The sequence below is a fragment of the Phalangium opilio genome, unplaced genomic scaffold (assembly GCF_054372755.1).
Source record: "Phalangium opilio isolate 3A_F unplaced genomic scaffold, DU_Popi_V2 ptg000032l_1, whole genome shotgun sequence".
Classification (NCBI taxonomy): domain Eukaryota; kingdom Metazoa; phylum Arthropoda; class Arachnida; order Opiliones; family Phalangiidae; genus Phalangium; species Phalangium opilio.
In genome coordinates, this window is record NW_028324159.1 from 4,647,800 (window position 1) to 4,719,888 (window position 72,089).

Sequence of the window (72,089 nt, forward strand, 5' to 3'; positions counted from 1 at the left end):
AGGAAGGAAGATAGTCGGATGCCGCTGGGTGTATGTAGTTAAGACGAAGGCAACCGGTGAAGTAGCTAGATATAAAGCCCGGTTAGTCGCTCAAGGGTTCACTCAACAATATGGCTATGACTACAATCACACATATGCTCCAGTTGTAAACTTTGCTTTAATTCGATTGATGATTGCACTATTCGTATCGAGTCTTGGATGGCTACATAGACAGTTAGATGTGAAATGTGCTTATTTATATGGTACCTTGGAAGAAGATGTTTACATGCGGCAGCCGAAAGGATATGAAATACCTGGGAAAACTGATTACGTACTCAAGTTGAAGAAGGCTTTATATGGTCTGAAGCAGAGTGGGAGGCAATGGTTCGCCGAATTGGAAAACTTGCTGATAAAATTAAAGTATACAAGACTACGGGGATGTAATTGCATTTATCGATATAACTCTGATGCACTTATCATTGTATATGTCGATGATATAATCGTATTATCAAGAAATGAAGAAACCCAGACAGAATTAATAAATCAACTGAAAAGGAACATTGAAATAACTGATTTAGGACCATTACATTATTTCCTGGGAGTACAGTTCGATTTTCAAGAAGACGGGAGAGTAAAGATTCACCAGGAAGCATACCTCGAGAAAATTGCAAAGGAGTTTGAAGTATCCTTAGAACAGTCAACTGATATACCACTTCCAACAGGAGTTTTATTAACAAAGAAGGATTTGGCTGTAAACAATAACTTGGAAACTCCATATCGAAAACTGATTGGCACTTTATTGTATTTGGCACAAAGAACCAGACCGGATATAGCTTTTGTCGTATCTGCTTTATCAAGATTCTCAACGAGTCCAGGACAAATACATTACAAATACCTGACCAACGTGTTAAATTACGTTTGTTCAACAAGATCCTATGGACTACATTATACATCAGCTAAAACACTTCGATTGGAGGCTTTCACTGATGCGTCTTATGGATCCGATCTGGACGATGGTAGATCGACAAGTGGCTACGTAGTTCTGCTAGGGGAAAATGTCATTGATTGGAGATCAACAAAACAAGAATGCGTTGCAAGATCAACGATGGAATCTGAATATATGGCATTAGCTGACGCCGGAAAGGAAGTTATCTGGTTGGACCGAATACTAAATGAAATTCTACCGTTATGTTCACAAGTCAATAATCCTGAACTTTTACCAATCATCAAATGTGATAATCAGTCCACAATACATTTTGCTGAAAATAGAATTGAGAACCGCCGATCGAAACACATAGACATTAAATATCATTGGTTAAGAGAATGTGTTGAAAAGAAAATGTTTAAAATAACCTATGTTAGAACGGATGATAATCTGGCAGATGTTTTTACAAAACTGTTAGTTAAAAGAAAATTTGAAGATTTTGTATTTAAGTTACATTTAATAGAATAACATGTTGTAAAGAAAAATATATGTTGTGAGGGCATAGAAGTATCAAGTAGGGAGAGTATTGATTTATACTTGTTACTCCTATGCACCATAATGTGCTATCCACATGCACCATGTTTAGGCTATCCACACGCACCCTATCTATCAGTCCATATCGATATATAGTTTATGCATTGCTATACCAGTTTTTTACTATTGTTTGAGATTAAAGTTAGTTCTCTCTAGTCCGCCACGATGTAAAGTTTGATAAAGATTTCACGATAGATGAGGGACGTGATGGTAGTAGGTTATTAAATTCCTTTGATTTGTTATTTTAACGTTAGTTATGTTTTAATAAGAATTAATAAATAGTTATGTTTGTTTTTTAATTGAGCCTGGTTATTCAAGTAGTGTAAGTCAGCCTAAGCCTTGGACATTATGTCTAATTGAAAGATACTGCCTACCCCTTCCCTCAACATTACCGAAGTGGGTGCCTGTTTAATCGCGAAAAGGTTGAAAATATATTTTCAAAGCTATTTTGTGCTACAGAATTTGGTTTCGTATAAAACTCTTAAAAAGGTCGGAATTATAGTTTCTCGCCACGAGGAATTCTGGCGGGAAATTTGAAAATGGTAAGCCTTGCCTTAATTATCTCGGGCTTCAATCAGTTTCAGTCAAGGTATGCAATAGAACACTTCGATGTGACAGAGTGGGAACGACACAGGCGTGAAACTTCGCCTTCCAGCGCTTTAGGCTTGGGATCATTGAAAGCGCAGAGATAGCGAGGGATCAACCCCCATGTATGTCCCGATACTGAGCATACTAAGGGTTTCTAATCCCTATTTTTCATAAAAAGGGTCTAATTTAAAAGTTCAATAAGACATGACAGTGTTATAATACAATGATAACTGAAATTCACATATACAAGGATATTGGGAAGAGCGATTGAAGGCGTACGCGTGCATTCAAACTGTAATATTAATAATGTATACTTAATGTCACAAATAAATTACCTATTAGTAATACAACGTATGCTATAGTACTTAACTGTCAAAGAAAATAATTAATGTTAATTAAATGTATTTAAATATTTAAGGAAAACCACTAACTAAAATACCCCAGATTGAAATTTTCCTAAGCTTTATCCTTCACCACTCCAGTATCTACTTGACGGGAAATTTAAATCTCGGGTACAAAACCTATACCTTATTAAGCGGGAAAACCAAACCAAACGATTTCCTTATGTTTCTATATAATATTTCGATAGAGGTAACTTCTACGTTGCCATTACTAGTGTTACTGGTGAAGTAAACCGGGTTACAGAACTTAGGGTAGAATTATTAAATCATATTTTTAAAGGAGTTCATTGACTAACCCTGTTTACACTTTCCAACAAAACTATAACAGAGGTTAACTGTAATAGTTAGCATAAGGTGCTGTTGGTTAGTTGTGTGCTAGCATAGGGGCTAGCCACCACCCCTCCATGCATTGTAAAGGGACCCACCTTTAAACAAGCTAGAGGCGTAGTGTGGCCATCCCTTAGTAGACAAAACTTACATTATTATTAAGCTTTTCCAATTCGCCGATGATAATAAAATATGCAAGAGTATAAATTGTATATCTGATAGTGCACTATTGCAACAGGACCTTGATTCGTTAGCCTTTTGGTGCTCTAAGAATAACTTGCCAATAAATCCAGTCAAATCAGTCCATGCGACCTACACGAGACGCATTTGCCGGAAAGTGATCACGAATTACGTCATCGATTCTACCAAAATACCTCGAATAGATCTTATTAAAGATCTGGGCGTACAGTTTGACCACAGACTTTATTTTTATGAACATATTCACTTCTGCGTAAACCGTTGCCGGCGAACGCTCGCGGTTTCATACAAGTTAACTAAGAAACTGAATTCTCTTTCGCATTTTCGGCTTCTATTTCAAAGTCTGGTCAGATCGAGACTAACATTTGGCTGGATTGCTTGGGGGGGGGGGTTGTAGCGCCTACTTGCTCGCTAAAATATAGGGAGTTCAAAAAAAATTTGTCGAGTATTGTTTTCGAAATTATCTTAAAAATTTAGAATATAACTATGAAATGAAAAGTTTGTTTATTGTGCATAAAAAACCTACTTAAATAGTTCACGAGATTTCGCACATTGCGATAAGTATAGTACATAAAATCAAAGTAAATTTACAAATGGTCGGGGTCGAAACGATTAAGATTAAACAGATTGTCATAGGAATAGTCTTTAAATTTGACGGAACTTTTTTAAATATGTTCACAAAATATATCAATTTTTGTGCAGTGACGATTATAATTTTGTTGCATTCGTATAATGGGATTTAAGTGTTTTATAGGTACATAAAATGTGGTAGTTTTTCTTATTGCATGTGGCACTAAGAAGTACAGCCTGCTTAATAAATCATTTATAGAAATTTTGTTGTGGATAAGCTTATGCAAAAATCTAATATCTATAATTTCCATTAAATAATGTAGACTATGGATGTTCAAGTGATCCAATAGTATTTCGTATTTGTATTCCACGTGTCTTAGGAAAAAGATATTAGCATAAAAAATGAACTTTCTCTGTATGCCTTCGATCCGTTTTCTAAGATGCAGACTACACCTACTCCAGGCCAGGCAACCATATAGAGCCTTAGAACGAACTAATGAGAGGTATAGTAACCGGAAGTGTTTTAAAGACCTTAAGGGTCGGCAGATTTTTAGAGCAACTCCTAGAGTTCGCCGACAGCGATTAACTGTGTGAGTTATGTGCTCTCGAAATAGAAGGGCACGGTCAAATTTTACACCAAGGTCTTTTACGAGTATTCGTTGGGGAATGGTTGACTGGGCAATGGAGTAGGTGGCGCGAACTTCTCTACAAACTCGTCGCGTAAAAATCACATGGACCGATTTTGAAGGGTTTATTGGTAGATTATTATTAATGCACCAAGATGCAACGGCATTTAAATCATCCTGTAATTTTGTACAGTCTACCCTAGAGACAATATTTTTACAGATATTGTGATCGTCGGCAAAAGCTATGAGTTTAGAGTGTTTTATAGAGTATTGCAAATCATAAATATAAATATTAAACAACAACGGCCCCAGAGAGGAGCCTTGCGGCACTCCACAATGTACAGAATAAGAAACTGAAGAGACATCGCCATTGATTTTCATTAAATTAACTCTATCAGAAAGATAGGAACGAAACCAACTCGGTAAGCTAGGGCCTACTCCTTAGAGTTGCATCTTTTCCAAGAGAAAGGAGTGGGAGACGCGGTCGAAGGCCTTGGCCAGATCAAGGTATACCACGTCGACCTGACCACGGTCCTCGACAGCAGGGGCCACAAAATCCATAAAGGCAGATAAATTTGTGTCCACAATTCTTCCCGGCAGAAAGCCGTGTTGGCAATCATTAGGGAAGAAACGGAACCATGCCTGCAATTTAGTGTGAACGACCATGTCGAACAATTTGGCCATCGTGCATAGGAGTGAGATAGGTCGATAATTCTTGACATCGCAGGCAGAGCCAGACTTATAAACCGGAACAACGACCGCTTTCTTCCAGGTAGTTGGAAAAATACCGCTACTAAGGGATAAATTGAAAATATGCTCAAGAGCGGACAGAAGAAGATCAATGTAACCCTTAATAATTAGCGAGGGGATTTTGTCAAACCCCGTGGAGGGCCTATTCGGGAGTTTCATTGTTGCCTGATTAATATCCAATTGATTGATATATATGGAAGATAACGGGTTGTGCGGTAATTCCATACTGTCAGCCACGTAAGAATTGTTAGAGGCAGTCCCGTCAACAGAAATGCGTGAAAATTGATTGCTGAAAAGAGACGAAAGTTCCTCAGAAGCAGAAATCACATTTTTATCAATTTTTAGGGAAATGCTACACAATGATTAACATCGCGGGAATCCAGTATTACAGACCAGTCCGAATCACGTAGCTGGGCATAAAGAAGATTGTAATCTCCAAGCTTGAAATTATAGGTAGGTTTCGTCCCTTTCCTATGGTCGCTTAAAGAAATAGGGTACGTAACCAAAAATGGCGGATGGAACGTGTCAATGGTAACAAAAGGTTCGTCTAATTTCAAGATTTCTAACTTGTTAATGTTTGCTAAACAGAGGTCAAGTACATTACCACTGCAGTTAGGTAGTGCGTTAAATTGGCGCAGATTATAAAAATAACAATGTTCAAAAATATGACTAGCTTTGGCCGCGGTCAAAGAGGTGCAACCCATAGTGCCATTAATTTGCCAATTAATTGCGGGTAGATTAAAATTTCCTAGGAGCAATAAATTGGTGTCCTGGTGAGGCAGTTCTTCAAGGAGGCGCAATTTGTACTGATTATAATGCTCATCATTTGAGGCAGGAGGGAAATAAACAGAACCAATTAACAGAACCTCATCAGAGCCCAATTTAAGTTGTACAAAAACACACTCAGCCACGCCCACCAGATCGTGACGTCTAGTGCTAAAATAAGAATTTTTCACTGCAATAAGGGCACCACCGCCCCGAACATTTTTATAATCATGATCAGGACGATCACCCCTATAAACCGTGTAATTATCCGGAAAATAATTTTTAGTAAAATGTTCTTGGTTTAGCCAAGTTTCAGTTAGACAAATTATATCCACATCAAGTGAAATAGCATTGTTCAAAAATTCATCCGATTTAGTACGTAAACCACGTACGTTTTGGTAGGCAATACTTAAGGCCGTCATTGCAGTTCATTTGTAGAGTCCGATGTATTTTTCTCCAACTCGGAAGAGTGCTTTATGTGCTTCACGTGGTACTCCATTAAAGTCAGCAATGATACTATGGACTGGCCAGATGGCAGGGTCGCGCAATTTGTCAAATTCAGATTGGTCGTCGCAAGTAACGTAAAAGGATGAGTGGTCCGGTTTCGGGTGTTTTGGGCGTAACCGAATACAAACGGCCGATTTAACACCAGCCTCTTCATCTAAGGCTGTCTTCAACTCCGAGGATGTCAAGTCATGGTTCAATCTGCTGATAAACAGCGCCTTTTTTACGCGAACTCTGCTAGAGGCAGCCTTAATCTTGGTATGCATCGCCAAGCCGGACTGTACCGATTTGGGCTCCGTTACCCTCCGGGGAGTGTTTATTTTCAGTAGAAATTGGCACGTTTTTCAGCAAAGCAGAAGCATATGAACCACTAGCCCATGGTTGAGCCGATGGGATGCTAGAACAATCGTGTGCCGGTAACTGACGAAAAGACGGGCCTGGACATTTACGCCACGGGAAGCAGTTGGCAGATCATCTCTACAAGTAATGAGTTGAGACCTCAAGGAGGCCTTTTCAGTTTCAAGTGATTTGACCCGCTCTTCAATTTCTTCAATCTTGGTTTGTAAGGTAACTACAATAGTTTCCGTAGATTCCAGGTTTTCGAGAATTTTGTCAAGGATGGAGTTCGGGTCACGAGTCAAGCTGTTGGCTGGTTCAGGGCATCATGCACCGCATTCATGGTAAGAGCCTGGGTATCTACCACGGACTCGTTAATCATGCTCAAAGAGGAACCACGTCCTAAGTCGCTTGAACGGCTCGATTGCTTAGAAGCCTCTGCATTAGCCGAATGACATTTAGAGCAGGTTGTGGACGTGGTGCACTTCAGATGCGCGCGATTCTTGCAGGGATCAGAACAGCAAGTAGATATTTTCTGCTTACCAAAAAAGGGGGCTTGACAAACCCAACAAAGGTCCTTCGCAGGAGCCATCTACTTTAAGCACAGCAAGGGTAGTCGACTTAAGCCTCGGCTTGATGAACACGGTAAAAATAAGTTTGAAAAAAAAATAACTGCGCGAGTTTGAAAAGGAAAATTGCACGAGCGATAAAAAACACGTCTTATCAGCACGAGAACTCTATGAAGGTATCCTTAATCTCCTTAGACTCTCTACTATAAAAAGTCTCTGTTTACTCACTGATTTCAAATTTATTTTCAAATTGTTACATAATTTTATGGCAATACCCTCCCTACTGGCAAAATTAAATTTTAATGTTCCCCGACTTTTACGAATCAACCCTGATATATTCTATGTAAACAGCTCAAGCCTTATCCCTATTAACAGGATGCAAAGATCTTGCAATCTTTTAAATGGAAAGTTTGACATATTCTCTGTCAGTATTAAGCAAATACATAATTTATAATGAAATTTTTAATTTTTCGAGTTAAACATCTTGTACATATGTAATATTTTTGTTATTTTGCCATTATGTTTTCACTAAGTGTATATTCTCGTGAATCTTTGTATGATTCTTTTTATACACATTAAACAACTTTTCAATTCAATTTAATTATTATACAATCTGAAGTGCTGAAACTCTAAAAGGTTTCAACATGTACCTTATATTTTCATAATACCTTTTTTGAAATCATTTAATACCCGCGCTGTGAGAGAACTGATTGAATTGGTTCATGAGTACTAGAAATGTCGTGGAGGTATTTTAAGTTCCTTCAAAATATTTTCTGCTTTAAGACAGTGTACATATTATAGAAATAATTGTGTAGCCATTTTCTCCACGTATCTAGGCTGATTTTGTGGGAAAAGGCTAGACCAGGAGCAGATGACAAAGGAGTCTCGGACGCTAGCTTCCATAATGTAGAGGGCAATGGGATCCGCGAACGTCACGGTTATTAACCAAAATCATTACGCCAGTGCCACCTCTCGTAGGAAATTTGAGCTTTATTTTCGAACCAATAGCGTGGCTGCAAAGTCTCGAAAGGAGATCTGGGAAATCGCGTCTGGAGCCTCTCTTTAAAAATACGTATCGTCTGCTTATAATTAGCCTAGGCTTAACGAGTATTAGAGTTAAAAATGTATTTCAACGGCTTTTTAATCTTTTTTTAGACTAAAATTGATAATGAAAAGCCCAGCGAGTAACGTATGTACACTAATAAAAAACTAAAATGTGTTTCAGTGCCAATTTTTTCTTAATTTCGTCTTGAATTAAATGATAGCTACAAGAGGTTTTGAAAAGAAATCACTCACGATCTTTTAAAACCCAAAAAGTAAGAGACAGTGATTTCGTTTCCAACCTCTTGTAGCAGTCAATTAATTCAAAAAAATACGGAATATTTTGGCCCTAAAACACATATATAACATTGTGTTTCGGCATCTTTTAAAACCTTGCTTTTATAATTTGAAAACCCGAGCCCAATCATTCCAGTGGGCACAAATTGTTAATTAAGCCTTGGCTTACCTGGGTTTCTCTGCTAGTTTGGACTTAATTTACTATTTAGTAGGTTTAAAGTCACAAAATGTAGTCTTATCTTTTATCTTAATACCAACGGTTACAGCTGTTTGAATAAAGTAATTATATTGTGTATATTTATGTCGCGATCAGATAAGACGAACCTCAGTAGCCACCGTTAGTCTGTTATTACAAAAAACAATTCCCAGCAGACTTTGGTGCCAGATATAATCCACCAAAAGCATCGTCTGCTATAATGTCTGATAGCGCGTCTATGGCAAACGATACCGCTACAGCTGTGACGTACGCGGGTGCCATTGCCCTCTATATTGTGGAAGCTAGCGTCCGAGACTCCTTTGTCATCTGCTCCTGGCTAGACTAATCATTATGCATGAGAAATTTTTTCTCTCTGCATTTTACCTTTTGCCCACGCCTAGGAACTTGTGTTGCTGCCAATCTTTAAAATAACAAAAAGACTAAAGAATTATTAGGCGTGACAAGGTATTAGGAAGATAAGAATTTTTTCAAATAATTGATGTTTTATAATCATGTGTTCAAAAGTGAAAATTTAATATCTGTTACTTCAGGCATTTAATTTTCTACACTTATGTCTTGCTTTTTCCCGTCTTTGTCTACAAAGACAGTTTTTATTAATAAGTAGATGATCTCTTATTACAAAAATATTAGCATTAAATTGAGTCTTAAAAATGAGGATACTGCGTCGCCATTGATTTAGTGGCGTATGCTAAATTGAAACTCTTACCCCGAAGTCTATTGGTTGAATTTTCACAGGCTAAGAGTGGTATGATAGCCCACTCGATTACTCGCGTAAGAGGCACAATGTTATGTTACCTGAACTTTTCTTTAAAACATTAAAATCTGGAATAATTGCAATATAAGTAATGATCTCCAGAACAATTTCAATATAAGTAATGATCTCCAGAACAATTTCAATATAAGTAATGATCTCCAGAACAATTTCAATATAAGTAATGATCTGCAGAACAATTTCAATATAAGTAATGATCTCCAGAACAATTTCAATATAAGTAATGATCTCCAGAACAATTGCAATATAAGTAATGTTCTCCAAAACAACACATAAGGATATATTATGCATACCTTTAGCAGCTTATAGTTCTCTAGTGTTACAGTTTACAACTTAAACATGTAAGCAAATCTTAAAGTGATTTGATCGGAAATAAAACATGTAAAACACTTGGGAAGACATTAAAGTTTTTGTCAATAAACAGTATAGGTGACCACTAGTCAGAGTGCTTATGTTCAATGCAACACGCTCTGGAAGGGACTCGTAACGAGTAACCAACGAGTAACCACTGAAGATAAAATCATGGATTTCAGATTCTCGTTCTTATCTGTAAGACCTTAAATATGTTCACTAACCAAGGGGTCAATTAGCAGTATTTCAATATTTTTTTTTTATTTTAGGGTAGCAGTAAGTTCGTTCCGTTAATGTGGAAAGGAGATATGTCTGTGAACTTTCGGTTAATGAACATTTTCCGGTTTCATTACATTATATGTAACTTGCGAAACGTAACGTACGTCAAGTTTTATTTAAAAGCCAATAAAAACTTTTTCTGATGAGTAATGAGTAAAAGGTCGCTTTTGATCAGAGATAAGCAGTGTTTCATCAATTTCCCTTAATTTAATAACAATAATCTAAGTTTTATAATATTACTTTACATCATATTCTGTCATCGAAATGAGAAACATACGCTTCGAGCGAAAGCAGATTCGGTGAATATCGAAATTAATATCTTTTTCTCTAATTGTTTATCATTTAAACAAGCTGAAATGGGTATTTAACGACCGAATTCAATCTAACAAAACTAACTTTGATTTATGCAACTATGCCATAATACATGGGGTATGAATACTGAACGTTGCTTATTTAAATTCAACCCGAGATAAAATATAAAATATTTTCACAGTTTATTTCCTTAATGTAATTTACTTTTAATAGTTTACAGACGTTGTTGGTTTAACCTATAGTCCAAACCCTTACGAATTGGAGCTTTATCACTTGTCACCAGCTGTGCAAACTGTGTCCAATTGTATCATAACGTGTGTCAAACACAAAGGAAATCAAGCTAAAAGTCGTCTGTCGATAAAAGGCTTCAATACAACCATTTGGTTAACGATGATTTTTTGTTTGATCTTAATGGCGCTAGCAACATCTTTTCTCAAATATATGAAATCAAATAAGATGAATTCTCTACTCCTCCTCATCTATGAAAATGTTTGGAAATACGTCTCCGGTCTCCTAGAAAATTGTTAAGTTCTTTTCCATTAGTTTTCGTTTGGAAACTTACGTAAATGTTATCGTTTGTGCGGAATAGTTTCCAGATTGGAAAATGTTCCAGCACTTACTTTTTCCGCATCGTAAATATTTTTTCTAAATTGGATTCAGATTCTGATGATTCTGTTGATGGAACCACGGCGAGAATATTATTGCTGGGCTGGTTACTTGGCGCAATGATTTATGTCAAATGTTATTCGGGATTAATGAGTGGCGAGCTATTAATTTCCAAGGAGCAGCACATAGACAGTATCGACGATCTCCTACTACAACCTCGATTAACACCAATTTTGTTAGAAGACTCAGCAATTAATCGGATAATAACAGATGGAGTAATAAAATGACATAAATAGTTGTCAATTTGAAATTTTAATAGTAAAAGGAGAAAAACGAAGCCCTCGAAATTAGGAATAAGTTGATACTTAAAATATCAAACACCGACAGTAATCCACTTGATATTTAACTAGGATAGTCATTTTCAGTTTAACGTCTCAAATTTCATATCGAATTTTTATTATCAAAATAAAAACCAGCAGAAACGATGACGGTCAAACTTAAGTGTAAACATATAACCAGAAATATCTGATAGAACTAGCTTCCCTCTAGAAAATGAAATACGTTCTTAATGTTATTCCGTGTACCACCCCGAGGTGAAAAGATGACAACTATCTCGGGGTGCATTTGAACTACCGACCTCTGGGTTACCGTCGCACGCTCTAACGAACTAAGCTACTGAGGTCTACGTCCTCATGATAGTAATTCAATTAGGCGTTATTTTAACGTATCAAAGGTTAGACCGATGGGTGACAACAACGTAAGTTGACGGTTGCCATATGATATTCAAATTGAATTTATAGTAAAGAATGTTAACTCTACCAATCTAATTCCCGGTTGCGGATGATGTTATTCCGTGTTCTACCACCGATGGTTCTAACCATTGGTGCGTTGTAGTAACGCCTAATTGAAATACTATGAGGCCTCAGACCTCGGTAGCTCAGTTGGTTAGAGCGTGGGACAAGCCCACCCCGAGGTAATTGTCATCTTTTCACCTAGGGGTGGTACACGGAAAAACATCATCCGCAACCGGGAATTAGATTAGTAGACGTTAACTTTAAATTCAATTGGAATAAGTTTTTAATGTTTGTGAACATTATTAATTTTTTATTATAGAAATATGAAAATGAAGAGTATACTCGTCTTCAGAAGCGTGTCCGATCGGATAGTCGATACTTGAACAAAATTATTTCTTTGCGCTATATCCCCATAGACGTTTTTGCCAGTGGCGCAGGTGCATTCTTTTACGAGAGGGACCTTACGCCACACTTTCTGTATTCATTGCGACGTAAACTCAAAAAACATGATAATAAGTATTACATCGGTAAAAAAATTACGAGGCTGTTTCTGCACACTACAAATTCAACAAGAGACTGCCAAAAAGCATTCTAAACCAACTTGACTACTTGTAAGATAATAGAAATTAAAATATTGAATGATATTCATTTATAATTTAAGTTAAGCCTCGTATTTGTACAGGTGTTTGCGATTTGTGGAGACGCGACAAGCTACAGCTAACAAACGGATTTACACCATGAAAACCGCTGCTTATATGCTGCCTGAGTCATCACAGATTGAAGATTTTTCGCCCTTATCATTTGACTTTCTGTTACGGGCCTTCATTTTCTACTTATATGAGATTTATTTTGCAACAGTTGTCGCCATTCTATTTTATAAATGAAATAGAATAGAAAGTGTTCTTATTATAATAATCCTCAATCCAAAATATATGTTGGACACCCATAAATACGGAACATCATAGGTGTAGTCTGCTACAGGTTTGTAGTATCAATTGAATTACTTGAGAAATTTTTGTAGCTAGTCAACGTTGCTGCATTCAAAGTAACATTAGATTAAGAATTAATAAAAACAAAAAAATTTACACTAAAATGTATTTAACTGTAAATCTAAAATGAATAAATTGTCTTTGAAACACGAAACCCTACACTGTAACAAATTACCGTAAAATTTACAGTCAAATTACCGGCAGCTTGCTGTCAGTGTTTGACAGTGAAAAATAACGTCAAATTTACATTGGAAAACAATTCAAAAGGATATCAAAAAACTCAACTGGTAGGAATGGAAATTCACAGCTTTATCATACTTAAGTTTGCGATTAAATAAAATAAATTTTCAATGAATAATTTCCATTAAATTAATAGTATGTTGCATATAAAATATTACATCTTCGCCAAATTGAACGGTTGCCTTGCACTTGATTTTAAATTTTATATACAGGGTGTTTCTGGAAAGTCTGGCACAAATTAACAGGCATGTTCATTGAGTCAAAAGGAGTCCGAAAGGTCCTATGACGTTTTGGGGTACAGCCCTCCGTTGCGACGTTATGGGCTCTCAAAAGTAGGCCGAAAAATAAGGAGATTTTGCAGAATTATAGCACTAGAATTGTGGTTTAGACCCAATTGTTTTCGATTATTGAGCATAAAGCAATGATCGAAATAAGTTCAAACCTAGTGGAAAACAATGAACGTGTTAAACGGCCAAAAGCGTTAATCCCTTTGTTTTTATTAATGATTGTAATTAAAGGTAAGGAAAGTAGCTCAGATATCGGTTACTTGTTTGTTCGGATGTACTGTTAATGGACCAGTCTTTTATTCTTTATTTGAATTAGACACATTACTTTTACAATAATTCGAATGAACCCCATTACATTTACAATATTAATTCGAATGAACCCCTTAACCTTTACAATAATTCGAATGAACCCCTTAAGTTTTACAATAATTCGAATGAATCCCTTAAATTTTACAATAAATCGAATCGAACCCATTAATTTTACAATAATTCGAATGAACCCCATTACTTTTACAATAATTCGAATCGAACCCCATTACTTTTACAATAATTCGAATCGAACCCCATTACTTTTACAATAATTCGAATCGAACCCCATTACTTTTACAATAATTCGAATGAAACCCAATTACATTGTTCTACAAAAATTGTTCAAAATGGGCACCATCAACGTTTAAGCAAACTTGCGCGCGTACGCCATGAAACACTTTAAGGTACACACATTTAAGCCGTCTGTAAAAAACCTACAACTTCTGACGCTGAAAACTACCCTAATGTTTAGACCAACACAGCAGGAGGGAATTTCGAATTATTGCAAATGTAATGGGTTCAATTCGAATTATTGTAAATGTAATGGGTTCAATTCGAATAATTGCAAATGTAATGGGTTCAATTCGAATTATTGTTAATGTAATGGGTTCGATTCGAATTATTGTAAAATTAATGGGTTCGATTCAAATTATTGTAAAATTAATGGGTTCGATTCGATTTATTGTAAAATTTAAGGGGTTCATTCGAATTATTGTAAAACTTAAGGGGTTCATTCGAATTATTGTGAAACTTAAGGGGTTCATTCGAATTATTGTAAAGGTTAAGGGACTGTAAAAGTAATGGGGTTCATTCAAATTATTGTAAAAGTAATGTGTCTAATTCAAATAAAGAATAAAAGACTGGTCAGTTACCAGTACAACTGAACAAACAAGTAACCGATATCTGAGCTACTTTCCTTACCTTTAATTACAATCATTAATAAAAACAAAGGGATTAACGCTTTTGGCCGCTTAACATGTTCACGGTCTTCCACTAGGTTTGAACTTATTTCGACCATTGCCTTATGCTCAATAATCGAAAACAATTGGGTCAAAACCACAATACTAGTGCTATAATTCTGCAAAATCTCCTTGTTTTTCGGCCTACTTTTGAGAGCCCATAACGTCGCAACGGAGCGCTTTACCTCAAAACGTCATAGGACCTTTCGGACTCCTTTTGACCCAATGAACATACCTGTTAATTTGTGCCAGACTTTCCAGAAACACCCTGTATATTGAATTTAAATGGGCCCAGTGAATATGAATGTACCCGAAACGTGAACTTCGCATTTACGCAACATTTTGTATTCCATGACACCGTAAATTAAAACCTTATTCTCCCGTAATATCCTGGTAATATTCACAATCGGGTAACATTTGGTTTTCGATGATCCCATAATATTATTAACCAGAAAAATTCACTTGGTTTTCGATGACGCCGTAAACTAAAGTGGTGTTACACCAATGAAATTCCATTCATGAATCATTAGGTTTTGTCTTATTAGCCTAGAACTAGCTTCAAACAGTGAGAATATGCACAAATGAATGGGTGATAGACCTTGATCGTACCTCAGTACTACAGCTATAAAATTACGGTCATAACCCTTAATTCTATACAGTGAACTTATACGTTATTTAAACGTGTACCTAACTTTCGGCTCGTTCGGAACCGTTAGGGCTTTTCAGAGAGTTCTATAGAGGACACGTAACAGCGTTAATTTTCACCGTATACCACATAGCTCGAGCTAATAGGACATCGAAGGAAATTATAACATCAAGAATTACTTTCCTTTGTATCTAGTATTGTAAAGATCTGCATTTAGATTATGTATAAATTAAGTAAAGCTAAGTTTAATTGATAACACCCCATTTTAAATATGAATATTAAAAGATGTTCTTGGCATGTGTAAATGAAGCAGAGCTTTAAATCTGTGCAACTACTAAAGGCAACGCTATGCCGAAAATTATTTCCCATATCTTCCTTTTATCGTGATAAAGACCATATTAATATCTGTAAGGCTACGTAACATCTTAGCACAGAGAATAACTAGCTAGGAGTATGAACCAAGGAGTAGAAGCTGCAATCTTATTATGAAATATGAAATGTTTATGCTAATTTCCTTCTAAACTCGTTAAATAAGATCTAGTTGTGTTCCACTATAGTCTTCGTCTATTTGATATTTTATGAGAAATCTGCTTTATCAACTTAAGATATCCTTACTAAAATATTAACTTTGGGCAAAGTTTCTATGATTTGTAATGCATTTAAGCAACGTCTGTATTACTAAATACTAACTTTGAAATGAAATTAGTGTGTCGATTTCATAGAAAATCTTCATTACTCCTTCTATATAAACTTTGAGGATCAACAGATGTTTTACAAAAATAGTTTAAGATATCTAATTTATGTTAATTATTTTCTTCTGTAGCTACATATACTAATTGTGAATCAATTGCCTTATATACCCTAAATTTACAAAAATTATGAAAAAGAAGTCAAACTATGTTTAAAATTATTTTAGGAATAACGTTTCTCAAAACGACTAAACTTCTATTATACGATCTATTTGTAGAATTTATAATTCAGGGAAAATTCTCCACTGCTTTTAGGAAGATTAGATTCGGATTTTTTATTGAATTATACATTAACTACAGTAGAAACAACTGTTAGGTTAAATGTTGCTTTCCTGTAGAAAAAAGGATGGAATATGGCATGTATTTCTATACATGAATTATTTAATACTATATATTGGATTTTTTAAAGCTGAGTCATGGTCGAAAAAAGTGATATTTGGCGCCTGTTTTTACACTGAATACTTTTTTTTTTCAACGGTTAACCCTTGTTTTTTAGAGTTTGTACCGTCTGATGAAAATAATGCGATTTCCAATTCATTTTAACAGTGACTATCTCTTTTCCACGTTGTACTGTTTTATGTAATGGTTAGTTAGCGTCAACAAAAAGAACTTCATTTTGACCGTTGTTTTAACAGTCAGGAATGGCTACTGTGATTTGGCCGTTAATTTTAATGGCAAATAACATGAACGAGGAAAAAACTAAATTGACTGTTATATTTACGGCGAAAATTGTTACAGTCGTATGCCTGTACATTTTACAGTGTTGTAACGGTTTGGTTACGGTAATTTCTTAGAGTGTATAGCCGAAAAAGGGGCGCGAACGACGAATTTAACGTAGAAGCCCTAATAGAATTTCTAAGAAAAGATGTACAGGATAGGGAGGTAGCGGAAATGTTAGGAAAATTCCAGAACTTGGAGCACTCAAAAACAAGCCAAGCTCCGACCAATAATTACCGGGAGAAAGAGTAGTCTTGGATGGGTCCTCACACGAACCAGGGGCACCCTCATTAAACGATATGCTACTGTCAGGGCCTAACTTAAACCCCGACCTCCTTATGCTATTATTAAGATTTAGGACCCACCCAGTATCCTTCACTGCCGATATTGAAAAAGCGTTTCTGCAGGTGGGGTTAGATAAAGAAGACAAAGATATGACACGTTTTTTGTGGGTAAAAGAGATTAACGAGAAAACAGACCCTGATAACTTTAGGGTGTTAAGAATGACACGTGTGCCGTTTGGCATAACATCAAGTCCCTTCCTGCTCGCGATAACAATAAAATTACACGCTAAAAATTTGGAAAACAGCGAACCTAGAGCCACCGAAATAATAAACAACGATATCTACGTTGATGACGTAGCTAGTGGTGGAGAAAGCGTGGAAGAAGCCTTTCAAATGGCAAACAAAATAGACACCATACTGAGTGGAGCAGGAATGAGCTTGAGAAAATCGAATACCAACGACAAACACCTTAGAGAACTATGGGGGGGGGTAGAAGGGAAGAGATCAAGCCCCGTAGTTATCAATAGTGGAGATGGGGATTCGGAAAAACAAAATATCTTAGGCCTAACTTGGGGTCCCGAAACTGACCAGTTTTATTTTAACTTAAACAAATTATTTGAATACCTGCTTATGTCCAAAACACTAAAATAGCGGTGCTTAGCTCGGTATCCCAAATCTTCGATCCCATGGGGATTCTGGGACCATTGACGATAAGAGCGAAACTAATTTTTCAAAAACTGTGGGAAGAAAAGGTAGCTTGGGATGAGGAACTAGAAGAGAGATTAGCTATCCCTTTCAAGGAGTGGTGTAGAGAGTTACCCGCCCTGAGAAAAATCAAATTTGATAGGTATTATTTCGGAGAAATCATGTCAAAAGACATGGAGCAGTAGAAAATTCACGCGTTTTGTGACGCAAGCCAATCAGCCTATGCAGCTGTTATATACCTAAGAATAACTACCCATACAGGAGAAACTAGAAGAGTTCTAGTTATGGCTAAATCGTGAGTAGCGCCACTTAAACCCTTAACTATACCAAAATTAGAACTGATAGCCTGTCTCCTTGGTGCGCGGTTAATCGAGTACACAAAGAACCTATACCAAAACAATATTTCCAAGATTTACTTATGGTCAGACAGTACCGTCGCTTTTCACTGGATTAAAGGCACTCCCAAGACGTGGAAACCATTCGTCGCGAATAGGGTGCAAGAGATACAAAAATTAACAAAAACAGAAAATTGGGGGCATTGTACAGGGGAAACTAATCCGGCGGATTTACGCACTCGGGGAATTAAAGCTCAGGACCTAGAAAATTGTAAAATCTGGTGGGAAGGACCCGCGTTTTTAAAGAAAGACAAAGAGCATTGGCAAAAAAACATCCTAGAACTAAATGAAATAAACGATGAGAGCGGAAAGAGAAAGACTGCGTTGCATGTCCAATGCCAGAAACAAGATTCAATTCAAAATTTATTAAACCTGAACCAATTTAGCAAAATTAATAAACCAATCCGAATCGTGGCATGGATCTTAAGATTTATTAGACACCTCAAAAAAGAAACTAAATCTGTAGGCGAATTAATGTCAGAAGAACTTAACACCACAGAAAATTTGTTAGTTAAACATGAACGAAGAGAAATTTTTAGAGATGAAATTCAAAACTTGGAAAACAATAAATCCATTGAAACTAGGTTCAAAATTGCTCCGCTCAAACCTTTCATTTATATCCGCAATAGTTCTTACCCCTCTCTTTTACCACCTCATTCCTTAATATATGAAATGAAAGAAAACAGTATTAAGAAAGTTAACACATTAATTTTTTAAAAATACAAAAGAGATTACATAGAGTATTACTTAACAAAAGGATTAAGTTATTCTTTACGGGCGTGTTTCAACATGTTTGTAACGATGACGTCATTCTTCAAACAATCTTGTCCAAACTGACCGACCTCGATGATTGTCGGCATGATAGAATTTTAAACTGAATGCTTAAAAGTCTGCCTATTGAAAAGACACTAAACAAGCTACTTAACTACTCTAGAGATCCGCTTTTAGACGAGGAGAACATCCATGTATACAAAGGGGATGGACAGAGAGTAACAACCTCCCTCACCTGTTCGTAACGGACCCTCTAGCGTGTCAGAGTGAGTTATTTTGACAATCTTTTTATTATGCTCATAGAACTTCGCGCTGATTTTATCCGGCCGAAGTCTATTTCGAAGAAGCGTGTAAGTTTCGGGGCTTAGAATTGTTTGTAAGACCGCCTTTTTGGTATCCGCGTCCTCGATCTTATTCGCTTTATAATAAGCGTCTAATCGTTCGGAATATTGCTCCCATGATTCCTGTTCGTTATCGAATACATTCAATTTACCGATGATGCCTGCCGTTGCCATGGCTATATGCGGCGATTACCGATATAGCTCCTTTGTGATTGGCTGTTAGTAGGGCGATTTCCCAAGTGTGTTAGTTGCTGGTTGAGTGGGACGATATTCCCTCGTGCTGGGCTCGGTGTAAACTTGATAGGCCCGTTGTCGAGTACGAGCTGAGTCGATACCAAAGTCGCTCCTTTGTTGTGACCAACGCCCGAGTATCGCGTATCGGTTGACCGTACTTTTACCGCGTGTGACGATTTTCGATTCTTGTTCCGAGCCGATGGTCGTCTAAGCCTCGTCCGCGTGGTCGTTTGATCTCGCCCAAAAAGTTCTTTTAAAACGATATTTTTAATTTACTTGCGTTGGTGTTGAGATCCCATCTCCGTCGCCATTTGTTGTGTACGTGAGTTAAACAATAAATAAATTTACAACTAAAATACGAGTTTAATGATAATGATATATGAGGATGATCAGGTACAAAAGTATTGTTGCTCATAAGCTCCGGAACAAGAATTCCCGTCTTCTAAGACTCTCTGATAAAAGTCGGGGAAAGTAGTTTGGGGCGCCATAAGCGGTTAATAGTGGAACTAACTAGCGGGAGTTTTGAATATATCATTGTAGGGATACTACACAAGGCCACGAAACTTCATACCGTCCATTGACAAATCGAATGCCTTCTTCTAATTTCCGTAATGCTTCATTATTGTGAATGGTTGGTTGAGTTCCAGTGTTTAGAATCCCCAATGATTCGATTTCCCAATGAGCCTGGAGAATCTTTGAAACTTCTTCATCTTCTACAAGGACCTTGGAGATTAAGACAGACGAGCCTTCTGAACTGGCTTGAAGGCTCAAGACCGAGGATGGACCATGAATAAGCCATCCCAATTCGCTTTCAAGAGCCACCAAATTTTCATCGAGCCGCTTGATGTCTCCAGTCACAATTTTCCAATAGTATTTCGATCCTATTAAGATTTCCACTTCACCCGGATAGATCTGGTCTTTTGGTACTTGATCAGCGAGTGTCAAGTACTTGGATCCGAGAATTTTTCTTACATTTTCGCCGGGAATTTCAACCATCGCTGATGTTATTTCATCTGACTCTACTGCTTCGATGTTAATGGTTTTGCCGTTAAATAAGCTTGTGATTGAAATATTCACTCTGCGACATCTCATTGATTTAGGAGCTCCACCTCCAAATGCGTATTTTTGTAACAGTTCTTCTCCAACGACCAGAAATCCGAATTCTTCAGAAGTCTTTCTTTTGATAAACGTTCTCTGGCTACCTCCGTCTAACAGTATTCGTACTAGCCTTTCTTCGTTTCCGTACTCGAGTCTCGCGACTGCTGTTTGAAGAAGAATGGTACTTGTCTTTCTTCCGGTCAGCGTTGTAGCTGATACTATTGACGTTTCTTTATTCTTATCTTCGGTTTTGGAAAGATTGTCGCAAACAGCAGGATGATGTTTCCTTTGACATTTCGTGCATGTTGGTTTCACATAACAATTTCTCGCCAAATGACGCCCAGTGACGCAGACGTAACATCTGCCTTTCTTCTTCAGAATGGTTTTTCGAGCCTCCACGTCAACCATGTTACATTTTTCGGATTTATGTTAATCCTTGTCGCAAAATACGCAGGAATCCGTAGGGTGTCATATCGAGTTAAGAGCTGCAGTTGAATGATTCGGCTGTGACTTATATCTTGCTTTAACTGGCCTTTCATCTGACACTTTCAATTGCTTCCGTGGTTCTTCGTATTCTTGCTTGATGTAAGTGAGACATCTTTCTCTACTTTCTACTTCATGACGTATGAAGTCCAAAATTCGAGTTACATCACTATCCGCGTCTGCGTCTTTTCGAAGTCGGCAATATTCCAGCGAGATATCTGGAGGTATAAGTTTCAAGACAATAGTTCCTTCCTTTCGGCTTCTCCTAGATTAAGTAAGCTTTTCACTTCGATTTCGCGTTTGTCGTATAATTGTCTGAGAGCCTTTATGTCAGATGATCTTCTCACTGATGTCATCTCGAGGAGGCGATTCGTATGCGCATTCCGGATATCTTCTTTACAACCAAACCGGATAGTAAGTGTAGTAATGGCCTCTTCGTAGTTTTCATTGCTTAGGCTTAAACCCGCGACGGAACTGTAAGCTGTACCTCCCAGATACGATTTTAGATATACGAACTTGTCCACTGGTGTTAAGGACTTGTCTCTATGTACAGCTACTTCAAATTGAGGCCAAAAATTCATCCAGTCGTTCGTTTCCCCATAAAATTTCTTAAGTTCTAGCTGTGGCAGTCTAGTCGCCCTACTAGGTTCCCTTCGAGTGTTGACTTCTGGCATAGATTCTTCATTCGCCGTGCTGTTCAATCTTCGACTCGATCTACCCCTTCTTGTCCGTGTTAGCGTTCGTTTAATTTTCGTCATACAGCTGATGATGTCTTCTGTATAATCTTCGGAAGCCTCCATTTCTGTTTGTAATTCTTCGTCATCAGACAGTTTGTCTTCTATTTCGTCATCCATTGTCTTTAACGTGGACCTTTTAGCCGTAAGTTGTTCTGATAAATCCTCAAGGGTATCCGATGAGTCGTTTTCTTCTTCGATGTGTTTATTTATTTTGTTCACCAATTTTGTCACCATTCGCCTTTGCACTGCCCGCTTCTTCTTAATTTTTTCTAAATCCGCGATAACGGATTCCGCCATTTTAAACACTACAACCTGATAAATCTCGAGAAATTCGTAATACTGGACCGTTAATTGTACGCGACTAGCCTTCTGATAAACGTCCCGGGTTTCGGCACCATGTAATATTTCACGAAATTAATTGTCAGAGTTTAAAACGTTCAGATTAATTTATTTTAAATTGACATTCCTTTACAGTGCGTTTTAGATATGAGGTTGAAATTACTAAACAAAACAAACAACTGACTTTCTTTCGAGATTGCATGCCAAGATTACAGCTCTGAATGACAACAAAAAATAAGTTTAGTCACGTGATTTAGATAACATTTTAAGCATTAAAGTCTAACAATTCTAGTTATTTTTTGACCTAATTTCAATCTATTATATATAACAATATTTTATTCTACAGGGCCGGTAGGCCCTTGTAGATATGACTTGATACCCGTTTGTAAAGCTAAACGAAAAATCACCTTTTTAGGGTTAGCGTCCCATAGAAAAAGCATTACATTTTACCCGGTTTTTTGGGGAAATTGTCATAGGCGATACGGAAAAACTACAGCGAAGTTAGTTTTCGGAATACTTTCAAATTAGCAAGCATTTACTAAATGAGAAACTTACCTGCTTAGTTTTTAAATAAATGAAGTCTAATTTTTGTAATTTAACTAATTAATTATGCCTCGAATTCCCTATTTCATAGCAGACGACAGTAAGAAAGTTTATTTCATACCAGCATAGCCCACTCGATCCGCGCTCCCGGACGCTACGCTGCTCGAGCGCGAACAGCTTGCGTCGTGACGCGCGTGATCGAGTGGGCTATGATAGCAGACGACAGTAAGGCAACGCTAATTTTTTTTTTGATATTTAATCCGAGCTTTTACACCTTTATTTGGATTTTCTAAAGAACTATAACGCCCTTAAATACCAAAATTGTTTTTATCAGGGGCCGTATTCTGCAGAAAAGGTATGCTCCTCCCCCAGACTTAAGCTTGCGGATTGGTCGGTCAGGATCGAACTTAGGGCTGTTGGTTGGATATCATGCTGATGACGCCATTTTGACATAGGGCTGTTGATTGGATGTCCGTAGGGGCAGGGCCTGAACATTCTGGCTCAGTTCAGTTCTTTACGTAATCGTAACTATATTTCGGTGCAAAGCCAGTTAACACAACTTGAAAGTGCATTTAACTCTCAAAGGTCAGTGCAAGAGACCTTTGACCTTACTGTTCGGTGTATCGTGCCATCTAGCGCCTAAACCGTTAAACAGACTTAACTAATTCGCAAACTTTCATTTCTTTCAACTCTACTGCACGTGTAACGTACAGCCGAACTGCGAAGAAAAGGTAATGTAATAATGATGATTTTACGATAATATTTAAAATGTGACTTTTAATTTTCAACAACCATTTGTTTTAATCAATTTGTCTTCCCTTGTCATGTTTGCATTTACGTTTAATGAGTAATTTGTAAAATGCAAAAATAAATGAAATTGTGAAATAGAAAAATAAATGTGACTGTTCTTTTATCAACGTTCATACATTTTACTCCAATTTGGCAGATACATTTTGATAAATTCTAGTTTTGCTAACATTCGTTTCTAATAAGTAAGCCATATAGCTTAAGAAATGGCACCAAAACTTAGGAAGGGGACTTATTCTGATGATGAAATGGAATGTCTTGTCTCCCAACTTGAGGCAGTGCCCTCCCTGCTGAATAATCAGTACGGGAAATCTCAGGAGGAGAGGCGAAAAATGTGGCAAACGATTGCTGATCGTTTGAACCACATCAGTGGGCAAGAGCGCACTGGTGAGGAAGTTAGAAAGAAGTGGGCGGCTCTAAAGAGTGCACTTAAAAATAAAGTGGCTACAAGAACCATGGAAACAAAAAAGACTGGTGGAGGAATTAATTGTGCTAGCGAACTGACACCGATTGAGTCTCGTTTAGCCGCATTGATTCCAAGGGCCTCCATTTTTGGGATAGCCGGAGGGTACGAACTTTCCAATGTGCCCTTTAGTGCATCTCTTCCAGGACCTTCATCAGCGCCACAATTTCCTGAAACGTAAGTGACTTTCTGTAATCCAACAATATATGGTAAGGATAGTAAACACATTGCGCCGGTCCATATTTGGTACAAGTGTACATTAAGATACTTCTTGAACTTGATAAGGTTGGAAATGATCGTGAGTTAAAATGGTTTCACTAACCCATAAATGAGATCATTTACATTTCGAAAAACCTCTTTCAGAATTGTCTACATCCTATTGTTATTGTTTGTACAAACAGTCCCATCCAATGACAGGTGTCACCTAACTTGTTATGTACGTATTTTTATCTCTGTTTAACAAACTATTCCAATTAATTTCCCTATTTCAAGAGCATCATAAGTAATCAGTGTGAAGTGGTCTTTTCCGCGGTTATTCGTACAATTTCCCTATTAGATATTGTTGTTAATGGTACCTATTGCGTAATTGTATCTATTTGTAAATCAAGGCCCTAAAGTGTAATGCTTGCGACGTAAGTATTTCAAGCCCGACATTCCGGTGCATTTTACCTAAATGACTAGAGCCTAAACTGCAAGAATTGCTCTGTACAATATTAGTGTACTCCTTCTTGGCAGTAATAGCTATTGCATCTTTAAAGTTAAGTATCCGCTCTAAAAGATGGATTTACATCAAAATTCGGCCTGAAATCATATAATTTGTTTTACCCGTTTACTACAAGGCCAACTGGCTCTCAGACGTAAAAGCAAGCACCTTGAGGAATTATGCAATGTTGTTTGTGACCTAACCCTTCTTCGGAGGGTTCCAGGACATTTGTAGAATGTTACTTGTTGGTCTAGTAACTACAAACACAGTTATTTTTACATTTACAGCGAAACGTCTTGCGGCTCTTCCTCAGAACCTGTACCTTGCGAAGTCGTGTAAGTAACCTACACATACTGTAGCAAATGGCCCAGTTGTGAAATACTTACCTTACCTACATTCACTGATAGTTTCATAAACAATCCTGAAAATGCCAATATTTGTGACTTCGTCTCCCATTGTAATACACTTTACTAGTAGTTTCTTGTCATATAAACATAATAGTCATATGCTTTCAAAGATTTCCCAGTAGAAATGCAACTCTGCGACCGGGTAGTTTACCTGTACTTGACAAATGTCCAGTTGAATGCAATATGTTGCTTATTTTCAATTGACGCTTTACGAACATTAAGGCCATAGGCTTCGTGTGGATATCCCTTCATAGGCAAAAGCTTTGATCCTTATTATACAATACAATACAACATTATCAACTAGACACATTAAAACCGGTTTTAAGTAATCTCAAAAGGTCTAAATGTAACATTGTTATGGCAATTGTTGAGATAATTCATGACCAAATGACATTTTTGTTTCGAACAATGTATTAGACATTTCAAAAAGGCTCAAACCAGCTACGTATTGTATAGTGTTTGTATATACAAATTCTTTCCTACATGTCCTATAACACGTTTCAATATTTGGCTGCCATTTGGCTCCCTCTCATGTTTCAATTACCACGTCAATGTTTAACTCCTACACATATTACGTTACTAACACGAATCAATACATAAAAATATGACCAAGTTCTTTGTTTTTCCGTTAAATAGCCGCCACGACGTCTTGGATGTCAGTTGCGCCGAGGGATTTGGAAGCGTGAATGATTCCAGTATGTCTGAAAGCTTTCCGTCTATATTAATATCATGGAAATTTGTTTCAAGAGACGAAAGAAATACTGATTTTCAAGATCTAAAATCTCGAGATTTCAGATGCTGAAAATCAGTATTTCTTCGTCCCTTGTCAGCACGCACAAAGCTACGTCACATAGAGACCTAGGTATGTGCGTGGTGACAACCTAAGCTGGAACAGAGTATGTACGGATTAAGCTGCTGTTTAGCGTGAAAACAAATTTCCTCTCGCTCATTCTTCTTGCGAATTTAATTTCTTTTAACAAGCGCTCAAATTAATATTGTTATTACTTTTCAAGATCAATCCGACTCTCTTTCGCAAGATGTGTCAACCTTTTTTACCAGCTTTGGTAAGATGACATACTACACAGATGGTGAATAATATTAATTAATTCCTTATTATCCAAGATCCCGAGGCAAGTTGCTCAACAACTGTTAGCGCAACCACCAGTGATGGCCAACCGGCACTGTCTGATACCAATTGTAAGTCGTATACTATACAATACGGATGTCTATTAGTGTTCTATGAATTGGGTAATTTACTCCCGTGGCTAGGCGTTTATCATAACGTTACCTGTTAATAGTTATTTCCTCATATGTTTGGTACCGTCTGCTGTGGTATCGAACATAATCCTCGACACAGTTATTTGACCTTGTTTTGTTCTTAAACATTGAACCTCAAAAGATGACATTAACTTTTGTCGCAACATTCGTTGTAATCTTGCGACAATTTACTTGTAAAAGACATTGCTCAGTTTGCTCTGCAAATGAAATTGTTTCATTAACACAACAGCGGATAAATGACGTACATCGTCCACTTACAGTGTGTTCGTCCGCTGCTTAGTATTTGGTATCATAACTGAACACAGTTCTTTTACAGCTGAATTGCCTAACAGGAACAGCCGGAAGAGACCTTTAACCTTCAAAGGAGAGCTTCTTATGTCTGCCAATGAAGCTAATGCGCGTGACGAACACCTTCACTCCGTAATGGGAGTTCTGGCAGAAAATGAACGGGTGAGGTTGGAACAAGAAGGGGCCAGGCTGGAATACAAGAAACTTAAGATGGAAAGAAAAGCCGAAAATGAGAAGCAGAAAAATGAAACAGAAAGGGTGAAGGCTGAGGCAGATAAAATTCAAGCCGAGGCTGCTAAGCTTCAGGCTGAGGCTGCAATGGTCCAGGCTGAAGCATTGAAAACCTTAGTTGCACGCATGTTTCCGTGAAGTCCTCTTTTTGTTTTGTTCTTTTTTTATTTATTTATTGCATGCAAAACTTGATATGCAAATTGTTTTCTATAATTTATTTCGCGCTTAATTTAAGACGCACCTTTTTCTATTTTGTTTCTTATTTTCATTGTACCTTTAAATTGTACATTTTCATTGTATATTTTCATTACTGTATTGCTTATTTTCATTGTATATTTTCATTACTGTATTGCTTATTTTCATTGTATATTTTCATTACTGTATTGCTTATTTTCATTGTATATTTTCATTACTGTATTGCTTATTTTCATTGTATATTTTCATTACTGTATTGCTTATTTTCATTGTATATTTTCATTACTGTATTGCTTAATTTCATGTATATTTATTTTGTATTATTTATTTCGCGCTTAATTTGGCATGCGCTTTTCTCAATCATCATTTGTTTCATTTCATTTATTATTTATAACACGCAAAATTTGGCGTGCGCTTTTATCTTAATTTAATGTTTTACATGCTTAGTATGGCATGCGCTTTTATTGTAATTTAATTTAATGTAATGTTTTCTGGCATGCGCTGTTATTGAAATTTAATTTAATTTAATGTTTTACATGCTTAGTGTGGCATGCGCTTTTATTGTATTTTCATTTAATTTAATGTTTTACATGCTTAGTCAGGCATGCGCTTTTATTGTAATTTAATTTAATGTAATGTTTTCTGGCATGCGCTTTTATTGTAATTTAATGTTTTACATGCTTAGTCAGGCATGCGCTTTTATTGTAATTTCATTTAAGTTAATGTTTACATGCGCTTTTATTGTAATTTCATTTAAGTTAATGTTTACATGCGCTTTTATTGTAATTTCATTTAAGTTAATGTTTACATGCGCTTTTATTGTATTTTCATTTAATTTAATGTTTTACATGCTTAGTCAGGCATGCGCTTTTATTGTAATTTAATGTTTTACATGCTTAGTGTGGCATGCGCTTTTATTGTAATTTCATTTAATTTAATGTTTTACATGCTTAGTCAGGCATGCGCTTTTATTGTAATTTCATTTAAGATAATGTTTACATGCGCTTTTATTGTATTTTCATTTAATTTAATGTTTTAAATGCCTAGTCAGGCATGCGCTTTAATTGTAATTTAATTTAATGTAATGTTTTCTGGCATGCGCTTTTATTGTAATTTAATGTTTTACATGCTTAGTCAGGCATGCGCTTTTATTGTAATTTCATTTAAGTTAATGTTTAGATGCGCTTTTATTGTAATTTCATTTAATTTAATGTTTACATGCGCTTTTATTGTAATTTCATTTAATTTAATGTTTTACATGCTTAGTCTGGCATGCGCTTTTATTGTAATTTACTTTAAGTTAATGTTTTACATGCTTAGTCTGGCATGCGCTTTTATTGTAATTTAAATTAACATTTTACATGCTTAGTGTGGCATGCGCTTTTATTGTAGTTTAATGTTTTTATTAAGCATGCTTATTCTATATTTAAAAACGATTACTCTCTTTATTTTCTATTGCATGTTCTTGATTTCATGGTGTGCCTCGCACCTTTATAGTCTGTAGGAGGTTCATGCTTGTCACGTTTCTTGCAATGCGTAATCGTTAATAAATATCTTTTCACCATTGCAAATTCAGCCTGGTCCTAAATATATGGAGCGAGAATAATAAGCACTCACTTTCTTCACAGGTTCAGTTTACATCACTTCGACCATCGAAGATACGCTTAACGTCATCAGCAAAGAGCTACACTCATTTAACAGATATCTATATTATTTGGTCGTAAATGTTAAATGTCCATTAATTAATACATTTCCTTTTCAGCGTTACCAGGCTCTACAGCGAAAGCTTGAGCGATATGGGAAGCATCTCTGGTTGTAATGACACATTTTTGGCGCCATCAAGGGCTTGAACTGAACCCTAGTCAGGAGAGTGGAACCATAGACGTATGGACAGAGTGATAGGCTGGACCAATGCCTGAGAATTTGACGTGACGATTCGCATTGTGTTTTATTTGGATGATGACGTCATATTAGTTAAAGAGACGCATAAGACGCCTTTCAGTTACATTCGCCTCAACATATAGTCTCAAACTTCAAATGGGTAAGATGTATTGTTCACTCGGCTCAAATCGGGATGGAAACTAAGCTGCTGCGAGTGATAAGTTTACCATTTCTGTGAGATGAATCATCCATTGTAATGTGATATTCTACAAAATATGATCATCATTATTTCTTTAATTCATAATTGAAACAGACCTACTAATAATGTGCTTAAGTTATTGAAGACAGAGGCATTGTGTTGACGCGTTCTTCAACTATGTCCTCACGAAGGGTAGTAATTGAGTGTATTACCACAATTAGCTGTAACGTCTGCTGTGATTAGCCATAATCGCTGTAGGGAAACAGACAATTTCTTTGGCAAACCTGTACAGTGAGAGTTGGTATGGCGATGGCTTCAATGCTGTAGAGGCTACCATTGAACGTGATATGGACATTGCAAGAAGTTAAGTCGTCTCTGAGGTAAGTGGTGTTGGGTTCATGTAGTGATTCAACATAGAACACTGAGGGCTCGTAGTGTAAAGTGTCAAATGAGAATAGACAGACCTTCACTGTACAATAGTTCCCGTTGATGAGGTTTATTGGCTTGCCACTGTCATCACTACTAAGACAGTAGGTTGCTTGAGTTTGTTGCAAGCGTTGTAGATTTCTCAGTCATTGTGTAGAGAGAGTTCTAGTAAGTGGTCTTGTCAAAGCTGAACGTTCTATATATACATATATATATACTAGCTGTTACCCACGGCGTCACTCGCGTGTAATAAGAACTTCCATCAAAATGATACAAATAATGGGTAGATTTAACTGATGACTAATATTTTTGTAGCACCCTAGGAGCGAAGGCACTCGGCGTTGCCCGTTAGCCCGTCGGGACATTTTTTATTACTTTTCATGCGGACATTATTCCATAAAGATGGGTTTTTAAGTTTTTGGCCGCCATTTAAAAAGATGGCAACAAATCGAACCCGAAAAACCATTCAGCCCGTCTATAGGTTGCCATAGTACTAAATATTTGTGAAATCGGTTGAAACGCGCGGACTTTGTTGCATAGAGAAGAGCTTTTACATTTCTGGGCGCCATTTTTTAAGATGGCGGCGGATTGGAAAAATCTTTCTTAGTACGCGCCTACTACTTATTAAGAGTAACGTTCCAGCAAAGTTTCAGCCTTCTAGGGCAAGCGGTTTGGGCTGGGCGTTGATTATCAGTCAGTCTGTCAGTCAGTCAGGACTTTGATTTATATAGATATAGATAATATTTGGGAAAGGCCAAAGTGTGGTTTCCAGTGTAGTACATCATGATCATTAACAAACTTAGCCGAGATGTGTTTGTGATGCATAAAAAGTGGTCTCGCCTGATCGGCACGTCCGTCTACAATGAACCATTATTATGGCTGTTGAACAGTTGACGCAAACGAGTTCTTTGAATGTTCTCTAAATCATTATCTTCAACCAAGAATGGTTCTACTGCACTGTGAGCCACGTCTCATTATCTAATTAGTGACGCGCGATACGGAAATAATGAGACTCCAAAGTTCTCAACTAATGACCCCGAATGTGATTAGTTGTGAGATCAAAACGTTTAGTGTAGCTTTCAACTGAGCACACTATTCAACCTTCCACGAAGAATGGGTCTGTGTGACCGACACAAAATATTTCGGTTTAAAGCGTCGTGAAATGTCAAGGTCAAATTGTTAAGGGTTATTGAACTTATTGTAGACACATTTCGTTGCGTAGTACAAGCTTTATCTACCGACACAGCTAACTGACAGCGTCCTATACTAACTATTACTGTTAACCGCAGCACGTTTTGATGGAAAGGCGAAACGGGGTGAGACCACGAAGGAGAACTCCTTTAACAAGTGTATGGGGAGAGAACTTGCAAAATCTACGCAGCAGTAGACCGGTTCCACAGTTCATGATCAAAATGTCCCACTTGGTGTGAGGCGAAAGTGATAACTGCAACGCTGTGCTTCCACCCAACGTCAGCGTTTACAGCGCTATCAATGTTTGCCGAATTGTTCGTAAAGCTTGAAGCAGCTCATTGTGGTCATGGGCTTGTTCTGCTTCAAGCTCGTCATCGGTGTCATTGGTATTTGGCTGCGGATTTAATGCAACTGGTGCAGTTAAAAACAAAAACCTTATATTAAAACTGGTTCTAATCAAATGAGCTGTTGTAACTAATTTAGATTAGTACACACCCTTTACTGACCATGGGGTTAACAGTTAGATTACAGGATGCGTAATCTGAGAGAAAATTGGCACGCTTAATGTATCAAAGCTCAGGTCGGATAGGACGCCAAAAAGGGGGAGGAATCGCCAGACTCAACACTAAGGGCTACAGATGAAGCAATTACCATTGAATCCTACTCTTTCTTCCCCATTTTTGGCGACCCATCCAACCTGAGCTGTGACACATTAACCGTGCCGGTTTCTCTCAGATTACGCATACTTCCCCCATCATCCTAATCATAATGATGTACATATATCCATGCACATGAATAAATTTAACATTCAACATATATAACTATAATTTACCTTGCTCCCTAGGCATTGGCTCATCCAAACAGAAGTTGTGTAAAATGCAGCAAGCATAAATTATGTCAGTGACCTTTCTAGGGTTATAACAAAGGGCACCTCCTGACATGTCTAGGTATCGGAAACGCATCTTCAAAATGCCATTGACGCGTTCAATAACATTCTGACCTAAATGTTAATAACAATTAATTGACTAAGTTAATACAGCAACACTAGCTTTGATTATGTCAGGTATCAACGTGACCAATAGTTTAAAATATGTTTGAAAATATCACAAGTGACAACTATCACTTAAATAGTTAATGTCAGTCAATAGCTTTCACTTGCGTAATTGGTCAGAATGGTCTATGTTATTTATCAATCAAAAATTCAAAATGCAATTACCTGACATATGACGCTGATTATAGCGTTGTTCATTTGGTGTTTCAGGGTGGAGAATGGGTGCCATTAGGAATGGCTGTAAAGGGTAACCACTATCGCCCAAAAGATACCCTTGTGGCATTGTTCCAGCCTTAAAACGCCCAAATATGTCGCTGAAACGCCATATAAATGAGTCATGCGTCCCACCAGCATGTTTTGCCACAACATCAGTGATACGCATTTCATTATCGCAAATCTGGTACAGAAAAAGGACTGTCAGTATGGACATTATCATTCAAGGAGGACACCATTTACCAATTGGACATTAAGGGAGTAATTTCCTTTCCTATCCATGTGGGCATTTGGTTCAATAACTGGTGCTTTGATTAGCACATGAGTGCAATCAATTGCACCTAAAACATCTGGGAAAGAGCACCTGGCTCTAAATGATGCCTGTAAAAACCATAGGAGATACTTAATTTTCAATGTTATCTCCATGTTCAAGAAAAATGGAACTCTGAATTCAAGTTAAAAGTTTTGGTTCCATAAAAACTTTCTTGCAAACTTAACTTGGCATGATGAATGTAACACCAAAACTCCATTTAAAATGCCTGAAACTGCGTAAGCAAATCTCACCAAAACTAAACCAAATCACATTTCCGAAAAATACATTTTGATTGCCTCTGACCATTTCGCGGTTGTTTAACATGAATATCAACGTAGTTTTCAAACATATGTCTAATAAAGGAGATATATATATATTCGATATATTCAGAGCTTTATGCTGGGGGAGAAGCTATGATCGAAGAATACTTTAAACGGCTATACTTCTGATTTTATTACAAAAGTGAAGTTGAAACCCCACATGCCCGCCAGAACCGTGCTAGGGAGGTTTATCGTATCACATAATACCAACCTTTACCGCAGCCACTTCAGCTTCACCAGTAGGAAAGTTAACCAGCTCCTTCATGTGAACAATGATTGCCTCAGTAACATTTTTTATGGCTCGGCTCACTGATGGCTGGCTCATGCCGTGCTCGTAGTTACTGGCGAGCGCATGCTGAAAACTACCGCAACCATAAAAAAGAAGAGCCACATGTACTTGTTGCTCCACCGTCAAAACATATTCCTGATTGGGTTTATTTCCGAAATGGGGTCTTAATTTTTCACATAATTTCCGAACTTTGTCTTTACTGAGTCTGTATTGACTTAAATACTCCGCATCTGGCAAAAGATAGGGATCGCCTCTATTTCTTCGATATATATCACCATTATCTTGTTCATCAAAATGGGCAGCAGCAGCTACATAAACACGACCGGCCATTGTAGAATTAGAAATGAACAATCTTGCTGGCTGTCGTCTGCTTCATAGTGCGTTCAGCACCATCAAAGTAACCTTAAAGTCGGTAATGTAACCGATTCAAGAACCTAAACGTTTCGACGGTCATCAAATTCATAATTTTGAATTTCGTGTTTATTTTGACTATGTTGAGGAGCGCCTGCGCAGCCTGCCCTATTTATTTTTACGAATCAACAGCCCTATGTCAAAATGGCGTCATCAGCATGATATCCAACCAACAGCCCTAAGTTCGATCCTGACCGACCAATCCGCAAGCTTAAGTCTGGGGAAGGAGCATACCTTTTCTGCAGAATACGGCCCCAGGTCCAATTTTCGTCTATAAAAGTAATTCGGGTAAATAATTACAGTTAATAGAGGTTTTAATATAGTTTGAAGTAATTTTTCGACGTTCGTTTTGGCCAAGTCTTAAGTTGAATTTTGGTAATACTGTGTTATATACTCTTTTTAGCGTCTTTCGTCCTTTAAGATTATAAAAAAAGCTGATTTACAGCTCTGTTTTGGAATTTGATATAGTCTGCTTCGTTTCATGCTAGAAACATATCCTAAGTTCCTAACCCTAGGTTTTACACTTTAAAATACTACTGGAAAGATGACAAAAAGTGTTTTCGCTTGGCAGTTAAGACAGTGGTGTTTTCGCTTGGCAGTTAAGACAGTGGTGTTTTCGCTTGGCAGTTAAGACAGTGGTGTTTTCGCTTGGCAGTTAAGACAGTGGTGTTTACGTAAACGCAGTTAATTCAACACTTCCATGTGAGGTATACAGGATTTCATTATTTTTTAATTATATATTAATTTTATTCTGGCTATTCTCAGTGAGCATTCATATGTTAGAACGCAATTTCGGATTTTTGTGGTCTCCCAAGTCTCCAAAACTGTAAGTTTAACATTTTAGGGCAAATTATTATAATAATCAAGAATATGTATAGATAATGAAAATTCCTCAACACACGTCATGGACTAGGAAAAATTTGGGTAAGGTAAACGGTCCGCTGGGGGTTATGAATTAAACCGACTTTTAGAGGAATGGCTTCACAATCTCGGCTACAGTAATTCCGATGGACGATTCAATTTTAGACTTTTTGAAAGTAAAAGATTTACGACAGATTCGAATTCTAAAGAGATTAAAACTATAATGGCAGGCCTGCTAACCCTAAGTTGGGTTACGGGATCGTTATCCCTTTGTTGTTTTTCGTTAATAAACTAAAGAAGAATTGTCTTTTTATTTTGGATTAATAAAGTAAGTTGTCTTCATTCTTTTTTATGGCCCTCGGGAGCTTTCTCCCTTAGTTAAATTATTCTACGGAGGGTTACATAAATTGGCACCCGAACAGGGAACCGACCGATACGACTAGGCCTTAAGCCTTGGTCAGTCCCGTATACAAACTGTTTATCATTGTCGTATATCAGCCCTCCACGTGGTGCTAAGCCTCGGCTTCCACAATGGTAAATCGTTAAAGATAATTGAATTATTTTAATCTAAACTAATTACAATTAAATTAATTAAATTAATAAAAATTAACATTATCTTTGTAAATAAAACTACTGAATTAGATAGCTTACTTGTATATTTTTGTAGACTTAACTTGTTTGACATCCTTTGATTATCGTAAACTTAATTGAATTATTAACTTGATAACTAAATAATGGCTTACTCGGAGAACACTAAAACATGGAGGTCGCCTCGAACATCTGAGGATGAGGAGGAAGATTTAATATTAAAGAAAAGGGAAGAACAATCAAAAGAAGATCTGTTTACGTCTACGGAAGACGATGGCGACACGCTAGCACCGCAAGAGACAGAAAATCCTTTGGAGGATTTCAACCGGATTCTTCGAATTGAGGATGAGAAAGACGAGGAGGATTCAGATACACGAAAGAGGACGGCCGCCTCTTCAGAATCGGAATTCTCCTCTTGCCAACTATTCCCTCAAAATAGTATTTCTGCCCCTAAGGGAAGTTCAACTCCCTCAAATTTCCCTCCTCAAGCTGGGATTAATTCCCTTGTTCCTCCTTAATCAGAGTCCACAAATGTTAAGCCTAAAATTAGTTTTGATAATACACTACCTAATTCAAGAGTTAGAACTATCGGAACCCAAATATCTCCGTCCCAACAAATCCCTCAATTCGGACCAGAAACTACCGATGAGGAATTAAAAGCCTTTATATTACCCTTACTACAAACACTGGCAGATAATTCTACCCAAAATATAGCAATACATAAAGCTATAGCTACTAGTTTGGATAAGTTAGTTAGGGATCTTCCCACGTAAATAAATCGAGGTTCAACTCCTCAGACGGGAAAAGTTTTTAGCAGCTTTTAAGGAGTATGCAAAATTTCACAAGCTATCAAATGAAGAAAGGTTAGCTGCATTGCCTCTCCTATTACGAGGGCATGCCTTGTATTCTGAGAGAGCGGTTGCTCTCTTAGATAAGACCTCATACTGCGTTTAATGTATAAGGGTGGTTTTTTGATTCGATGTAACTTTTTTCCTATCATGGTTACTGCTTTGAAAAAATTCCACTGAACTAAAATTCGGACCCTTAATATGTGGTTAAAATTTCAAAGAGATCCCTCTATTAGTTTTCTTCATAGAAAATAAAGTTGCTAAGGGTGGTTTTCATTTCCATAAAAAAATTAAGACATTTTGGCAAAAAAAGGGAAATTTTCCCATAGGAATAACATGGGAAATGTTTGCTGTGATGGCCAAATTGACTCGAGCATTTTTTGAAGACTATTTATTCGATAGGTCTGAAAATGGTTTTAAATGAAAGGTTGAACATTTTTCTGGTGCCTTTCGAAGTTTTATTGAAAACAATTAATATTAAGTATTACTTTTTGTATTTTAAGCACATACTTAAACTTACGACCTTTTATTCTGTTGGACTTACGTGGTTTAATCCTAGCTAAAATCATAGAGAAACGTACTGTTGGACTTACGCTGTTTTACCGCAAATAGAGCGACTGAGCGAAGATTTTTGTTTAGACAACGCGTGTGGCTATGCCGAGCTTAAGGCGAATTTTTTAACTTTTTACATAAAAGAAGGGGTTAATTCGTCCTCATTTTATTTTAATTTCGTAAGTTAAACCTTATTATAATTTAATACAAAAGAATTTAAATTTAGGATTTAGCCGATAATTTTTAAATTGACTGATTTCACTAAGCCTCGGTCAAAATTTAAATACAGCTGATTGTATGTAGAGACTAGAGACCAATTGGCCGTGTAGCGTACGTTTTAAGGTGTTTCACCTGGTGCCATCGGCCCACGATAGCCGCTAATTAGGTAATTTGTTTAAATTAAATCAATTTTTGTTGTTTAAAGTAGATTAATGCAAAAGACGCACAAGGGTTCGTTCCCTGGTTTTTGACTGTTGCCACCAGCCAACAGTTACCGCTACGAACATACCTTTTTTACTGGTAAAATAAATGATAGATTCAATCACACTATCACTAAACCCTGTCACCAAATCATACAATATTTTTAAATGACGCTTTTCCAATAATTCTTATAGCTTAACAATTTAAATTTTAATTATTTAGTGCTTATTCTAACATAACCTCAAAACAGTAAACAATGGCCATTTTTCCAACGATAACTGTGCAGATTATATTTGGTGCCACCGATAACCACTATGTAGATCATTTTATTGGATTAAATTAATGGTAATATAATTGAATAATTAAACACACGATCACTAAACCCTGTCAACAAACCAACCAATGTTTTTTATCCCGGCTCTTGCAATCATTTTTATTAGGTAACAGTTGCGTTTTTAAGTACTATTTATAACCGCTATTTAGAATAAACCTTTTTGTTTAAATTAGATACATTTTTGATGTGTAAAGTAGATTAATTCAAACTACGCAGTAGAGTTCATTCCCTGGTTTCTAGACAAGGGTTACCGCTACGAAGATATGTTTTTTGCTGGTAAAATAAATGATAGATTCAATTCAATCACACTATCACTAATCCCTGTCTCCAAATCAATATTTTTAATTCAGGCTCTTCCAAGCGCGAAATTACAAATTACAGTGTGTTAATTAATTAATATAAATTTTGGATAAATATGTAACTATCATTATTAAATTTCTGAAGAGAGGAAAAAAGGTTGAAATTAATTTTTTTAAATTTAAAAAGCAAATTTGGCTCGGAAAAAACCCAGCGCCAGAAGCCTGTCATATAAAATTTTCACAAGATGATTCGTTCAAGAATGTCTAGAAATAAGTCGCATAGAAGTAATGAATATTTCACCTAAGTCAGCTGACTTGGCCAGGCAGGGCATAGCCCACTCGATCCATGCTCACGGACGCTGCTCTGCATCTTGCGTAGTGTTACGCGTGATCGAGTGGGCTATGGGCAGGGTAAACAAATACGGGGCTGCCAGGCTGTCTCTTACACAATAATGATACAGGGCAAATGACCAGTTTAAAAATAAAACCACGGGACCACTAAGAAAATGCAAGGGTAACCAGAGTCCAGACATTAACTCAAAAAGTTTAATTGTCCAATTCCTAAGTTTAGCAGACGACGTGGTCAAATATTATTATATAGCGCGAGCAGCTTGCGTCCATGAGCGCGGATCGAGTGGGCTATGCTTGCAGGAAGAAACTTTGTCTCAGTTACACCAAAGAGAATATAGGGGAGGAGTTGAAGATCCCCCGCTCCACAAGGCTAAATTACATTGTTGCCCCTAAATTATACTAGTGGTACGAGGGAGTTTCCGGCTCAGTCGCGCCACCTACGATACCATTTAATGTCTCAAACGGAAATGCCTCGGTACTGCGCATTGAAGATGCGCGGTAGAAAAGAGCAACAAGATTTTCCCCTCTTTCCAATCCTCCCCTATATTCTCTTTGGTTACACCTTGTATTGGAAACCCCCATACCTATAGCGTTGCCTGTGTACCCCCACCTACGGCACCGTAGTCCTCCCAGCATCCTCAGCGGTTAGGTAGGGTCGTACTGGATGAAATTGTAAAGGGCGCCCCCTCTATCTTAAAATTAGAAGCTAGCTCTCATACAAATAAAATGGCGCTACGCGGCAGCACTTAGCAATCGCCTACCGAAGGGTAGGGGCGTGCGCGAGGTACATTGGGAGACATACGGTGCCGTAGGTCGCCCATCTTCATTTGCAATCCATCTCAATTCCCTTATCCCTGGTTACACTGCTACAACGAAAACCAAATACCAGCAACATAAGTCCAAGCCAGTCATCTGAAAGACTCAAAACGATGACTCTGATTCTTCTGAATTTGAAATATCAGTAGAAATGATTCTAGATAATCCTCAGAGTTATTTTAAATATTTTAATGCTCAAAGCCAGGGGATAAGGAAAGGCCAAAATAATTTTATTATGAAAATTTGATGTTTTCAGTAATAAATTAATCTCATTGGTGATAACTGATTAACTGGTACCTGAAAGCATTAGTCACTAACTTGCAATATTAGGTCCCTTATGCTTAAGCTCCCCTATATTTATGTTTGTGCTTAGTGCAGATTTTAAAAATGCCACAGTTTCTTAACAACCTTAATTAAAATGAAGACTGAAGGAACAGATATTAATAAAAAATGTCTTCGTGGACAAAGACTTGAAAAAGTAAATGATAAGAAAACAAAATGGAATGACCGAAGCAACAGATATTAAACTTTTTCTTTAAAGACATGATTATAAAACATCAATTATTTGAAAAAAAATACTTATCTTCGTTTTTTTCACCAAAATTACATTTGCCCAAAAATATTGTATCATTAAATTTTCCATTCTTTTCAAAATGGTTCGTGTCAAAGATTTACTATATAACAGAAACATGCGACATCGTTTATATTTACAGCTAGATTTCCAGTGTAGACCATGATAGAAACAGTTCCTCGTTAGTGATATTTAAAAGGATTGCAGCTTTTAATTTGAACTACAATGCGTTTTAATACTGGAAACTAAGCCCAATAGTGAAATAAATACGCAGCCCACCATTTGTCGGTGTCCATTTACGTGTTTCGTTTTATACGTTTGCTCTACAATGTGTTCCTCATAGCGAGTTGAAGTCATACCAAACTAATTCTATCACAACTTTTAAAACAGTTCTCACGCACTCAATAATATACCAAAGGTTTTTTGTTAATAATGTCTTTTATCCAGATTTTAATGATTCATTTATAAAACATTTTAAATCATCGACCCAAAAAATGGGACCCAAATTGAATCGTGGTCGTATAAATGCAGGCGCAAAACCAAAGCACCCTAAAGCGACGTTTAAAATGTCAATCATGATGAAAGATAAAATTTCTTCCTTCGGTTGAATTTAGTCGTTTTAAACAACGTTTTGCCTTATAGTTCGAAAAGAGAAACCTTTAAAAATAACCTATATCCATACTCGGATATTTATTCTAATCCTTTTCATTCGAAAACTGTTAATACCAAAAAGGATATATAGAATGAATAATCTGTCTTTCGAAAACAATGCAAATGTAATTTTGGTGAAAAAAACGAAGATAAGTATTTTTTTTCAAATAATTGATGTTTTATAATCATGTCTTTAAAGAAAAAGTTTAATATCTGTTGCTTCGGTCATTCCATTTTGTTTTCTTATCATTTAATTTTTCAAGTCTTTGTCCACGAAGACATTTTTTATTAATTGGTATAGGGATTTAGTCCGTCAATATGACGAAATGTGTAGTTTAAAACCTTCCCATCCTCATTTAGCTTGGAAGACGTTTAAGAGACAATTTAAAGTTCAGTTTAGAGACTCCGAAGCTGACTCTAAGCTTAAGATAGAGATAAACCATAGAAGTCAGAAAGATAAGGAGTCGGTAGAGGATTTCTTTGGGGAAGTTATGAAGTTGAATTTAGGGATGACTCATCCTCTTTCCGAAAAGGAGTAAGTTCCGATAATTAAGAGCAATTTGAAAGATGAACTTACAGCTCCCCTCCTTTTCTTGCAATTTACCACTATGGAACAGTTAAGAAATTCCTGTAAAACAATAGAAAAGGATATTGAAGTTAGGAAAAAGAATGCTGAGAAAAGGGAAAAAAGGAAATCACCCCAAAACCTAGGGTTAAAGCTGAGTCTTCTTGCCCAGCTGATAGGGGCTCTGCCCATAGTCAGGGTTCCCCCGGGCATTGTCAAAGCCCTTGTAATCCTCCTACTTCTCCATCACATCCTAAATGGGAATATCCCTTGAAACCTTTAGACTCTAGAGCCAGATCTAGGGCTAATAACTCCAATAGAGGTCAAAGGTATTTTGCTAGATATAATAATCAGAAATCAATGTCTCCTGGTCGTCAATTGGCCTTGCCCTACCCATCTACTCGTTCTATCACTTGTTTTAGTTGTCAGGAACCAGGTCATCTTGCACCCGATTGTCCAAACAAAAAGATGATCCAGTCGGGGGAAGCCCAGACGGGAGAAGTCCCTCGTGGTCCCTCTCCCGGTGCCCAATTAATTCCCCTAACAAGAAGCGTGTCGCGTTCCCCCTGCGGATCGAATCCGTCAGGAAGGGTTCAGTTTAAAAAAGGGTTACTATCCCCGTTACTTTTGAACACGCGACAGTTCACGCTAAATTAGATAGTGGGGCCGATGCCTCTTTTGTCAGTCTAGGTCAATGGAAAAAAATTTGTAAACATAGAAATTCCTCAGAATTACCTGAAGATGAACAACTAGATTGTGTAGTTTGGGGCGACGGCCGTTATACGATTACAAAAGGTTCTCACGAACTTGAGTTTACTCTTAAGTCAAATGAAAGTGAGAAACAATTTAAATTTAAATTCTACATAGTTCCTTCCCTCAATAGTGACTTTATACTAGGTGAAGATTTTCTTGAGGAAAATAGGGTCAAATTAGATTTTGAATCATCTCAATGCTTAGTGGATAACTTAAATATCCCTTTTTCAATACCTTCAGAAAAGGATCCAATCAATAAGGAGATTGTAGAGAATATTAGGGACGCAGTTTCCGCAGCCCCTATTTCTGACGAACAACGTCATCAATTAGAATCCCTGTTATTGAAATTCCCTGAGTTGTTTTCGGATAAAGTCGGAAGAACCGGACTAGTCTTCCATGAGATCCATACGGGTAGTAGTCCACCCATAAAGTCTCAGCCTTATCGTGTTAATGACCAGAAAAGGAAAATTATTGAACAACATGTTAGGGAAATGTTGGATGACGGGATAATCAGACCCTCAGTATCTCCTTGGGCTTCGCCCGTAGTTTTAGTTGATCAAACAAAACGTGGTAAACCCTATAGGTTTTGTATTGATTACAGAAAATTAAATCAAGTTACCATTAAGGACCCTTATCCCTTGCCTAATATAGAGGATATGTTAGCTAGAGTAGGAAGGCCAAAATACATTACAAAACTTGACCTTAAATCAGGGTATTGGCAAGTGGAAATGCACCCTAAAAGCAGAGAAAAAATAGCTTTCGTGACTCACATGGGAAAGTACGAATTCAATGTACCCCCTTTTGGGCTGTGTAACGCCCCTAGCTCTTTTCAGCGCTTAATCGACGAGATCTTTAGAGATGCCGATTACTTCCAATTAATACACTATTTAGACGATTTAATCTCGAGATCTTTTGAGATGCCGATTACTTCAAATTAATAGACTATTTAGACGATTTAATCTCGATTAGCGAAGATTGGGATCAGCACTTAACGTGTTTAGAGTACGTCTTAAATAGATTAAAGGAAGCGGGTCTCACCCTACAGTTGAAGAAGTGTCGGTTCGCCCAGAAAGAAGCTACCATATTTGGTCACATTGTAAATGAAAAAGGGGTGCACATAGATCCTTCTAAGATAGAAGCCATTCAGAAATTCCCTCCTCCTAAAAATATTAAGGAAGTACAGAGATTTTTAGGTATGGCAGGTTGGCATAACCCTTTTATTAATCACTACTCTCAAATAGTAGCACCCATTAATAAACTCAAAAGAAAGGATCAAAAATTTATTTGGGGCATCGAACAGCAACAGGCGTTCGAAAAAATTAAGGAAGCAATTTGTAAGGCTCATCACTTAGCTTCCTTTAGAAGGGATTCCCCGTGCATCTTAACTACTGATGCTAGTGATGCAGGGTTAGGTGCCCTTCTGCCCCAAATACAAGACAATGTAGAAGTTCCCATAGCTTACGCTAGCACAGGTCTTAAAGACGCTGAAACTAGGTACTCCACTCGCGAGAAAGAATGTTTAGCCATATGTTGGGCGGTTAAGAAGTTTAGGCCCTTTTTAGAAGGTCGTAAATTCACTGTCCTCACTGACCATCAAGCTCTGCAATGGTTGTTTAATATCAGGGAACCAAATTCTCGTCTAGTTAAATGGGCAATATACCTTTAAACATTTGACTTTACAATTAAGCATAAAAAAGGAGTAGAAAACGTAGTAGCAGACGCTTTGTCGAGGGCCCCGATAAACGTTTTAAGTATTAACCTTAGCTCCTCTACTTCTAATTCTACTAGTAACCAAGATCCCACTAGTAGTAGTACCAGTCAAAATTCTACCGGTAGTAGTAATTCAACTTCCTCTAGTGATTCTGTTGAAGGTCGGATACGTCCTCCAGGTCCTAGAGCTTTATATTCAGTCTTTACCATAGAAGACGTAAGAAAATCTCAAAGGGAAGACCCATTTTCTTCCCCTATTACAAATTCCTTGCAAGGACCTAACGCAGTTAGGAATAAAATGTTTGAGTTAAAAAATGATCTTCTTTATAGAAGACCTTACAGGAATCATCCTGAAAAGATTTATTTACCGCCTCGTTTAAGGCTAGAAGCCACGAGGTTATTTCACGACCACCCACTATCAGCTCACAGTGGCAAAGATAAGACCCTTAGTAAAGTGACTTATAGATATTGGTGGCCCACTATAGTTAGTGATGTCCAAGACTATGTTAGAGGATGCTCCTTATGCCAACAATTTAAGGCTAGAAATAGGAAAAATCCAGGGCTAATGCAACCCTCAGAAATAACAAGTCCTTGGGACCAAATTAGTGTCGACATAATGGGACCCTTCCCTTCAAGTAGACACCACTATAAGTATTTAATAGTTTTTGTCGATTACATGACTAAATTCATGGAAATGATTCCACTAAAAACCATTACTGCTAAGACGTGTGTACAGGCGTTCAAGTCTATTATCACTAGGTGGGGAGCTCCTAAAGCTATTCTCAGTGATAGAGGGGTACAGTTTACTTCGAAACTTTGGCTGCAAACGTGCAGAGCTTTTAGAATAAATCCAAAGTTTACCACTCCCTATACCCCTAAGGGAAATCCCACTGAACGAGTCAATAGAGTAATAGGTGAATTAATATCATTCTATGTAGGGAATCATCATGATAGATGGGATGAATCCCTTGACCTCCTTCAATTCGCTATAAATTCCGCACCCCATGAAACCACGGGCAGATCCCCTTTCTTTTTGAATTTAGGGCGGGAGCCACGTCTCCCTTGGGATTTAGATATTGAAGAACCCATTCAGGACCCTGATGACCCTAGTCGTAGTAAGGCTTTAAAGGTTCTTAAGGAACAATTAGCATTCAGTAATGAATTTTCTAAGTTAGCTAAAGCACACCAGAAGAAATACTATGACCTCCGCCATGACCCTTTAGAGTTTGAGGTAGGAACTTTAGTATGGATGGAAACTCATCCTTTATCAAGTACGACAGGTCAGCTCATGAAAAAGCTTAGTCCTTAATGGGCAGGTCCCTTTAAAATAGTAGCAAAACACTCTCCCGTTGTCTACGAGTTAGAAGATACTAACTCAGGGCAGAATATAGGGAAAGTTAACTTAGAACATCTTAAACTCTACTAGACTAATGTAGCTGTCTTCGACAATGCCGAAAAAGCCCCCACTTCTCAATCGAACGTTGCAGATGATCCCGAGCCTAGTTCCGCAACTAATGGTGGTACCATGGACCACCCTTCTTCGGAGACTTCCTCAACCAAGTCATCTGAATCATCATCTTTTCAAAATTTTCCACGGCCGAGTAGGGCTGTGAAAAGAGTAGGGCTGTGCGAATACCACTTTTTGGGTATCGAACCGGTTATCGAATATCCAAAAATTTTGCTTATCAAATACCGAATCGAATAGTTTATTCCGAATCGAATACCGAATAGTTGGGCCTTGGTATTTTTTTCCTTCCTGATTAATCGCGAATAGTTAAGCCTAGTAACCGCGAATATTTAACCCTAATATTCGCGAATATTAGGCCAACTATTCGCGGTTAATCGGGTAGTAGCCCTAATATTCGCCAATAGTCAATACAAAGCAAGGAGAAGAACATTTAGAAGCTCCTACATTTCAAAATACCTTTCCTCATTGGTGGTCAAGTATTCCTTAAAATTTTCCTATGCACTTGCTGGTAGCTTTTGATGGGAGACAAAAAAAATTGGGATGATACTTTTTAAATAAGGTGGGTCGCTCTAGTGCCAAGGACCAAAATTTATGGTAGTCGAACTTTAACCGAATAGTCAGTTCGGTATTCGAATCGAATAGTGATAATGGGCTTATCGAATACCGAATCGAATTATTCGGTTCGGTATTCGATCGAGTTATTCGATTGAAACGGTTAACCGCACACCTCTAGAAAAGAGTCCTAAACAGGTGTTGGAGGAGGGGAAGGTCGAAAAACTACCCTTTGGGGCTTACGGGTGTAAGTGGAGGGTAAAGGGGAAAGTAGAAGTGGGGATGACATTCCGCTTCTGTGTTCAAGTTTGAATGGCTCCCAGGAAAATATAATTTATTTTGCACGCTTCTTGGTTTTTAGCGACGCATAATTCAAGTGTGTTCAATTTTGAACACATTCGATAAAAGTTGAACAGGCATTGCACACTTTTTTTTAAGAGTGTATCCTCGCTGCAGGCCGTTTGCAAGTAGTACTTGGCCCTAAAGGCGGCTAAGTGGGCGTATTGAACTGGCGCCGGAATAGACATTGACCGAGTGCAACTGAAAATATAAGAAAATATTTAAGTTATTGTTGGGTCTAAGAAATACGGGCGATTTTTTTAACGTTAACGAACCTAAAACTGTCTTTGAAATTTTCCAAAATTTTAAAGATGACCACAAATCGACTTGAATTTTGGGCCAATCGACTACTCCCGAAATATCGAGTGATGAAGGAGTTTCCAATGCTTTCAAAATTCCTTCAAGACCATGAGAATTTAATGTGTACCAAACAGAAGTGTCGCTGTCAATTTCTGGAAAAATTCGGTACAATTTTCCAACTTGCAAATTAGAACAGTTGACGAAATTCAGTGATGAGAGATAGGTTGTTATGTCCAGGCTATCCACGTCGCTCGTTGGTCCAGAATTTCGCACGAGAAAATCTTTTTCCGTGTTTCTGCAACCTGGGCTATCAAACACAACGGTATGTGCGTGGTAAGTCGCCTCGAAATCATCTGGATTAGAAACTTTAAAAAAATGTTTTCTCGCAACATCAGGTGCTTGAGGGAAAAAGTCGTTACTTGGGCTAACCATCCACCCAATGAATGTCTCGTGAAATAAATTTGAAATTTGACGTTGCATTCTTTCTCAACTAGACGGACAGCTTCATAAAACGATTCCCTCCATATCGGCTCTTAGCGTGTCGAAATTTTTGATATCGGTTCCCCTATGGGCTTTGACTATTCTGCGGCGCACTTGACGTAAAAATGCTGCGCCGAAATATCCCCAAATCTTCTCCCAGAACGCCTTGTTTCTTGCCGTTGTAAGAAGTTCCCAACCTTGAAGTAGTTTCAAACGTTTCCCGTATTCATCTTCAGTTTCATTTTCCTCTTTTTCATGAGGAAATTCGTCTTTGTAAGCGCTGTTAGCGAATTGCTCTAGAATGTAAGGACCCAGGAAAGCGGTTACGCTGTCCAGCTGTTTTTCTTTAGTCCTTGTTTCTTTACTCGTTCCAGATTTGATGGTATTAAGAAAGTCATTGTTGCTTAATTCTAAGCTCGAGTCACGCTTTAATTTGTCGCAGTACGGTGATATGGGAATTCCCGCGTCTAAATCCAACGCGTATTAGAAAACCAAGTTTAATATTCTATATAATATTAACATAGTACCATGGTCATTTAATCTAGATGGTCATAGCAAAGATAATCTATATAAGAAACCCTGCTGAAACCCAAAATGGATGTAGTTCTCCAGCTTTTGCAAACAAAACTGTAACTATTTACGACGCGAAATTTTTCGAGAAACGCTCGAAAATCGCCCAGTGAAAACCAAACAAAACGCTGCTCCACGCGGGAAATGTTTAATTTCCGTGCATGGTTCAGGGTAATAATAGTTAGGGTGAGATTGCATTTTTTAATAAAAGAGTGAAACTTTGTACGTACAAGCAATTGGATGCAAATGTTAATTCTTAGTGTATCATTATTATTAAAGGTAGTGTGAAAAGGAAAATCAAGTGATTTTTTGTCGATTCTTGTACTAATTATAAGACCCGTCTGCGCAGTGAAACATTTAGGAAATATTTCCGAATGATTTTAATTAGGTTCAGGTTTTAGGGATAATTTGAAATAAGCCCTTCAGACTAACCGCATAAAGCCCTTATTCCTTTTAACAAAATTCCCGATGCAACCTCTACCTACATCTCGCTCCACGATTATCAAATCTTGCGATAAATTTAATTCGGCTCGGAACGTGCCACGAAAGTTTTATTAACAAGAAGGGAGGGTGCTACGCGATTGGTCAGAGGTGCTTATTTCATATTATGCATAAACTTCCAACCTAATTTGAGCTATCATTCGGAGATGTTTCCAGTATGTTTCACTATGTAGACTGGTCTTATAATATGAAGAAGAATCTATAAAAAACACTTGATTTTCCACTTCACCCTCCCTTTAATGAGTAATTAAACATGCCTAAAGTGAAGTAAACACCTCCTTTATATACATGTATAGCGAAGTAAGTCACTTTACGATTACCAGGGTACAGTCACCAAGGAGGATATATAAGAGGGGAGACTTGTTCTGGAAAGGGGGGAGGTAAAAAACCGAGGCAGATACCGCTTACAGTGGCGCGCAAGCCGTTAGTTAAGGCGCACATCACTTGATCGTTGCTTTAATCCAGCTTTCATGATTCGAAATTTTGAAGAAACTTAAGAGGCTAGAGCAAGGAAGCTTGAACGCATGCGCGAGAATGTACGCTTTCTCGACGTTAGGGGGTAGCGATAAACATGTTAACCGGGGAACGGCACAGTACCGTTTTAGGAACGGAGTACTACTTTGCGCATTTTTTCTTAATCCGAGCCTCTCCTCTTATACATTTTCCTTGCCGTCACTAAAGTCAATTTCTAGTTACACTAGGCCGGATTTTCTGCTAGAGGGTTCTCCTGGTACAGAAAATGGCTTGAGAATGAGTAACAATAGCGATTCGTCTAAAAAAATCGGTTCTCCTGCATGGTACAAAAAGTAGAGATTAACATTTTACCCCCATTTTAACCCTAAACTCTGGCACCCAATATTTCCGAATGTACGGTTCTCTGGTTAATGAAGCCCAAGCGATAAACATATTTACACTTTACATTTTAAATGTAATCCGTTCAACAGCAAGACCACTTCGCGAAGATCAACAAAGTTCGTGAAAATTTTACCCGTGTCGAAGGTCAAAGTACGGAAAACCAGTAAAGTGGTACTAGGAATATTGTCACACCCTCTTATCTCTCACCTTGGTTCTGGTAACCATATTGGCAATGCAATTAAAAAATCTAAATAATGACGTCACGTCACATGGTCTTTCTCTCAAGCAGTAGCTCACTATAACAATTACAAAAAATCCTCTTCTTACGGTGAAAAGACATCGAGGTAAAAATGAAGGGTTATAGTAATGATAGTACCCGAACCGCCAGCGGCGATTGAAAGTTATAAGCCATGGTCGCTAATGGGTTTCTATAATTGTTCGTAGCGGCTCAGACACCTAATCCATGGACGGGCAAGTGAATTGGGGGCTAGGTTTGCTTACAGCAACGCCTGACACTAGCGCTGTGGCGGCGGTTGTTGGAAGCTTTTATTTACTTCCCCTATTCATTTATTTTACCTTTCTCTCATTAAAGGTTCATAAACGATCTATCAAGTTAGTTTTTATAAATTTTACTCTGGTATTGTTTATAAAGTCTGTTTAACATTATGCCTTGGCTAAAAAATATCCCGAACCATTACAAAGGAATTTTTCTTTACGGGACATTTGGCGTAAATTGCGGTCGACAGACGCGTGAGGGTAAAAATGGGGGCCAAAATTTTTTCTCTATTTTCTGTACCGGTAGAACCCCCTAACAGTCGACCTTCTGTACCATGTAGGAGAACCGTATTTTTTAGGCGACTCGCTTCTCTATTGTTATTCGAACGTGAATCATTTTCTGTACCAGGAGAACCCTCTAGTGAAAATAAGGTTTCCAAAGATTTCAAATTGGAAAATGTTTAAATAAATGTTTACAAAGGAAACACAAACAGTAAAATTCATTATAAAATAATAATAATAAACCAATTCTACATATTTAATTTTGAAGCGAATGATGCGTGATAAGAATGAGATTGCTATGCTTTCGAGATAATTCTTTCCCAAACAACGAAATAAACTACTGCTGGCGTACGAGGATGCGACTAGTTTGTCACCGTACGCGTATCTAATTCTGGATCTCAGGGTGGATTGCCCCGATGATTTAAGGTTAAGAGGACACGGAATTTTGGAAGACCTACCGATGATATTTTAAAAATAGCTATATTTAACAATTAATTTCATCATTGTGTCGAGAACTTCGAGGAGATTTAGTAGTCTAAACGGTCTTCCGAGGGGTGGATTGTGCAAACGACTCGCAACTTAAATTCATATGTCAACTATCGAGCAACTTAAAAAAAGGAAATGTTATCATAGATAATAAAACAAGGAGAAAATTAGTCAAGTACAGGAATTTGATACGTAAACTAGCTGATAAAAATATTTCGTTAAAAAGAAAGAAGTCTCTTCTGAAATTGAAACAAGACGGGGGTTTTTCCCATTAATTTCGACGCTTTTACCGAGCATTATCAGTGGTATTTCAACATTACTCGGGCAATGAATACTCCTCAAAAATTAATTCTCGTCCCATTTGATCAAATTCGATTAAATCAAGATTTAATTAACAATGAATTGACGGACCTTGACCGGGAAATGTTGACGGTAATTCGAACAAAAGGTCTTACATCGAGAGAAAAAAATCGACGGTATCAAGAATTGCTTCAAAGGTATCAAATTTCTAAAAAACACATTGTTCCGAAAACGGTTAGCGTTAGCAATCTACCATCAACCCCACCGAATATACAATCGTCACCTATAATAATTCATTCTAACCCTTCCACCTATACACCTTTCCTTCAAACCCCAACATTTCAAACTAACACAGTTCAAACCCCACAGCTTCGACTTTTACTCCCACTAACGCAAAAACAATCGTAAAAAAATCACGGAAATATAACGTCTCGGGTAAAGTGAACATAAATACCGGTCAAGAACCGATTATTATAACTAGAAGCCAGACGGAGTTATTGGAAAAGAAGAAGAAACCCCCGACTATGGTTAATAAGAAAACCGGAAAAAAAGTTGTAATATCTTAATCTCCAATTTTAATTGATTGGGACGATGAAGATTTTTAGAAATAAAATGTTGTAAAAAATAGAGACTTTTATTGGTTGTTTATTAAACAAATTTTAATTTATTTTGGAAGATCAGGTTCTCACTTTTGTTTTACGATTTTAATTTTTATTTCTATGATTACATTTCACTACCCTGACTCTCAAAAAATCTTTAAAAATTAGAGACCTGTATCTTTCATGCTCTAGTATGAAGGTTTCCAGCTTCCTCACCTAGAGAAGAAATAAAGGAAACATGGATCAATGATGTAATTAAGCGAGAGAGAGAGAAAACATACCTGTACGATGCTTTTTTCCCCTTCTATTTTTCTAACGAGCCGGTCCATATTGGGGTGGTATGACTGACAATCATCGATGGATGAAATCTCTGGTCTTAGATCGAATCGGATGACGAATCCGATATGGATGGAACGCACCAAAACCTTAAACAAATGAATAAAAACGTCGTCGTGATATTTAATTTTTAATATAAAAATGAATCAATTTAAATAAATTCTTACCTCCAAATCCCGGAAGGTGAATGTCGGGAGGTCACCTCTCCCGGGTATTGACCCCAGGATGGCCGTGTACCTTATTATTGCTTTTACTTCCTCGCCAACGGCAAGACTCGCGGACATTGTCTACATTAAAATGTGGCTTTATCCTGAAAATCTTATTCGGGAATTATGGTTCTTGAAAGAAGGACCGATACCTTTTTACCCTATCACTGGAACGAATAAATTAGTATTGTATAATACATATACAATCTGAAAGAACTCAAACTCACCTATGACAATACCTATAATCCTTATTAAGGTATTTTAGTTACGATGGAAAGCGATAACTTTTTCATCACTAGTTAATCTCACCTCGAACTAGTTTCGTACGTGGACAAATAGGATATTTAAAAATACCATAAACTCATAATCGTTGTTTTATACGATAGACCACGTAGGACTTATTTCATAAAAAAAACTGATATACATTAAAAACCGAAGAAATCACTATCCATTATTAGTTCACCCACAACCATTAATCTGAAAACACGCCCTCGCATGCATCACGTTTTGAGGTTTAATACGTTCGTTTCGACAATATACCCGTAATATATTATATTGAACGTGATAATAGAATAAACTATTTCTTATACGATGTCGTAAGATTTAAGCAGCTTATTTCCACCATGAATTCGAAGTTGGGTCCGATTTAAAAAAAAAGGTTTGAGCGTACTCGAGCTAAGAAAAGAGAGTCTAGGAAATCGGAACTAAAATCACATACGAGGAAAGGTTGAGGTTAGAAGCTTTCATTCTTCTTCAGTTAGTCAACGTGCGAACAACGCTAAAAATGGCTCAAGAATCGCTGTTTTGGTGATTGGATGTTTTTCATTTTACCGAATAGTCTGTTATATTTATATAACTTTATATAGCGTTAATGATTTGCTTCCAATTACGACCCGGATGTTTGCAACATGGACTCATCCGATCCTTCGTTACACGACAACAAACGTGGGTTTGATCTATTGTTTAAAGCGCCATTAGGATCGACTTATAGAAAGAAAGATAGAACTCTAGTCAAATATGTTACAATTTCAAGACAAAAGAACAATAGGAATATGTTTTTAAATATTCGTTCATTCCGATATTCAACCGAGATTAAAACATGGTTACCAACGCAAGTCGGTGTCGTACTAGCCGATACACACAGCGCGAAATTTAATGATGCGAAAGATAATATCCGACTTTCAAATTCGTTTAGAGGTCATGATCATTTGCTTTTATCATCCGCTCAGTTAATTTACCCTTTGCCGGAACACAATATGGATAGAGCGTGGATAACTATTTTAAACACGGGGGTAGAACATAATGTTGTAATAACACGTCAGAAAAAAATTCGTGTAATATTACTGGGATAATGCTAACTCCCGAAGATTGGAATTATCTAAAATATCTAATTCCGACAATACATTTTATATTTTCACCTTCTATATTGAGGGAGGATTTTGAAGCGCAACAAACATTAGCTTATCTTCTTACGAGGGAAATAAATAAAATAGCGGAGACTTCGTGTGTTGGTTGTCAAAACTCTTACGAAAATGCCCTTTGATTGGAGTGATAGAGTTTCCTCGTTCTTCGATCAAGCCGTTCAAAATTTACGGATGAATGAGGTATTAAATTATATCAACTTTTATCAAACCGTTTTAAGCCGCGTCCCCGAGAACTCACAAGAAACTGCCGATGTAGTTTATAGTTTGTTAAACTTAGAAGACTTTAAAACCGATCTTTCGAATCAAAAAAATAAACACGATACAAATACTTCCCTTTCTTCATCAGTTATGAAACTGAAATTAAATATTATATTTCATTTTATATTATTAATTACGTTGTGTACTTTATTTTTGGGAATTTCCATCTGTTTAGTAGCTTTTTTAAATTTAAGTTTGCTATTTTCAGAAAAGAAATAATCTGTTTTGTCTGTGTATACCAATAAAAATGTCTTTTTAACCGTGATTTCTCTTTTGGAGAAATGTTGGTGTGTCTGTTTTATATCAATAAACATATTTAACATTATATATATATGACAATTCTTTTTATTTATCCTGATCATAAGATGGTACGACTCTCATCATAATGGACGCGTTTTATATTCATTGCATATCAACCGCGTCCTTGAATGTTTTCGATGACAATTCTAGTAGTAAGTTTAAGATTTTATTACCAAAAGAAATACATTTACAAGGGAACTATGAATGCGGGTTGAAAGAGTTAATAATGCCTTTGCAATATGAAAATGTCCCGGATGACTGTACCCATTTTCACTTAGTTTCATCTGAAAAAGTTATTGAAAATTCCTCAACACACGTCATGGACTGGGAAAAATTTGGGAAAGGTAAACGGTCCGCTGGGGGTTATGAATTATACAGACTTTTAGAGGAATGGCTTCACAATCTCGGCTACAGTAATTCCGATGGACGATTCAATTTTAGACTTTTTGAAAGTAAAAGATTTACGACAGATTCGAATTCTAAAGAGATTTTAAAACTATAATGAAAATGTACGCTGAAATTGAAGTTTCAAAAGGGGTTTTGGTTAAATTTAGTCCGGAATTGGCTAAATTATTACGGTTTAAGTGAATAGAGGATATTGAGAATTGGGTCCGGTTTCGGGGGATAGTTATGTCTGATGAATTACCACATTTTGAGGACATGGAACCGGGGGTAATTATAAACTACGAAACGTCATTAATTTCCGAAACGCAGAAAATTTCCCAAAAGACGAATCTATTGAACTCAATATCACTCCCGGATACTATGTTAGTATAGAAGAGATTTATAACTCCATGATCCAGGTAATTCCCCGTGAATTTAGAAATAAAGTAACAATATCTAAATCGTATGATGGGAAAACACGGATAGCTACTAGCTATACGACGAATACGTGAGTGGAAATTCATTATTCGTCATCCCTCTAACCGTAGATGAACTACGGGGTTTAGAGCATTTAGAGCCGATTAAGACGGGATCTTTACAGTTACTTTTAAAATTTAAAACGGCTTTAACTGACAATATAACAGTCATTTTATTTTCCGAATTCGAATCAACATTGAAAGTATCCAGGGACAGAGGTATCACGTATAATTAGACAACCCTTCATAACCGAGGAAATAAAATGGACACCCTGCAGTTGAAATCTATTCTTTCCAAAATTTGCGGTAGAAATTTTTACGGGGTTTTCCCTTCCGATTTCATCGCTAAAAAAAGGAAAGGAGATTACTATATGGTTTTTAACAATCAAACGAGTGATCAGCCAGGACAACATTGGATTAGCATGGGTGTCAAAGGTAATAAAAAAGGGGGAATGACCTAAACAAACCAACGGGGGTATCCAGTACAGGTACTACTGACGCTAGAAATATCCAGTTTTTTGCTATCTTTGCGCGCAAAATCGTTCTCTACTGTCAGCGCATCCGAAGAGATTGTGAACTCTATAGTTTTCACTTGATTTAAGAAGTATAATTACGCAATAAGCACGTGCATTGGTATAAAAATGTGTAAAAAATCTGACGAAAGTTTGTATGTTTATTCAACACCACCGAAATCAAAGAGACAAGGACTTACTACATCTGAAAAAGGCGCTAAAGCTTCTTCTGGACCTAAATCTTCCAGATAAAAGGTAAAAACCTTTAAAGATAAATGGCTGCAAATGGATCAATTCAAGGGTTGGTTGAGAAGGTTGAAAAACGAGCCTTTAAAAGCTCTTTGTACAGCTTGCAACACAAAATTAATTGTGGGAAAGTGAACTGGAAAAGCATGCAAAGGCTGCTAAGCATGTGTTAAACGTGAAGAATATAACAAATACAAGAAGCTGACAGAACTGGATGCAAAAGATTGTTCAGCTGAAAAATTATATGAAGAATTTAAGCAATGTTCAAAAAAGCACAGTGTTCCCATTGAAAGCATTATAGCTGTGGTTTCAGATGGTTGTGCAATTATGGTGGGAGTAAACAATTCCTTCATGAGTAGAATAAAAGTAGACTTATTGAAAGTAATTTTACTAAAATGTATTTGCCATTCTGCCGCCTTAGTCGCGAGTAAGGCTTGTGCTAAACTTCCAAGATCTTGCGAGGAGTTAATTATGGGTATATCTACCTATACTTCAGGAAGCGCAAAAAGATGCGCCTTGTTGACTGAATTTCAAGAATACTTAGTTTAGAATCAAAAACGTTTTTTAAAACTATCAAACGCCAGATGGTTATGTCTCCATTCTTGTTTAATACCATTGGAGCGCTCTAGAGCATTATTTTCAACAAGCTGTTGTTGAAGATGGCTTGAAAAGTGGCGAAACAATTTTAAACGAATTAAGTAATCTTTACACAAAAACATATTTCTATTTTATGAAGCATGCTTTGAATTACTTCAATTCATTTAACGCCTTTTTCCAATCACGGAAAATATTGGTGAATAAGCTTGCTGAAAACTCTGAAAAACTTTATTAGGGAACTAGGGCAAACTTTTCTGAAACCTGAAGTTCAAAATGATAATTTCAAAATGATTGCACCTGATAACCCAAGACATCAAGTTACTCATGATAAAGTCTATCTTGGCCCAGAAGCCGAAGCGTTCATGCGCACACTGCCAAAAAAGACGAAACATGAACAAGATAAAATTAGAAAAGTTTTTTACATTAAAGTGCTAAAAGAAATACAAAGTAGGCTTCCTTTAAATAATAGTCTCTACAAGAGTTTCAAGTTTATAGAACCCCTAAGTCGCCCTTTGGGCTAAAGAAAGGAATGATCTGAGCGACCTTACTGAATTGGCCAATAGTTTTGGAGACTTTAATAAATTTAGCGACAGAATGGAGAAACCTACCATTTTCGGACAATGAAAGAGAGAAAGAAGAATGAACCGCTGTAAAATTAGACGATTTTGGAAACAAATTATCTCATGAAAAAGATTTCGATTATAAATTAAAATTTAAAATTTGAGCCGCCTGGCTGCTTTAGTAATTTCCTTGCCCATTTCAAACGCAGAAGCTAAAAGAACATTTTCTAAGGTGACCGACGTTACAAAAAAGGAAACAAAATGGGCAATGAGTGTTTAAATTCTTGCTGTATTGTAAGAACCAGCTTTGAAGCTAGAAACATTAATTGTGTTAAGTTCAAACCAGAACCTCGCCATTTGGAGTTTGTTACTTGCAGATATCGATTGAAGTTTAAATAATTCAAAATTATGTGTAAACATACTAACTACTGTAGAACGAATAGGAGGCTGTGAAACAATAAATATATTTCAAAATCGTGGTATGGTAGATTTGGCTTTTTAAGTGACGCCAGACGTAACTTCTCCCTTCCAATTAGTTTGAAAAATATAAATTGCGATTTGAAATCTTTATTTCACGGCAATGTTTTTAATAGGTAGAGTCTTTGTTTGAGGTATAACGATTTGAATAGTTATTGATATTGCAAATAAATAGGAATTTAATCTAATTTACATTTGTCTTGAATGGAAATAATAGAAATATCTTGGACTGAAAATCGGTTTTGAAAAAAGTAAATATCTGGGATTTGAAACCTGCCGTTGGAGGCTGCTAATATCTGGGATTTGAAACCTGCCGTTGGGAGCTGCTAATATCTGGGATTTGAAACCTGCCGTTGGGAGCTGCTAATATCTGGGATTTGAAACCTGCCGTTGGGAGCTGCTAATATCTGGGATTTGAAATCAGCCGTTGGGGGCTGCTTTAATCTAGGATTTGATACCGGCCGTTGGGTACTGGGAATATATATCTGCGATTTGTCTCTGCTTTTTTGGAGGGAATGGGAATATATGCGTTTTGAAACCTACTTTTTTGGGGGTACTGGGAGTATCTGCGTTTTGAAACGTGATGTTTTTGGGGGGACTGGGAGTAGGTGGGTTTTTAAACGTTGCGAACGTTTTTAATTGGATGTGCGATAACTGACTCTCAGCCGGTGCTCAGGGATAATAATCTTAAGGTTACGTTTTCTTCGCTGGCGGTATCATATTATTTTTTTGTAAAAGAAACAAAAACTGAGACTCCAAGTTATATAAAAACTATCATTTTTTGAAACCTGCATCGGAAACCACTAAAATATGTCAGAAGCAATAAGAAATTTATTGAAACGTTGCGTACGCCATAACGTAGACAACGATTAAAACCATAATCCCAAAAGCACGAGAAGTGTAATGCTTTTCTAGGTAATGTGTCTTATCCCTTCTACAATACTCCTGCTTTGGCAAGCACGCTGACAAAAACGCCTTTCGCGGATTCTCACCTCTCTCTCTAGTCTCTACGTTACTCAGGAAAAATTTCTTCATTTTTGATTTCTTGTAGGACCGCGGGGCAGGGTGGTACACGATGGATTGAAATTAGCTTATATTGAAATGAAAGTTCAATCTTGGTAAAAGTATGAAGTTCCGAGAAAAGTGCGGACTTCTCTGAGGAGCTTTCATGCGCTCTCGGAACGTAAATACGGCTTTCTTAGTTAGAACACAGAAACCATGGAAGAAAGTATGGAAGTCGACTCCCCCTTTGGGCTGTGAAAGGTGGTTTAAAAATAGCGACGGGTTCGCCCTCTGTCCGTCATACTGAAAGCGAAAATTTCCAGGCTGTCAAAAAAGGCGGGATTTTTAAAATTTCAAAAAGTTAAAAGTCAACACACGGTATCAATCGCTATTCAATAGTTTTATTTGGAAGAAAATGAAATAGCAATTAAATGTGCATTAATTTAAGTATTTTTTTGCCTCTGGGGTTTTTTTTGGTTTTAGGAGAAGCTGAAAGAACTTTTTCTTTCTTTCTTAGCTTCTTTTTCTTTTCTTTCTGCTAATTTTCTCCTTTTCTTTAAATATTTGTTGGTTTCTGAGACGAATGTTGTGGTGAATTCTCATTTTCAGATAAAGTTTAATTAGTTTTTGTTTAGTTACGTCGCACATATCAGGAAATGATTTCACGTGTTGCAGCTCTTTAGCTAGTTTTTCTGCAAGCTGAGTTTCGCATTGAAAAATTCAAAACTTCTCCTTGAATACAAATTCCATTTCTTCAAGTGTGTTGAAAAAGGAAATTGAAATTAAGTTTTACCTCCCCACATCGATTCCTTGTTCTGGACGATAAGATTTCAAAAGTGTGAGGGTTTCTCGGGTATGTGAGGGTTTCTTTTGGGGGTTTTAGTAGAGAATTTCTACAAATTACACATTCGTGACTTGATAAAATACTTTTTGCAATAAATCCACCGATGTAAATAACTACATTTGAGTTTTTAAAATCTTCAAGGTTTAGGGATGAATAATAATAATAATAATAATAATAATAATAATAATAATAATAATAATAATAATAATAAAATAATAATAATAATAATAATAATAATAATAATAATAATAATAATAATAATAATAATAATAATAATAATAATAATAATAATATTGGGCTTTATTCATCGGATATTCCCGTTCAGAAATTTTCTGGTTTACGAGGGAGTCCGCCTTTTAAATTACATAATGTACAATAGCTATTTTTGTTTCAAATAAATTTTCATTTGCTTTACAAAACATGGTTTAGATTCAATTTGTTTTATACCCACTGGTAAATTGTTCCATAGTGTTACGCCTCTAGTCTTTATTTGTTTTTGATTAAATTTATTAGAGGTATTCATCATGTATAAGTTATATGAGCTGCCTCTAGTTTGATAGTTTTTAGGTCCATTTAGAGCGTAATCAAAGATATTTAATATATAATCAGGAGTATTTCCCTTTATGATATTAAAAATAAGTGTTGCAAGATGCAACTCATATTTGCATGCCACGTCCAACCAATTCAACTCAGACCTAGCGACAGTTGCGGATGAGCGTCGCCCTCTATGTAAGATTCGCCTCGCACAACTGTTTTGGAGGACTTGCAGTTGATTCATATATGACTTATGCGCTAGTTATAGATTCTTCCTGACCAAAAAAACGTATGCGGTCTTGAGATAATGGCTTGTTACGCTCGCTTTTATGGTGGCTTAAAAGTTCCACTAAAAATGTATCGGTGTCTATGTTTGTTGCGCAATTGGCAGATTCTGGCACTTGAAATAGTGAAGAAGACATAACCTTTCTGAGATACAAACGAAACAAATGTGGTGTGGGATTATCAGAGCATCCCCCAGTCTACAAATTTTACCAAAAGTGTTTTCTAAAACATCTTGGCTGAAGCGTGACGTCAGAACATACTCCAATTCTTCCTTTTCCAGAAGTTCTTCCGAAAGCTGGATAACACATGATATAGTTGTTTTAAACCCTTGAATTACCGGTGGTTGCCATTCACAGTCAAATTGACGTTCATCGAGCCATTTTAATTTTTCTTTCAAAAATTCCAAATGCTTAGATTTCTTTGTTACTGCACTTCTGTATTCTTTGGCGTCATATTTTGAGTTGGAGTTTAGACAGGCAAAGATTTTGTCGAATTCCGAGATAAAATTTGCTGTCTCTTGCGCTTCCATGGGCAGCAAGTTTTTTACAAAATAAAATATCAATCCCATAGCAAAACTATGGCTAAGAACCTGTGTCGCTACTTTCACTTTCATTTTGAAAAACGGTGTCAAGTTTATGTGGCGCAAAGTGAGCTTGGGAACAATTTTTAAAGGTTCTTTTGAATCTAGAAAAATAAAGTCTTTCTATATGGTCCCTAGAGGCTCTTTTCGATCCAATTAAAGCATTTTGATTTTTTAAATTGTTACGAATACCTTTAATTAAATGTGAAGGATCATGTATGAAAAATATTTTTCGGTTATCTATATGTACATATGGGGTTTTTTCATTGATATTCAACCTTTTATAAACGCTTTGATTGTTTGTGCCTTTGTCGCAAACAACATTCTTAACGTTTAATTTAAATGAAATTAGCCTATGAAGAATGCCTAAAAGGATGTCATGGAGGTCTTCCTTTTTCATGGCACCGCGTGTTACATAGTAACACAGTGGTTGCTTCCATTTTGATTTGATCCCACATAACACAAAAACAGTAGCGTGATTGGCTAAATGTGGGTCTTGCGTACCCCTCGATAAGATCATCTCCTTCATTGTAAAGCAGGCCTTCTTTCAGTGCCATTTCGTCAAATGTCAGCGTTGCCAACCTTTCTTTTTCAGTCATACATTTAATTTTTTTTCCAAAACTAAGCTTGGTCTAGGAAGAGATATCCACACTAAGTCAACTCGCGACTTATTTACAGGTGGGTCCCTTTACAATGCATAGAGGGGTGGTGGCTAGCCCCTATGCCACAGCTAACCTACAGCGCCCTAAACCAAAACTTACCAAAACTCCTCACTAATACTAGGCTTGCACGGAATGTTTCTAAGCCAAGATTTAAGAGAGCTTGAACTTGGTAGGCTAAACATCTTCTTCAAGAGTAAATATGATTTAGGGCCATGATAGTGTAATGTTAGGCATAGCTGTTTTTCCTTTGGAGACCATCGCTTTCCTTTAGATTTGCGGGCACCTGCTCTTACTTGCATGGCAAAGAAATTTGCTCCTTCATTTGGGAGATATTTTCTATTTCTAATATCAATGTTTCTTTGCTAATCTTTGGTTTGGAAACTTTCTTCGACAACCTGAAGTTTCTCAAATATTGTTTTTGCAAAAGGTTTTGAAGATTTCTTTTGCGAGGAGAAATAATATTGAGTGTTTGTGTTTTAATGCTTTTAGAAATTGGCTTGGCTTGAACTAATTTAAAAGTGACTCTTGGCGTTTTCGTAGTGTTGGTAGAAACACTTTCAGGGGTCTGTGGAAATAAAGACCTTCTCTTTAGTCTTGATCTTTTTATGGGGGTATTTAATTGTGTTTTTTCTAAAATTTGATCCATCTCTCTAAAACTCCTTTTGCGACTATGAATTTTAAATTCTTCATTGGCATAACTGTTTGACGCCACAGGTGTTAAACTAACAACTGAACCTAGATTAAATATTGTGAGTTATACTTCATTGACGGCCCTGGAATATATTTACCACTATCTACAGAGTTCTTTCTACGACTAGATATTTGATCTCTCAATCTCTTTTTAGTTCTTTTGCACGTCACTGGCGTTAAACTTAAATTATCATCTGAAGAATAATATATTACTAAATATGTGTCTAAGAATCCCCACCGGGCTCAGAAGCATTTGGTTATAGTAATTATACAACATACCACCATGGAAGATGATACCACTTTCGCTTGGACCTGCAAACTCAATATCAGAGCCATGATTGGAGCTGGGACTTTTGAGGGGAGATACTGCACTATGTACTGGAATAAGATTTTCGTCAAATTTATTAGGGATTGCGTTTCAAACTAACGTACGCCTAGATGTAATAAACTCAATTTGAAGGCTGTGTAATAAAAGAACTACTAATTTAAAGTTATTTCTCATACCTTGGTTTTAATGATAGGAACTGGTCCTGTTTAAAATGTACGCTACAAACTTTATACTTCTTCTTATAAACGAAATCAACTCCTCTTTCCAATAGATCAATTTGACCTACGTTTTCCAACCACTGTTTACATCTTTTAACATACCAAGGCTTATTTAAATTAGAACCCCAAAATACATATGCAATCTTAGTATGTATGGTATTACCTTAATTAATCCTTTGGGTAGTTGAAAAACGAAATGTCTTTATTCGATTTTCCTTGTGAATTTGAACATTTCGTAAATGAACAACAAGAACCCCCGTAATAGGTCCACTTACTAGGATTCCCCGCCATGCCGTTAATAAACCTACCCTTTTAAGCCACGCCAGACTAATTTCTCCCTTCCAATTTGTTTGAAAAATATAAATTGCGATTTGAAATCTTTGTTTCATGGCAATGTTTTTAATGAGTAGAAGTAATACATAAATGCCGGTCCAAGCACAGGTACAGTGGAAGGAGGGGAGGATGGAGGATGTAGAGTGGGAGGATGGAGGATGTAGAGTGGAAGGCAGGAGAGGATGGAGGATGTACAGTGGAAGGTAGGAGAAGATGTCGGATGAAAAAATGGTTATGATGGAGAGCTAAAGATATTTGTAAGTGGAGGTTAACCCCTTTTTTTGACGCACCCCGCTCTCGCGCCTGCAAGGGGTGTTTTTGATTCACAGGTCAATGAAGCGTGTGAAATTCTCGGGTACCGTAGTACATGCAATACCGTACGAAGATAGAATGAATTACGATTTATGAAACAAACAGTATTTTGATATATTATTTAGATTAAAATTAGAACAATTAATTTCAAGGTTATTAATTAAATGGGTAAGGGGGGATGAAACCCCAAATTGTGTTTGGGGATGAAATAACCTCATCCAAAAACCCAACTGGGAAAAATAATGGTTCCGTGTAAAAACCTTGCTATGCCGATTATTCCAGATCATTCCAGAAATTTAAAAATACCCCATAAAACCCAGGTTAAAATCATTACGTTATTACCAATATTGTACAGTCAAAGCTGGAATTCTAGAGTATTCTGAAAAAACTTACCCCGTAAAACCCAGGTTAGAGCCGTTTAAAATCATGGTGTTATTACCAATAATGTTCGGTCAAAGCAGGAATGACATATTAGATGATTATGGTATTACTAAAATGTATAAAATGCCCAGACCCCGAGTTAGAGGACCATCACAATCTCGGTAAAGCTCGACGAGGAAAGAACATCCAAAAATGTAAGTAAAAAATCTCCATGCTAATGGTATACCGTTTACTATCTCTGCTAGGTTTAAGAAATCAATCGTCGTAAACTTCGATTTTCTTGACGGACGCGCTAAAAGTGATGGACAGGAATGAATTGCGAAAGAGGTAGCTGTAACAAGGTAGAGAAAACACCAAGAATTGGATCGTGGTCATTCATGGCGCCCTACCCCGAAAAAGAACTAACGCATGATGCCAAACGACAAAACAGGTGGGTGCTGAACAATCTACACGGTTTAGCCTGGGATGATGAAATAACGCCCTACCATAAACTCGGGGAGTGCCTGAGAGATGCTGTACAAAGCTATGAACGGGTATTCTACAAAGTAGAGGAAAAATGATTCTTTTTGTCGGACATTATTAATCGGGAAGTTATTGACTTAAGTGGAGTGGGATTTCCAAAGGCCAATGAGATCGATGATGATGGCTCGATGATTACTTGTATGCTTAAACATAAATCGGTCCGTAATAATAAGAAATATTTGTGCGCATTGTCTAAATGTATATTATTTTCTGAATGGATTTATAATCACGAGGAAAATGTAAATAATCATTTAGGAGATGAATAAAAATCCAAATTAAAACATTTTATTTTTAAATCTGATAACATAATGCGTAATTAGCGCACACACTTCAGTTTATTTCTACGCCGACGTGATGAATCAACGCTCATGTTACAGGTCTGCAAACGTAATAGAAAAGTAGAAATCCAGTTGCTAATTTAAAACTGCAATTTGACCACATTTATAGACATGTTACAGGTCTGATAGAGTGATGGAACAGTAGAAATCCAGCTACTAATTTAAAACTGCAATTTGACCACATTTATAGACATTTTACAGGTCTGCAAAAGTGATGGAAAAGTAGAAATTCAGCTGCCAATTGAAAACTGTAATTTGACCACAATTAGAGCCATACTGCAGGTATTCAAAAGTAGGACATTTTACTTGAATTGAATACCTGCAATATGTCAAGTAATGTGGAATAGTTAAATTTTTAAATTTTAAGATACATTTCAACTTTTCCATCCCTTTTGCAGACCTGTAACATGTCTATAAATATGGTCAAATTACAGTTTTAAACTGGCAGCTGGATTTCTACTTTTCCATCACTTTTGCAGACCGGTTACGTGTCTATAAATATGGTCAAATTACATTTTTATATTTGCAGCTGGATTTCTACTTTTCCATCACATTTGCAGACCTATAAAATGTCTATAAATGTGGCCAAGTTGCAGTTTTAAACTAGCAGCTGGTATTTCTACTTTTTCATCACTTTTGCAGACCTGCAACATGTCAATAAATATAGTCAAATTGCAAATTTTAAATTGGCAGCTGGATTTCTACTTTTCCATCACTTTTGCAGATCTGTAACATGTCTATAACTGTGGTCAAATTACAGTTTTAAACTAGCAGCTGTTATTTCTACTTTTGCATCGCGTTTGCAGAATCGCGCTGCATTTTTCTGCCAGTACAGACAATTAACAGTTAATAAACAGAAAATGTAGAAACGGCAGACAATTTTCAGCTCTGGAATTGCAGTGAAATTTTCGCGTTTTTCGAGCTGCAGAAAATGTAGCCTTAATGTATACATATTACAGTGTGGTAGCGATAAAAAAGCGCGTATGCAGATGAATTACAGCTTAAATGTTTGTACGGGTACCCTTAGCCCTATCTTGCTTTAGCTTAGTAACAACCTCGTTGTAAATCTGCATTGTACGGTCATCAGAAATATCTTTAAGGTCATCTTTTCCTTTTTTAATTGTACAGAAGCGACATACGTAACCAGAACTAAAACTTTCTACGCAGCCACCTAATCCATGGGAACCCAAATTATCACCCGTAACACAAAATACAAAACCTTTTAAGGTGTCTTAAAATCCGGGTATTATTATATCAAGACCAGTTTCCAGGTTTTTTTAAATCCTCAATTAATGGTTCATAAACCTTTTCGTAGCCAAAATATTTCAATTCTGATTCTAAGAACAAGCATGCAAGCTGCATATGATCAACAGATGACCTACAATAATTTTTGAGATTGCCAATAGTATAATACACACGAACTTGCTTATGCAGAGACTTTTTAGAACCTAAGGGATTTACTATTTCGAAGGCATCTTGAAATAAAATTAGCTGCACTATTCCTTTGTGATCATTAGTTTGGTTTAACTGGTGAGACTTGAAAAGGGACCCATCAGAGAAATCTGTTAATACCAAATCATTTTTCTCCTGGCCGTCGTATTTTTTTCAAAATTTTTTATTATGGATTGATTCATGAGCATTGATTTTAGGGAATCCAAAAGAAAGACATATAGTGGGGTTGCATATTATCATCGTCCCCAAGTTTTATAATTAAAGGGCTAACATATCTCAGATTGGTTTTGTAATATCTTTTCCTTAAATAGTCTGTTATTAACTCCCCACCCAAGTGTTCTTTTGTAAAGAAATTGTCGGTAAGGACAGTCTTTAAATCATCTTTTTCACTCTCTGGAATATTAAACCCTGATTTTTTTATCTAAAACCGCTTTGCTAACTACCTTTTCCTCTAAATCTGAAATATTAATTAATTCCGTAACAATATCCTGAACTACAGAGGCTGGAATTAGGTTTTTGGCTTCAAGTTTTAACAAAAAAAGAGCCACAACATTACAAAGTTTAAGAGATTCTGTTAAAAACTCACTATCATCTAATAATACGTCCATTTCAAGAGCTTCATGATTTGTGCTGGCCTCTGTAACACGCGGTGTTTCTAAAATATTAGGATTTGAAATAAACTGTTGGTCGAGATAAGGATGTTTTCTCGAAACATGCGCTTTTAAATGATGTATTCTTTGAGAAATACAGTTCACAGCTATGGAATGGGCATAAAAATTTTCACTGTTCTTAAAATGCGAGTTGTTAATATGCCTAATATGTTCCTTTGGGTTCCCAAACTGCTTTTGACATAGAGGTTTAGAACACTTTAAATTTGGCTGACAATCAGAGATTGTAACATTACCAAAGGCAGCATTGGATTTTGTTGAATGATCCCTTGAAATTTGAATTCTTAAAGTACTTAGTTTATTAAAACTCCTTTCGCACGTTAACAACACACATTTGAAAGAAACATTTGGCGCATTCCGGTGAATTGAGTAGTGACTCAGTAGCTTCTTTTGAGAACAAAATAGGTTTAAGCATATACTACAAGTGTATAAAGCACTCCTGTCACCCATTTTGATTATCTAGAAGATACCCCAACCTCGTCCCAGATGATAAATGTGCTAACGTATAACATTGACAGCCACAAAAACTAGCGGCGATTTTAAAATTAATGAAGCTAGTCAAAAAAATCTTGACTCTCAATCCAGTTAAGCATAGCACCTTAACCATAATATTAATTGTGAAGAGGGTTTTTAATTCGATAAATCTTATTTGGTCTACAGATCTGATATTCATTACAGTATACATACCTTATTGCTTTAAAACCAGTCAACCAGTCAACCAGTATTATAAGTATAAACTACGAAATACGGGTATTTTATTCAGATCTAAAACAAAACTAGAGTAACCTTAATAAAATGCAAATAAGAGAGTGAAAAACATCTTAATAATAGAAGTTTCCAAAGGTTTTCAAAAAAAAACCTAGCTCGACATTCCCCCCAGGAACAAAGAAAATTCAGTGGGCGGGCCGCGTGCGTGGTTCGCTAAGGCTTAAGATTTTTAAAATGGAATAAACTTATTCCTTCTAATTAATAAAACTCCAGTACAAATATATTTCTATTTTTAATCTATCTGTAGTTAAAACGTAATTAGGGTAATACTTCAAACTTGAATTTTACAATTAAAATAGATGTTAATATTATAAATAAAATCGAACTCCACTTACCAAACTTTCTTCGAAAAGTGAGATCAGTCAAAAGAGCAGCAAAAAATCCACATTCCTTGACCCACCACAGAGCCAAGCGCAAATGAACTAGTATAGAGCTATTTTTCAATCAGAGTATGTGAAACGTCACTCTTGGGGTGGGGGAAAAATTCAAGAAAGGTACGCTACGCCATCTAGGGCTTTTTATTTCTCTAGTAATCTAGTTGCGTGGTCGCCATTTTTTGAGGGTTTTTGTGTAAGAACTATGAAATCGTGCTAAAGCGCTAGGAAATGTCAAAAACTCATCATCGCTGTTATGTTCTTAATTGTAAGGGTGGTAAAAAAGGCTCCGTACAAGGAGATCATGTAGGATTCTTCAAAATACCATCCGTTATAAGAAAGCAAGACCTAAAAACGGAAGAATTATCAAGTAAGAGAACAAGCCTATGGTTAAAAAAGCTAAGGCTTAGTGCTTTTAAGGATATTGAGAAAGTGAAATTATGTTCTAGACATTTTTACTCAGGTATGTTATGTTATACAAAAAGTATAGTTGTTATACCCTAGGAATATATCTATTTAATATTGATTTTAGGTAAACCCTCAAAGCTTTATGATACAACTCATCCAGATTGGGTACCAAACTTGAATTTGTGTTATTAACACAACCAATCCATGTCCACAGCAACAGCGTTGGTGATGGGCAAGCGAAACTTAGGAGGCACGCGAGAAGAATAAAGCGTTTTCAAGGCGTAACACCTGTTTCATCAAAACCAAAGGAATCTTTATTCAATACGACTGCCTATCAACACCCATAGTTCGAGAGCTTGGATTAGAGGATCCATTAATAGATGATAGCACCATTTCAAAATTCTCATGTTAAACATCCTCAGAGGAAGCTACAAGTTCGTCATTCTCCAACGAAGTTAATATTCCTCTATATTCTGATGTAGCTGAAGTTTCTTTACTTTGGGAAGATGCTCCTACTACACTGAACTCTTTGTTGATTTCTGATGAAGGCATAGCTTCATTGACCTCCACAAAATACCAGGAGGGTGAAAATTTGAAAATCAGCATTGCCACTCAAGCATGTTCTAGTTCAGCCTATCTCCAGCTGCCATGATGTTAAGCTCTCCCTTGCGAACACGTTTGGGCTTGATCGCACCGCCCTTAAAGACCCCAACCGAACTAATCGACAAGGACAGCACTTCCCGACTATCGGTGGGCCAGACAGTTTACGCGCGAAACTTCGGTCACGGTCAACCATGGTTTCACGGCACATTATCGGAAACACGCGGTAACGCGATGTTTGATATACAAACACCTAATGGTCGAATCCGGCGTCATCGCGATCAGCTTCGTCCGCGGACCACTACAGAACCCCCGCGGAACATTAGCGATAACCTTCAGCCAGAAGCGTCCACACCCACCAGCACACGAAGAGCCGCTTGGATCAGTGGAGCCGTCAATCGCTTCCCCTGACGCTCCAATCAACGTGAGCCCGCAGTTACGTCGTTCAAGAAGAATCACGAAACCCCGTCAAATATTGGACTTATAAACCATTTCTACGAAAGAGGTGGTGTTATAGCGTTAGCTAGATGTCACCCCAAACGTTCTCAAATCAATAATCAATACCAAGTGTTATTCCTATCTAAGAGATTTTCCCTCTCGTCACTCTCGAGCTTGTAGCAATGTAGAAACATCGCAGTAAAAACCTATCCATGTAACTCAGTGTATTAACCTTTATAAACAGTATTAAATAATTATTAACGTTTAATAGTTAGTAAATTATTAAGTACAAGTCTATAACACCTATGATAATACTTTTTGTGTTTTATTGTTTTGATCAGTTCCATTGAGAACCATGGTGGGTAAGCAGCAGTATTTTTCTTATATATTTTGACCTTGTTGGGCACATGTATTTCAATTGCTGATTTGATTTTTGTTGATAGTTCTGATACACAGTAGTTGGTATCCCTAGAGTTCATAATATTTGACCAGTCGCTATTAAGTAAGTGGTAATATAGGCCCAAGTAGTTAGCATGGTGATAGTCATATATCGTGCGACCTTCACACGAATCTCTGGATTCTAGATAATATTCCAGAATCAGCGGTGGGTGATATGGTTCTGATTTAATTAATTCTGTTGTTGCGGTTGTTATCTTGCAATGGTTTGTGTTAGTGAAACATAAATCTAGTTGTTTGTTGTAGTTATTTTTAATCTGGTTAATTTGCATTAACGCGCATGTGTGGCAGGTGTTAATAAGATGCATGCTTTTCTTCTTAACATTATAGTTGCAGCGTTTAGTGTCCCATGTTATCCAACTAACACCTGGCAAATTGAAGTCCCCCAATGATTCTAAACTTGCAAACTAGTGTCTAGAATAGGTTTACACATTTTCTTAACCTTTTGTAGTTGCCTATAAATTTTAAATAAGACCGGTCAGTTCGACGTTTTTGCAATTACCATGGTTCTCATATTTGTATATTGATAAAAGGCAAGAAAAAATACAGGAGGGAGACGGCCTTTTTACTTTAATTCTTTCCTAAACTTCAAAGATATTTTTCAATTTCACTGTTTTTAATGATGAACACTGTAAAAAGATAAGAATGAGTAAAGATCAGAGCCTCTCTGATCGATGTTAAATTCACGTAACGCGACCCCAATAATTTGAAAAACTGTATAAAATAATCAAAACAATGCTGATAATCGTAGCTCTTGAGCGAAGCAACCACAAAAAACCGTTGGACTCCTTTTCCAACCTTACCTGAAGTTTTTTTTAGTTGTGCGAATCTAGGCAAATGATAAAACCATACCCAGATTCGCTCACTACCGCTTCTGTGTAAAGAAAAACAAAACGCAAAGCTCTCCATTTGTCTAAATAATTGATGCTTTCCCAGCGAAGAAATGTACAATCTGAACGCGTGTTTGTTTTTTCGCTGAGAAGAAAAACCGTAAAAAATTAATATAGGAATGTGACCCTATTCTTTAGCAATAGTTAATAATAACAAAATTAAATTCAAGTCGTCCAACAGAGCTGAGCCTAGGTCTACCATCTTCCTCGGAGAGCAGTGTAACGCGTGGTGTTAATTAGAACAAAATGGCTTCGGCCATATTATACTTTTTGTGCGACGTTTATAGTTAAACGTTTGGATGGTGGTTCCGGCTTTGTTATACTTTCTGCGTCTCTCATTTGTTTACGAAAACTGTTCCGAGTATGAATAAATTCAACCCAGATCAAGTTTAGATTACGGTTTGAAATTGATTGGAAATTCATTAGATGAAGCCTAATATATGGCTGGATCCTAAAATTATACAATGATCGCACGCTTATACTTAAGTACGACCATCGCGTAATATTAGCCCCCAGCCACTTTGTCCTGAAACTCTAATAACCTGCCAAATGAGCAAGAATTAAGAACCATGCATCTAAAAATTTCCTTATCAAAACTGTTAATTTCGTACTAGATGGAATATCAGACGAAGTTTGCTTTGAGGTAAATTTTTTTAGTTTTGAAATGCTTCCCTCGTTGGGGGGCCTTGACTTCTCCTTTGATGGAAAATGAAAACCTTTGCAGTTTGAGCCATATAACTTAGTAACAAATAACAATGTAGAATTTGTAGTTTAACATCTTCAAGGATTTTCTCCTCTGGTTGCAAGGTACCGCATTCTTGATGTGCATGTCCTGCTCTAAGCCTAAAGCGGGTCTCTTCATCTGGGATCCCAAGCCTATTATTATTATTGTTGTTGAGGAGGGTACGCGCCCTAGCACCGATGCCAAAGGCATATTGTGCATCCTCATATTCAGGCCTTGATTAGGCCCGTAGCTGCAGCGTAGCGAAGAATTCGCTACACCGTAATAGAGGAGACCCTCGAGGGTTCCAAAGTATGTGAATCAAAATATTCTAGTCTAAGCGAGGCGAAGCAGTCGCACTCGCAAAGTACGTGAGCGGATGTTTCTTCCTTCTCCTGACACGACCTACAGAGAGGGTCGTCGGCAAAACCCATCAGATGGAGGTGCCTATTAAGCCGACAGTGCCCGGTCAAAAACCGGTGGCCAGCCTAATATCCCATCTGCTGAGCGAAATTAGGTCTCTGGCACGAGACTTGCAGGGACCATTGACAAAAAGTTTAGTCTGTCTCTGGCCCTCCATGTTATGCCAGAGTTGGTTTTGTATGACAGTCAACCTGTCATGCAGACACCGTTTGACGTGCCTGTAGGGGATGGGGACGGCCGGCTCCGGCCCCAAGAGCTTGGCCTCCGCACCCCTTTTCGCAAATCTATCGGCTTGCTCATTGCCATGATATCCGCTATGCCCTGGCACCCAGTACAACAGAACCCTGTTGCAGGATGCCAGTCGCGCTAGCAGATCAAGGCAGCTGCGTACCAGTTGTGAGGTAATCTGACACTGGTTCAGCGCGTTCAGGGCGGCCTGACTGTCAGAATAAATTCTCACAGTCCGTCCGGTATACCCTTTGTTAATGCAGTAATCTGCGCAATAACAGATCGCGGCAATTTCCGCCTGGAACACACTAGCAAAGGTACCCAGGCAAGCAGAAAAGCCGACCCTTGTGGTTTGGCAGTAATAGCCGGCACCAGCGCCGGAATCAGTCTTGGAACCATCGGTGAACCAAATAGTTTCACCCCCAGTGCCAAGAGGCAGCAGGTTAGTCCACTCTGCCCGACTGGGAAAGTGGATGCTGAAAGGCTTAGTGAAATTAAAACTGGTAACGGTTTTGTCAGAGCACATCGTAAGCGACGGCTCAAGTGCGGCGTACTCCCGAAAGAGCTTCGTATGTCTGTAATCCCAAAGTCTTGGAACCCAGCAGCCACTAATGTTGAGCCTGTAGGCTCCCATGACAGCCTCCTCCTCAATGAAGAGATGAAGAGGAAGCATGTCAAGGAGCACCTCCAGGGAAGCAGTTGGGGTCGATCTCATGGCCCCCGTAACACCATTGCAGGCAAGCCTTTGAAGCTTGCGCAGGGCAGCCTGCACCGTCTTAAGCCGGACCCTTGTCCACCAGACAAGTGCCCCGTAAGATAGTATGGGTCTGATGATCCCAGTATAGAGCCAGTGTACAGCCTTGGGGTTGAGGCCCCAAGTCTGGCCGACAGAGCTCCTGGTCCTCCAGAAGAGCATCTTGGCCTTCTTAATACACCGATCAAGATGCGGCTTCCATGTGAGTCTGCAATCAAAGGTCACCCCCAGGTATTTCACCTCGGACGACTTTGTCAGGACCTGGCCAAAGAAAGAGATATCATTGAACAGATCCTTAGTATTCTTCCTCGTAAAAGGAAGAAGGACAGTTTTATCAGGATTAACGGTGAAGTCAACCGCCTGACACCATTGCTCCACGCTAGAGAGAGCAGATCTCATAAGCGCGGTAACAGTATCCGGGAACTTCCCGGTAAAGACTATCGCTACATCGTCCGCATACCCGAAGCAGCTACAGCCCCCAGCACCCCCGAGCCTCCCCAAGAGTTCGTCCACCACCAGGCACCACAACAGGGGGAGAGCACTCCACCCTGAGGGCAGCCCCTGCTGGTAGTCACCCCTAGAGTCCCCAAGGAGGGACGCCGACACCTCGCGGTCGGTAAGCATGGACTTGATCCAGCGGCCAAGAGTGTCGCTGATGCGAAATCTCTTGACAGCTTCAGTAATAACCGAGCTAGAGACCTTGTCAAAGGCCCCCTCAATATCGAGGAAGACGGCCAGTGAAATTTCCTGAAATTCGAATGCCCTATCCAGGCAATTCGTAAGGCCGTGAAGGGCCGTCTCAGTGGATTTGCCTTTTTGGTAGGCAAATTGTGAAGAAGAGAGAGGAGTTACCGAAAGTACCTCGTCTCTAATGTACCTGTCCACCAGCTTCTCCAGAATTTTGAGAAAGAAGTAGGTCAGGCATATGGGCCTAAATGCCTTCGCCTCGAGATAGGAAGCCTTCCCGGGCTTGGGAATAAAGATGACCCTAGAGCGTTTCCAGTCACGGGGTATGTGACCGAGAGCAATGCAGCGTCTGTAGATCTTGCAAAGCGGAGAGGCGATGTGGTCTCAGCCCTCCTGCAAAAGCAGAGGGAAGACCCCATCGGGTCCCGGAGGTTTGTAGGGCTCAAAACAGTTGACAGCCCACAGAAGCTTGGGAATCGTGACAACCTGTCTGGCTACAAGCCAGTCTTCCCTCTTAGCCCTGTGCAGGACAGGGTAGAGGGAGACAGGGTTTGTTGGATTGATTAAAGTAGAGTCAG

The 72,089-nt window shown here is 37.5% G+C and overlaps 2 protein-coding genes and 1 long non-coding RNA gene across 6 annotated transcripts; 2 read left to right on the plus strand and 1 right to left on the minus strand.

Moving 5' to 3' along the window:
- Positions 1-4,649: 4,649 nt before the first annotated feature.
- On the minus strand, positions 4,650-6,145 carry LOC149685349 (uncharacterized). Its single transcript, XM_089871015.1, has 2 exons — positions 5,352-6,145; positions 4,650-5,310 (listed from the first exon to the last, which is right to left on the minus strand). Exons 1-2 carry the CDS (start codon positions 6,143-6,145, stop codon positions 4,650-4,652), a joined length of 1,455 nt encoding a protein of 484 aa, XP_089727141.1.
- A 17,495-nt stretch (positions 6,146-23,640) lies between these two features.
- On the plus strand, positions 23,641-24,078 carry LOC149685350 (nuclear apoptosis-inducing factor 1-like). Its single transcript, XM_089871016.1, has one exon. The coding sequence runs from the start codon at positions 23,641-23,643 to the stop codon at positions 24,076-24,078; it is 438 nt and encodes a 145-aa protein (XP_089727142.1).
- Positions 24,079-36,255: 12,177 nt separating this feature from the next.
- Positions 36,256-37,314, plus strand: LOC149685351 (uncharacterized). Of its 4 annotated transcripts, none has more exons than XR_016384007.1 (3): positions 36,256-36,661; positions 36,785-37,172; positions 37,247-37,314. It is a non-coding gene; the product is annotated as an uncharacterized LOC149685351 (long non-coding RNA). The 4 variants fall into 4 exon arrangements; XR_016384006.1 differs by having other exon boundaries at positions 36,262-36,661; positions 36,785-37,002; positions 37,070-37,312; XR_016384009.1 differs by lacking the exon at positions 37,247-37,314 and having other exon boundaries at positions 36,262-36,661; positions 36,785-37,002; positions 37,091-37,113.
- The last annotated feature ends 34,775 nt before the right edge of the window (positions 37,315-72,089 follow it).

Bases quoted from the DNA above. Each gene is read 5' to 3' on its own strand.
- LOC149685349 (XM_089871015.1), bottom strand. From the start codon at position 6,145: ATGACGGCCTTAAGTATTGCCTACCAAAACGTACGTGGTTTACGTACT. The intron at 5,311-5,351 runs GTCTGTAATACT...ATCATTGTGTAG, and splicing joins CAGCTACGTGATTCGGACTG to CATTTCCCTAAAAATTGATA.
- LOC149685350 (XM_089871016.1), top strand. From the start codon at position 23,641: ATGGCACCAAAACTTAGGAAGGGGACTTATTCTGATGATGAAATGGAA.